At 42.9% G+C, this 62,776-nt stretch overlaps 2 protein-coding genes across 7 annotated transcripts; one reads left to right on the top strand and one right to left on the bottom strand.

Moving 5' to 3' along the window:
• Nucleotides 1-24,510: 24,510 nt before the first annotated feature.
• On the bottom strand, nucleotides 24,511-47,552 carry LUC7L3 (LUC7 like 3 pre-mRNA splicing factor). Of its 5 annotated transcripts, none has more exons than XM_016203382.2 (11): nucleotides 47,324-47,552; nucleotides 38,059-38,125; nucleotides 35,071-35,110; nucleotides 34,448-34,592; nucleotides 33,993-34,067; nucleotides 32,709-32,813; nucleotides 31,543-31,704; nucleotides 30,881-31,164; nucleotides 30,067-30,227; nucleotides 26,523-26,716; nucleotides 24,511-25,030 (listed from the first exon to the last, which is right to left on the bottom strand). In XM_016203382.2, exons 1-10 carry the CDS (start codon nucleotides 47,420-47,422, stop codon nucleotides 26,556-26,558), a joined length of 1,299 nt encoding a protein of 432 aa, XP_016058868.1. In that variant the 5' UTR covers nucleotides 47,423-47,552; the 3' UTR covers nucleotides 24,511-25,030; nucleotides 26,523-26,555. The 5 variants fall into 5 exon arrangements, 3 of the variants coding, with proteins under 3 accessions (XP_016058868.1, XP_016058867.2, XP_016058869.2); XM_016203381.2 differs by having other exon boundaries at nucleotides 24,511-26,470; nucleotides 26,576-26,716; XR_001602483.2 differs by lacking the exon at nucleotides 24,511-25,030 and adding an exon at nucleotides 27,862-28,092 and having other exon boundaries at nucleotides 26,630-26,716.
• A 4,887-nt stretch (nucleotides 47,553-52,439) lies between these two features.
• ANKRD40 (ankyrin repeat domain 40) lies at nucleotides 52,440-61,915 on the top strand. 2 transcript variants are annotated; one of them, XM_087826212.1, is made up of 5 exons: nucleotides 52,440-52,582; nucleotides 57,756-57,904; nucleotides 58,286-58,768; nucleotides 59,795-59,967; nucleotides 60,632-61,915. In XM_087826212.1, exons 1-5 carry the CDS (start codon nucleotides 52,449-52,451, stop codon nucleotides 60,776-60,778), a joined length of 1,086 nt encoding a protein of 361 aa, XP_087682338.1. In that variant the 5' UTR covers nucleotides 52,440-52,448; the 3' UTR covers nucleotides 60,779-61,915. The 2 variants fall into 2 exon arrangements, with proteins under 2 accessions (XP_087682338.1, XP_016058870.1); XM_016203384.2 differs by having other exon boundaries at nucleotides 59,795-59,976.
• Nucleotides 61,916-62,776: the final 861 nt, after the last annotated feature.

The following is a 62,776-nucleotide window of genomic DNA, read 5'->3' as shown; positions in this document are numbered from 1 at the left end:
ATGTTTTTATTGATTTTTGTTGTTTTAGAGAGAGGAAGGGGGAGGGAGTAAGAGGGAGTAACATCGATTGGCTGTCTCCTGCACGCCCCCTACTGGGGGATGGAGCCCTGAACCCAGGCATGTGCCCGGACCCCTGACCGGGAATCAAACTGCCAGCCTCTCGGTCAGGGCACCTACTTGATGTTTCTGAAAGCACCTACTAAGTGCTAAGTTCTGGATACATAGAGATAGATGCAGTCCTTGTTCACAGAGAGGACATGGTCTTGGCCAGAAAACAAGCATGCAAGAGCATGATAGAAGAGTAAACGCTGTCTTGGGGTCTTACAAGTGCTGGGAGCAGGGAGGAAGGAGAGAGGCCTAGGGTTGCTGTTGAGCAGCCATGACCTGGGTGGGTCTTAAAACCTGAGCAGGAGTCTACAAGACAGAGCAGAGAAGGCGGTTTCCTACACTTCTTGTACAGGCCTGGCCCACAGCACAGCCTACTCAGCCAAGGCCTTCCCTCCTCGGGGCCCAGGCCTCCAAAAAGGGGAGGTGAGAGGGAAGCCAGTAGGTTTAGGATACGGGGTGGGGGTGGGAGCTGTAGGTCTTGCTCCCGCATAGGGCAGCCCCAGCAAAGTCAAACCAGCAGCCCATCCTGGTCCCCCCTGCTTGGGCCCCCAGACCCGAGGCAGCCACAAGTACTCCCAAATGGATGGGAGAGGCCAACACCCTGGGAGTCTCCCTGCCCTGATCCTGTCATTTAAACATATTTAGGGAGGAAGAAGGATTTGAGAAGCAGGGATTGGGGTTCTGGGGAGAAGTTCTTAGTGAGGGTGCTCAGCCGAGTTCTCAGAAGGCCTGGGCTGCCTCAGCTAAAGGCGGTGATTAGTCAGACCCAAGCCAGGGAATTCAATAAAGCTGGCTGCTCATTACCCAGCTGGGGACCCCCTGCCCGAGCGGCTGTGGGCCTGGGTTACATTACAGGGCTGTGTGAACTCTCCCCTCCAAGTGAGACGGCACCGGGCCTTGGAATAATTATGGGGCCTCAGCAGATGGTGGAGGCGGATGGATCGGGAGGCCTTCAACTGTGGGACACGTGACCCACCCGCATCTGTGCAGAGCAGGACATGGGAGGGTCCACGCTGAGCCCCAGGGAAGGCAGCACTGAATCACGATCTAAAAGTTGTGGGGTTAGCCGTGGTGGGGCATGACCCAGCGTCTTGGGCTAGCACGGCCTCCTTTAGACTCTGGCCTGAGCCAGGGGGGCTTGCTGGTAGGGCCCAGCCTCTGGAGGCTGCAGTACAGTGTCTGATCGGACCTATGTGTTATGAAGCAAGAACAGGAGACACAACTTCTGGCTCAACACAATTCTGGACACCTTCAAGCCCTCTAATGCCTCCCTGGAAAGGTGGGCATCAAGGTGCTCGGTGGATTTCAGCCCCAGTCCTATCTTCTGCTCCTCTCTCTCTCAAACTCTGGAAGCTGCCATTTGCTCTTTCCGATCTTCCACAGCCGATCTTCCATGTCAGCCCCCAACACACTTGGGATGCTCCGCGGTGCTTGGGTTGAGCACCATGCAAGGAGTCAGGACTCCTGGGTTTCACTGTGGTCTGCCATCAACCCACTGTGCGACCACCTCTGTGTCCCTGTCAGAGGCCCCTTTCAGTTCCCTCCTCTGCGATTCCGTGTCCTGACTCCTCCTGTTTGCCTTGATGGAATCTGCTTTCCATAGCCCCCAGCAGCTCTCAGCCAAGACAAACACGGGAGAGAAGAAGCTAGAAGGCTGCAGGGATTCCAGGCTGGTGTCAGCTCCACAGCTCTGCTCCGCTGGGCAGGGAGCAAGGGCCCATTTCCATCTTCCCCAGGCCTGGGGGTTCAATAGGAATGCTACAAACAGGGGTATGGCCTCCCTCCCACTCAGGCCTCCCCATTCTAGAAGCTTCCCCTGGCTACTCACCTCTCCACACTCTCGAGCTCCTGCCCTCCCTCTGCCTTCCTGTTCTCTTCCTTGGATGAGAGAGAAATGAGAAGGTCTCAGACTCTTGGGTCTCCCTGCTTACTCGCACGCTGCTGAGCAAAGGGGCGTGTGTTCTCTAAAAACCAACGCATCCCTAATGCTCATTTTAACAACGCAAAACGTACAACGCTGAGAAACAGGCCTCTCCCTGACGGACAATTACTTCAGGTCTTCTGGCTTAAAGATGGCTTCCCCAAATCGTCAAGCTGAAGACCAAAGCATTTCACCTGGACCACCACGAACTTCTGCCTCAGTTGACTTCTCCAGTCCTATCTTCTGCTCCTCTCTCTCTCAAACTCTGGAAGCTGCCATTTGCTCTTTCCGATCTTCCACAGCCACACACACTCCTCCCCTCAGCCCTCACGGACACTGTCCTCTGCCCTGGGGACCCTCCCTTCCGCCGGCCAGTCCACCTCCTCCTGGACACCTGCCTCACAGCCCATCTCAGCAGCTGCATCTGTCCGGGGGCCTTTCTGACCTCAGAGGCTGAGGAGGGCCCACGCCACTCTCCCTGGGGGGTTCTTGGTACAGTTTTTAAAATGAAAAAGCAAAACAAAAGGCCAGAAGTGGGTTACCACCTGTGCTAAGGTTTAAACATTTAGCCCTGCCAGGACCAATCTCTGTGCCTGTGGGTGTACTGGAGGGAGAATAAAGTAAAAAATCCACATTTCAGCCTGGGCAGGCGTAGCTCAGCAGTTAAGCATCAACCTAGAACCCAGAAGATCGCTGTTTGATTCCCGGTCAGGGCACATGCCTGGGTTCAGGGCTCAATCCCCAATCGGGGGGGTGCAGGAGGCACCCGATCAGTGACTCTCTCATCATTGATGTTTCTATCTCTCTCCCTCTCCTTTCCTCTCTGAAATCAATAAAGATATAAAAAATAAATAAATAAAACAAAGTGCTTCATTAAGTCCACCAATTTAATACCTGGTGCTATTTTGACCGACAACAGAAGGAAGGGAGGCTGGTGTCAAGTGAGGCCAGAGCTTTGGTGATAAGTTCAAGTCTACAGACCCAAGTTTGGGTCAAGACTGGACCCCAGATACTGAGGTAAGTGGTGGAAAGAATGTTTAGGTGCAAAGGTGAATTACAACATACTGAACATTGAGACAATTTTAGGGGGTGCTGGGCCAGCCCCAGGGAAAGAAAGTGGTCATTCAATCATTATTCATTCAATAAAATTTATTTTATACCTGCCATGTGCCAGACATTGTACAAGGCATTGATGATACAAACCAGCTATATTCAACCAGTGTGCTATAAGAATTGTAAAATACCTGACTATTTGTCAGGGACACTGACCTCTTTTCCCTTAGACTGTCAAATAAAAACATGACAACAGCCTGCACAACACTAGTTGTCAAGTGTGAATGAATCCGAATCATACCTTTTTTTTTGTCACATCGGCAAAAAATATATATTTTGGTGTGCCACAGGATTTTGGTAATTAGTCTATGTGTGCCATGAGGTGAAAAGGTTGAAAATCGCTGAGCTATAGTGTTTGCCCTCAGGAGGTATACAGTCTAGGTGTAGAGAAAGGTGTAGAACAGCTCATTGTATATACACAAGGATCCAGCTAAAGCTGGGGCACGCTGGGAAGAAATCCAGGAGGCCAGGGTATAGGAGGAGGGAAGAGTGAGTCAAGCGGAGGAAAGAGGGTCTAGCTGAGGTGAGGAGAGTCTTAGCCAGGGCAATGGCAAGGCTGATGTGCCTGCAGCCCTGAAAGAGAGAAAAGCAGCCGGTGGCCGAGGCCGCTAAGGTAGGCAGGCGCTAGGCCCTGCTGCTCATGGACTGTGGTGAGTTTTCACTTAACGTTAAGGCTGGACTTTGCCACTGAAGTTCTGAAAGGTGGCAAGTATCAGACACAGAAAAAGGTGACAGGTAGGAAGGCAGGCAGCCCACATCGAGGCCACTGAGCCCTGGGGTGGAGCGCTCTCAGGTAGGCCTGGGTTCCTATCACACATGAGGGTGGGAGGCAGGCCCCGGGCGGGGGGCTGAGGCTGGGCAGGGCAGCGGAGGACCGAGGACATGCAGACCATGCCTGTGTCCTGGAAGTGAGTGCGGCTGGCAGAGCAATGGCTGGAAGCTGTGACACGCAGGCCAGTGTCTGCCCTCTGCTTTCTTTTTTTTTAAAAATATATCTTTATTGATTTCAGAGAGAGGAAAGGAGAGGGAGAGAGAGAGATAGAAACATCAATGATGAGAGAGTCATTGATCGAGCCCGCAACCCGGGCATGTGCCCTGACCGGGACTAGAACCCTGATCGCCTGGATCCCAGGTCGACGCTCAACCGCTAAGCCACGCCCGGCAGGGCTGCCCTCTGCTTTCTTTCAGTTAATGAAAAAGGAAAATTTTCCAGGTAGGGCAGCACTGGCTGAGGAGAATGAAAACTGACTCTTGGGCCCTGGCCAGTTGCTCAGTGGTTAGAGCGTCGGCCTGCGGACTGAAGGGTCCTGGGTTCAGTCCCAGCCATGGACACGTACTTGGGTTGCAGGCTCGATCCTTGGCCCCATCAGGGTACGTGTGGGAAGCAACCAATCGATGTGTCTCTCACATCCATGTTTCTCTCTCTCCCTCCCTTCCACTCTCTCTGAAAGCAATGGGGAAAATATCCTCGTGTGAGGACTGAAAAAAAAACTGACTGTTGTGTTTCATCACAACTTCCTCCAATCAGCTGAGGCTGAGAAAGGACCTTGGGTTTTGAGTGACTCAGGGGCCAGACCCTTGCCAGACCTCAGTGAAGGCTTTCCTGCCCAGTGAACAATGGGACTTGTCAACTCCGTACAAACCTGTGGACTCATTCTACCTAATCCAGAAGGCCAGAGGTCGGTGCTTAATTAGCACAACCACCATGACCTACCCCTTTGAGTTCCTCCTAAACTACTCAGTTAATTGCTCCCCTGTAGTGTGCGTTCTTTGTCGTTTTACTCTTGAACAGAAACTGATGGTCAAGATGGTCTCAAAGCAAAGACACCCAGCAGGGCTTTGGTGGCCAGAGCAGGTGAGAACTGAACCCAACAGCTGGAAGTCTTGCTCTACCCCATAGGGCAAAGGGCTGGTGGTGTCTGACAAGCCTTTAGGGGGCAGGTGCTGAAGGAGGGTCTGAGCTGAACTGAACCCACCTTTAATTTATGATTCTTGAAGAAGAAAACTTCTCTATGGCAGGGGTTCTCAAATGTTTTGATGGCAACCCATAGTAAGAAATACATTTTCCAGCCCCAGTTGGCTTGGCTCAGTGGTTAGAGCGTCAGCCCATGGACTGAAGGGTCCCAGGTTCGATTCCAGCCAAGGGCATGTACCTGAGTTGCAGGCTTGATCCCAGGCCCTGGTCAGGCCCATGTGTCTCTCTCACTCGATGTTTCTCTCTCTCTCTCTGTAAAGCAATGGAAAAAATATCCTTGAGTGAGGATAAAAAAAAAAAAAGGAAATATATTTCTCACTGTGATTCAGTACACATATTCATATGCAAAACTGAAACAACGTTTTACAAAATAAATCTCAGTCTCAGCAGCAGGGCAGTGGGAGCAGGAGGTGCCTAGTCAAGGGAGTCAGCCCCTCCATAGGTTCAGGTTTCAACCCATAGGCAGCGACCTCGAATCTGCCAACCTGCTCAGTGTGGCCTCAGGTATGCAAGGGTCAGGGGGAGGCAAAGACCACACCACTGAGGTTAGAGGGCATTACAGTGTTGGGGCGAGGGTTCAGTGCCTAATCCCCTTCCCCTGGGATAGTGCAACTTGCATTGATCTCAGTGTCCCAGCCCCTCCCCCACTACAGAGACTTCTAGGAAGACAGACCCTGATTGAGGTGGGAGCTCAGGGCGGGCATCTCAGGGCAGGCTTTACCTTGCACCTTCCTCTCCAGGGCCCAGGCCATGGGGTCAAGCTGGCTGACGGGCCCAACACCCAGCCGCAGGTGGAGAAGTTGGACCAGGGAGAGAGGATGGTCAGGCCCCCAGCAGCTCACCCATCACTGGGACAGTGGCTCCAGGTCTGGCTGCCTGGAGAAGAGAGGAAAAAGAAAAAGGGCCTGACTGCTTTCAAGGAGGAGAGGAAGGGCAGAGAGCGCATGTGTCAAGGAAAGGAACCCCGTCCACGAGTAAACTATGGGCGAATGAACGTTCTCGTCACCCACCCAATAAGATGAGCCGCCCTTCCTTTCTGGCCCCATTCTCTCCATCTTCCATCCTGTTGCAACTGAGGAGGCGTCCCTCTGATTTATGGTCAATGCTGCCACCGGCGTGTGGGATCCCTAAGCTTCTCTCCCCTTCCTCCTTCTTAGGGACTTGATCCCATCAGTTATGCCTCCTCTCTCCTCAACACTCGCCTGCTCCTCTCAACTGGATCATTTCCATTAGTGCTCAGACACACTCAAGTCTCTCCCATCCTCAACGAGGAACGAAATCATTCTCTTGGTTTCGCTGCCCACCTCTGTTGACACCCATGCCCCTCTCCCCACCTTCAATCTGCGCTCTCTGTCCATTTTCTCACCTCCCAAGTTCAACCCACATATCACTTTTCTGCAGGCTCTGATCCAGCTTCCCACGCCTCACTGTGCTAACAAACCTGCTGCAAAGGCCACCAGCGGCTGGCATGGCCCTAAAGGACACATCCAGTCCTGGTTTTCTCGATCTCTCTGCAGCATGTGACGTGTTGACCGCTGCTCTCACGAAATGCGCCTTTCCTGGCTCTCACCCACCCCCCTGGTAGCTCCTCCCCCTCTCCTTTCCCCAGACGTTGTCCACAGGGGTGTGTCAGGGCCTCATCTGTGACCCACGCTGCCCCTCCCCCTCACAGCCGGGGCCTTTCATTGCCCGCTGCACATTAGAATCAGCTGGGGAGCTTTTAAAACGTACCAGCACCTGGGCGCTCCCCTAATTAAATCAGAGTCACCAGAGTGGGGCCAGATGTGGTCCCTTTAAAAGCTCCCAAGTGATTCAGAAGGTGCAGCCAGGGTTTCAGTCCGCTGCCCTAGGTGACCTCCTTCCCAGCCTTATACGCACCGGCAGCTTTCAGGGTCGCATCTAGACTCCGAGACATCCAGAAACAGCTTTGCTTCCCGAAGGCACCTAGCCAGATGTCACCTCCTACCGGAAGCTGATCTCAGCTTTCGTAGGAGCCATTTCAGAATTTAACAAGTTTATTCTAATGGTTCTTCCTTTTACCTATGTATGATCTGCCTCTGCATTTCCATAATGGACTAATTAAGGAAGACCTTTTCTTTCTGGCCTAGGGAAGAACTTCATAGCATTTCCAGAGACATCAGTGAGGGGGGAAAAAATCTAGAATGCTAAAATGCCTATGACCAAGTTACAATGCTTTGGTTTAGTTCTCTGCTTTGTTCTGTTTAAAAAATAAAAAAAAAAAGGGTGGTGGAGTCCCTGCTTCCTGATTCCCTGACCTGGGAAACTGTCCTGCTCGTCCTGCTGGTCGCATTTATCACACTGGAGTCTAATAGTCTCCCCAACCAGACTTTAAGGCCTTTGAAGGCAGGAGCCTTGTCTTCATCACCACTGTCTCTCCCATGCCTAGCATGGTGCTTGGCAGAGAGTCAAGTTTTGTTGAATGAGTGAAGGAATGTAATTTTATAGGTGTAGCTCCCAGAATAAGCCACCACGCTGGTTGGTTCTCCTGAATGGATTCAGAGAGGGGACAGGAGCTCTCAGCCTCAAGCTGTGAGCGGAAGGCAGACCTACACTGTCTGCAGAGAGTACGTGCTCCTGCTCTGGGCATGAACTTAAAGGAGGGTCTTGTAGAGAATCCCGAGCCTGATGCACGTGAGAATCACCTGGAGGGCCTGGGAAACGTGTCCTCACCCCACCCCACTGAGACAGGGAACTTGTCTTTTTTTTCTTTTTTTTAATATATCTTTATTGATTTCAGAGAGAAGAAAGGAGAGGGAGAGAGACAGAAACATCAATGATGAGAGAGTCATCGATCAAGCCCACAACCGGGCATGTGCCCTGACCGGGAATCGAACCCTGATCGCCTGGATCCCAGGTGGACGCTCAACCGCTGAGCCACGCCCGGCCGGGCGGGAACTTGTCTTTTCACACACTCCCACTGGTTACAGACAGAACTGGGGAACACTCCCCAGTGTCCAACACTCCCCAAGGGCAAAGTTTCCATCACTCAAATATTTGGGAAATAAAACGAGGAAAAATTTTTTTGAATTGAGGTGAAATTCACATAACAGAGGCTGTCTTGTGAGCAACGGGAGCCATTCAAGGGGGACAAAGGAGACAATTGACCTGTGTCCTTGGGAGTTGAAGGGCTGCTGAACTTACCAGCTGGGACCCGCCCTCCTTCCAGGCTTCCGGGCTTAGTCTCCTCTCCAACTGGCCTTCTATTATTCAGGTGGCAAGCCCCTCACCGTTCTGCTGGTGGCTTCTGCTCCCCTTTGCTCTGTCACTCTCCACTCGTGGCCTCCGGGTCCCTGTTGGCTCTGTGCCTCCATGCAGCAGCTGCAGTCCCTCATCACTAGTTCAAGTCCCCACCCCACACTGGTTTTGTCATCACAGTCCCCTCTGTCTTGTTGGACTCCAACAGGGGGCTTGGAGCCACAGTGAAGCCCCATAGAACAGAGGAGCCAGGTGTACACGCTGGGTATGAAATGGTGAAGCTGGGGCTGCTGCCGCAGGGAAGGAGAATTAACTTGGAGTTGGTGGCTCCCAGCCCAATGGGGAGACCTTTTTAGTTGCCACTGGACTGGAAAGTTGTTCTCTTCCTGCCATAAGTCAGGGCCATCCACACAGCTCCTATGACTAGAGGTGGTGCAGAGACAAAGCAGAGGAGCCCCCAGGGTGCAGGTCCCAAAAGCTAGGACTGGAGGGGGACCCCCTCAGGTTCCTTAGCTGGGCTGCTGTGGTCCTTTCCGTGGAAGGGTTTGGAGTTCAGACCCAAACTGCCCTCCTGGTTACTTGGAATTAATTGCGTAACTACTACAGTGTGCACATTTGCTTTGCTGTGTAGTGTCGTGCACAACGCTGGTCAGTCATTTTCCTAGAATCTTATATAGTCACCAAGTCCCCTGGCTAGACCCACCAGGTATCCTGACCATCCTCTGCCCTCTCTCTCTCCACCGTCCAGCCAGTCACCAACTCTCCTCGAGTCTACCGAGTAAAACACACACACAAACACATGTACACACATTAACACACGGATACATGCACACACACATGAACACAAGTGCACACATATAGACGTGTTTATATCTGTCTACACACAAACACAAATACATGTACACATATGTGCTTTAACACACATACACATGCACACACATATACACACAACAGCCTTGACTCCCGTCCCTGGCTTCTCGATTCCCACTTGTCCTCCTGGAACCTGACACCGGCCTCATTTCCCTGGAAGCTGTGCCCTTTCCTCTTCTCCCACAGTTCCGACTGCAGCTCTGGTTCCAAACGCACTGAGCTCCTGGAGAGGCCCACCAGCCGTTACCTCACCCCAACCGGCAAAATTTTGACCCTGGGGAGCCTACCAAGTCCTCTTGGCTAAGAAAAGGGATCCAGTGAACTGACTGTGGAGTCTCACCACCCTAGCCCGGGACTGCAGTGGGTGCGCCCAGCCAGGAAGGACGCCTCCTGGCAGGTTCCACGGTATTGCTCAGCCGACAGCCTCTCTGGGCGTGAGAACCACCGGCGTCCACAAAGTTTAGGCGTCTTTCGCCACCAACACCCAAGGCAGACGTGCTCACTCTCGAGGGTGCAAGAGGTTCCTCCAGTAGCTCAGATCCCTGGACCCAGGCAACTGACAGAACATTTGAAGCTGAAGAATCAGGCACAGGCGATGGATGAAGAGAGCAAGAGACAGGGGGCAAGAGGGCTGGTGACAGCGTGTGGCTGGGAAGAGCCTGGGAAGGGTCCTCATGGGCTGGCGTGCAGCTGTGGCAGGAGGAGCCCAGCCAGGCCCCACGGGACTGTCTTTCTTGGTGCACAGGACACCCAGCAACAAATGGATCTCCCAGTGGTGCGGGCACATGGTATTATCTAACCAGGGCCTCTCACAGGCCAAGGCCACTTCCCTCCATGCTGCTGTTTTTCTTTTTAATCAAAACATATAAAACAGGGTTTCTAAAACTGTGGCGTATTTTAAATGTTATATTTATTAAACTAGCACTTTGGTATCAAAACTGTTTTATATTTTTAATTTATCTTTGTTGTCGAAAGTATTACAGATGTCCCCTTTTCCCCACTGACACCCTCCACCCCCGGGCCCCTGCCCCAGGGAGAGAGAGAGGAACATCAGTGATGAGAGAGAATCATCGATCGAGCAACTGGGGATCTAATCAGAAACTTGGGCATGTGCCCTGACCTGGAGTCCAACTGTGTTCTCCGGAGTCAAACCAGCTGGGCAATATGCATATGCTCTTTAGGTTAATCCAATCAAGCACTCTAATCTAGCCGAGTGCTCCAATCCCACAAAGCGCTTCAATTTAATTGAGCACTCTAATCAAGTGCTTTAATTTAATGAAGTGCTTTAATAATCAAGCCCTTTAGTCTATCAAGCACTTTAATAATGAAGCGCTTTATTAATGAAGTGCTTCAATTGACGAAGCGCTTTAAAAATGAAGCGATTTAAAATGAAGTGCTTTAATCTAATAAAGTGCTTTAGTCCATAGGCCGGGACCTGCAGGAGAAGTTGTTTTCTCTCCAGTCCGATGTGTGACCCGAATACCAACGAACTAAAAGAACAAGTTATCTGTGCCCTTGCCTCCCTATTCCCAACACACACACACACACACAATTTAGTGGTAGGGCTCGGACAGGAAAACCACAAAATACAACATCTCAGTCTGGAGGAGAGCAGGCTCTGATCACGGCGACGGTGAGATGCTGCTGGGCGGGTGCCGGGACAGCCCCCACCGGGGGTTCCCTCCGAGGATACTGTGCCATCCAGTCCTCTGTGGCTCCTGGCTCCACTCTCCAGGGTCCTTCTTGCCATTTTGCCCCCAGGACACACTTGAAGTGAGTGCTGGGGATGTGGCCTCCTGGGTGGCTGCTCATCCTTTTCAGGTTACAGCTCCCGCTGGTAAAGTTTTGAGGCCTGGAGGTGGTTTTAAGCCCAAAAGGTGAAAGACTTTTTTTCTTCTTCTTTTTTTTAGTTCAGGCTTCTGGTTGGTTTGACAGCCCATTTCCCTCAAAACCTGAAAGGCTCCTCTTCTCTCTGCCTCCAAGTCGGTCGCAGGTGCCAGTGACCACATGCAAAACCCATTGGAGACAGTTCTCCAGACAGACTTTCCTGCCTCCTGCGCTCAGGTGGCCCTTCTCTCACTGCGACCCTGAGGCTCTCCGCCTGGGAAGGACACTCTCTTACTCTCTGACCTGGCACAAGGCCAAGGCCTTTGCTGCTCCAAGGGTTGTTAAATATGATTTCCTTCTGGTCAACTTTCCCAACCAAGGCCCCAAATTTCTGGAATCTTTCTGTTTCATTAGTTTTGCTTGCAAACCAGCCCCTTCTTGCCTGGGCTCAGCTGCCAGTAACAAGCAAGGATCACCAGGACAACCATTACAGCCTCTTCCCGAGACCGACAGGGTACGAGGACAGCTGGCCTGCTTATCTCAGGCAATCGTTCTACCAAAGGTTTCGTCATTGCCTAGCTCTGGGAGGGGGGACAGGGGCGTCTCCATCCAGACCACAGCCACGGCTTTCACACCACCTGCCCCTTGACTGCAAACCAATACTGTACATTCTAGATTTTCAGTAGGGTAGCACCCCACTCCTAGTACCAATTTCTGTCTTAGTTAAAGTAACACTGACATCTAAAAGAGATAAACTCCAAAATTTCACCTGCTAAACACACTGGAAGTTTATTTATTTTTTCTTGTATAAAAGTCAGGATGGGGGACAGGCGCAACGGATTAGGAACCTCCTCAGGGACTCAGACAGATTGAGGCTGTGCCATTTTCAATACGTGGCTTCTAAGGGAGACCTGGATATCAGAATCCAGGCGGCAGACAGAAGAGAGTAGAGCAGGGCTTGGCCTGATTTTGTAGACAAAGCTTTATGGGAACACAGTCAGACGCATCATTTACATATTGCTATGGCTGTGTTCCAGCTACACCGAGAGTGGATTAATCGCAGTGGAGATTGTATGGCTCACAAGGTCCAGTCGCTATCTGGCCCTTTACAGAAAAAGTCTGCCACAAACACCCTCCAGGCCCTGGTGACTTCCTGCTCAGCATTTACGCTTCCAACTCCTTTCCTAACCATCAGAGCCATATTTCTAACAGTGTGCCAGATCTGTTCACCATTCACTCCAGCTCCCAAACTAGAAAGCCCAGGATGGCCCACGACCTTCCCAATCCCTCAGCTCCATATCCAGTGCAAAGTGTGTTTGAATTTAGGGTCTCCCAAATCTTTCCCCAGTCTTCCCCGTACCCTGCCCAGCCTCCTAACCCCTGAAACTTGCATACCACTGAGTCAGCCTCTTCACAATCTAATTGGCCTAAATCACTTCCCTCTATGAACTTCATGCTGTCTCCCAAGGACACAGACATCTCCTGAGTTCACCCACCTGCAATGGCAGAACCCAGATGGGAACTCTGGTTTAGGAGCCTTCAAAGACCATTGTTCCACTCCCCCATTCTTCACAGGATCAAAGCACCAGGAAGCACAAAGAGAATTCTTGGCATAGCAGAGCTCGCAAACCTGTATAAAAGAAGCCCCTTTCCACACCCTCAGAGAAGAATTTTGCTGTGGGCTGAGCAGTGTTCCTCTGTCCCCCGCCTCCCCTTTTCTCCCTACGTTTGGCATGGCCCACTCTCCAGCTTCATTAGGTCTCAGCTCCAACAGTTCATCAGCAAGGCCTTCCCTGACCTCTCCATCTAAGACAGTCTTTCCTGCTGCCTGTTTCTAGCACTTTCCAGACTTCCGAGAGCCCTTCATAGCACTTTGCTTATTGGGTGTTATTGTCTTTAAAATGTGAGCTCCGAAAGGTCAAGGGCTCTGTCACTTTACCTGCTGCTGTGTCCCCAGGGTCTGGAGCAGGGCCTGCACATCACAGTTGCTCAATACATGCCTGTTGGCTGGAACAGAACGGGGACTGAGGAAGCGATACTGGAAGAAGGCAGGTCCCGGAGCCAGAGGGAGGGGTGGGGTTCAGAGCTCAGCCAAAGGGTCTTGGTCAAGTGCACAAGGGCCCAGCCCTTCACCCTCCCCGCCTCCTCAGCATGTGCCACCCACGACCCTACTGCCCTGTCCCCTGGACTCTGGGCTCAGCCCTGTGACTCACGTTGGCCAGTAGGATGCTAGCAGATGAGACACAGCAGAGGGCTGTGCATTCCGCCGGCTCCTGCCCCCTGCTTCACTATGAGAACAAGCCCGGGCAAGCCCGCTGGGTAAGGGGAGACCCGTGGGGATGTGGGGAGAACATTCTGGGCTGAGGGAGCAGACAGTGCAAAGGCCCAAAGTCAGGAGCCTCAGAGAGAGCAAAGGGCCAGCGTGACTAAAGCCCAGTGAGGGAGGGGACAGTCGCAGGGAAGTGAAGGGGTGGGGCTATGGAGGGCTCTGTAGAGCATTGTAAGACTCCAGCTTTTCCTCTTAGGGAAATGAGCAGCACAGGTGGGCATGATCTGACTCGGGTATTAAAAGGATCACTTTAGTGCTGGTGAACAGCTAGCCGGGTGGGGCAGAAGCAGGGAGGCTGGGGGCCAGGGCATGTTGCAATAATGAGACCAGGGTGGCCACCAGCCCACCAGCCTTGAGGCCCCCAGGTGACTCCCTTCCAGCTGCACTGGTCCTTTTTTTCAATCCTCAAACACATTCAATTCTTTCCTGCCTCAGGCCCTTGGCACTTGCTGTTGCCTCTTTCCTCTTGCTTGTTGTCTGGCAAAATCCTTGTCATCAGGATGACCACTTAAAAGCTTCATAGAGACTTCCCTGGGACCCTCAGCCCCCTTACCCCTACAGATGGTCTTCTCTGTTACCCTCTCTCTTACTACCTTTCCGTTCCCTTTCCACTGCTTATTGTAACAACGTACCCAACCCTGTGTTTATTGTCTCATGTTTAATGTCTGTCTCCACTGAATTACCAGAGAGCAGGGCCCCTTTCCAGCCAAGCCCCGAAGACAAGCACCAGGACAGGATTCAAGTCCCCGTTCATTTAGACCCTTGTGAACTTGGGAAAGCTGCTCAACTATCCAGCGTCAGCATTCTCCTTGGAAAAGTGGTGGTAACTTCAAGGGCAAGATCGGCATACTGTGTAATAAAAGTTAGCTATTACACCAGCCATGGAAAGAAGACTGGTGTGTGAATGATCTAGAAGTACTTAGTCTGTTTACATGACATCGCTGAATTTGGCAGGCTTGCCGAGTGGCATAAGCAAGCAGCTCTCCAGGTATGAAATCACCTAGATGAGGCAGGTTTGAAACTGCCTCTTGGTAATTGCACGCTCAGGAAAATAAGAGATGTATGGCTTTGTTGGTTTTGGTTGCTTAGCATCCAAACATCCATGGGAGGGGCTGAATGCCTAGATGGCCTGAGGCAATGTCCCCTCCGGAAGGAAGTCGGAAGTCCAACCCGGGGCCAGACTCCCTCTCCCAGAGCCCTGCAGAGAGCTCAGGCACCTAGGACTTTGACACTTATGGAGGGTGACAGAGAAGCTGGGACCAGTGAGTTGTCACTCCTCTGGTGTGAGTGTGGGAGGGCGCAGCAGGTGACACCAAGGGGCAGCTATGGCCCTGATGTCAGCAAGCCCATCCTCACTCACTAGTCCCTGCCTGTGGTCCTGCCTCCCAGCCTTCAGGGCTCTGGCCTAGTTGATGAGCCTGGTTCTCTAGCTGACCCTCTGGTTCTGTGGGCCACCCATTCTTCTTCCAGAAAATGCCCTCGGGCTGTAGTTAACTAGAGCTGTTTTCTGTTGTTTGCAACCAGGAACTCTGACTCATCTACCCTCCCAAACCAACCCCTAGAAAGCCTCTGAGGACACCCGTGGCCCCACCCTACATGTTACCAGGAGCACATAACTTCCCTGGAGTGCTGCAGGCTGTGAGTCAGCCTGGACTCAGAGTACCCAGAGAACAGGGGAGAAGGTGTGGCAGGCAGCTATTTGGAAAATCACGGGGCTTCCTTCCTAGAACGTCATGCCCCTCTGCCCCAACCCAGATGGCATCAAGGACGTTCCCAGGAACAAGCAGGGCTGTTCCAGAAGAGACGGAGAGAAGCAAAAGGAGCTGGGTCCAGGATACTGAGCTCGAAGTTGAGGTCAAAGCACAGGAGAGCACTCCCTTCCCACCGCCCATCCCATTCTCTGGGCTGCGGAGGGGACACCACGGAGCTCAGGGAGAAGGGCCTGCCTCCTGTGCCAGGGCGTGTAGGTGCTGCCCTCTCAGATACAGCCTCCGTGCGTCTGTTTGTAAAGCAGGCTGGCGGCTCCTCTGGGCAGAGGGGGCCTGAGCCAGCCCCGCCCGTTTCCCATAGAAATGTCTGAGCGCGCGTTCTGGGGCAGAGGGGGCTGAGAGCAGCAGGGAAAAGAAAGGGAGGCAGGATGGCCGTGGGCCCTCTTCGTGAGAGCTGGCAGGTGTGGGCACCAGCGGGGTGGACGCCGGCACGGGCAGTGGGGCCAGAGCCCATCTTCACAGATGCCAGCAGGAAACGTGAGGCTGACCAAGGTCAGCAGCCCTCTCCCTCCTGACAGCACTAGCTGGAACCCCAGGGAGAAAGGGAGGCAAAGCAGAACGCCTGAGGAAACCTTGAGTTCTCTAAGAAAGTGTTCCCACACCGCACAACAGGGAAAACTGGGATGGAAATTAAAGTTATGGAAACTGTCCACACACCTGACTTTGGGGCTTGTGAAGTGTGTACCTGCTACGAAGGTATCCCACCCCAAGGAGCCCGCCACCATCACTGCCCAAGAGAACAAAGGGTAGGTGGATGTTCCTAGGCCTGGCGAGCTCTCGGAGAGTTGTGGAGTGAGCCACCAGCAGTCTTGGAAGCCGTGGTAAAGCCTTGCTTAGTTAGGCACTTCCTGCGTGCCAGGCACCATGCTAAACACTATTAGTGTGTTTCTGAACTAAGTGGAATATTATTTCCATGGTGCTGATGAGGAAACTGAGGCACGGAGGTATTGAAGGGGAAGGCCAGGATGCACTGGGCTGATTTCCCACGGGATGGCTCAAATGGCGGTGACCTCAAAGATAGGCTCCTTGGGTAGGCTGGAATTCTGTTCTGGGGCTTTAAGCCCCGAAGGTGGTGTTGGGAGGGATGGGAGGTTTGGGAAGGAGATTACTTCAAGTGCAAGTTCTTAAAGGGGACTCAGGCAGGAGCAGGGCGGCCCCTGGTGGACGCGAGGAGAATGGCAGCTCGGGGGCTCTGCCCAGCGCCCCGCAGGGCCGAGTAAGCAAAGGGCAGGCAAAGCTCAGGGGCTGTGCTGAGGGGCCAGGTGTGGCGCGGGGTCTGCACGCAGGAGCTCCGCCCCATGACTGCAGTGGCTGCTCCAAGGGGTCCAATCTGGGAAGGAGGACAGTCAGGAGAGAGAGAAGGAAATGGGCCTTCACTGAGCACTGACCCTATGCTTAGGAGAGATACAGAAAACAATGCTATACACCTTAAAAATGGGCAGATACACAGGCACATGCAAACAGAAAGGCAACCAAGGACGTGACTTGAAGATCAAAGTTAATTTTTTTTTTTAAGTTAAAATTCAACTCAGAATTATATGGGACAGAGCAGATCTCTAATCTCTTAATCACATCTCTCTGCCCAAACTGAGCTACACCGGCCATGGCTGTCTTGAAATTTTTAGTAATTTTATCCTTAAGTTTTGTGAGTCAAGTCATGTGTGTAGTCCCACTCTCAGCCCATTGTCCCCTCCCCACTCCATGACTACTGTAGCTTCCACCAGAATCCCTCATTCCACTGTCACCTTCCGTCCTTGGTAGGGACTCAAGCAGAAGAGTGGGGAGTTGAGTAAAGGCAGGGCACAATTTGAGACAGCCGGGCATGGAAGGGGTGGGAGTCTCTCCACCTCCCATCCAGATACTGGCACATTCAGGTTGGGAGGCTGCAATTCCTTGGGGTGGGGGGAGTTGCCCATCTGCCTGGGTTTAGGAGGGTGGCTTGCAGAAAGCCATTTTCCCTTTTTACTTTTGTGCTGGGCTCCACTAATTATGTAGCTGACCATGGTCACATCCAGGCCCTGCCATTTACTAATGGAGCAAACTTGAGCAAGTTACTTTACTTTTCAGCCTCAGATTTGTCTGAAAATTGGAATGTGTACATTCGATATGTTGTCTTTTTTAAGACAGTGGGGTTTTTGTTTGTGAAACAAAAACACAAACCAGAAAGAAAAAAAAATTCAAAATACAAGTCTGATTATGGCAGCCCCCTTGCTGTAAACTGCCTAATGGCTTGGGGTTCTTCTAGAATAAACACAAAAACCTTTCATCCAGACCAGGACTGTCCAATAAAAATACATAATTAAAACTCTTCTAGTAGCCACATTAAGAACAGCCTTAGCTGGTTTGGCTTGGTGGTTACAGCGTCAGCCCAGGACTGAAGGGTCCCAGGTTCAGTCCCAGCCAAGGGCACATACCTTGGGTTATGGGCTTGATCCCCGGCCCCGGTCAGGGCATGTGGGAAGCAACCAATTGATGTGTCTCTCTCTCTCTCTGAAAAGCAATGAAAAAAAAACATCCCTGGGTGAAGAGAAAAAAAATAAATACAGGTGAAGTTAACTTTAATCTATTTACTCAACCATATTGAAATCGTATTTCACACCTAGAACATATCTCGTATGATTGGTGGCTACCGATGCGACAGCTCAGGTGAGCCCTTTCATAATCCAGCTGCTGCCTGTGTCCTCGCACTCCCTACAGCAGTGTTACATTGCCTTTCGTCAGAAGTGCCACTTGTCCCTCCCCACAAGGGACCCAGTGCAGTTCTGGGTCCTGGAAAGCTCTTCTTGTTCTCTTCCTTCTGGATCTAAAGCTGACTCGTCCTTCGGATGTCAGCCCAAATGCCCAGCCTTCAGGTTCCCTTCTACACTCCCCTCCCTGCTTTCATATTGTGTACCTTGCCTTCACCACACCCACAGCTGTCCACTTCACATGTACGTGGGGCCACCCGATGAGTGCCTCTCTCCTGGTCTCCAGGACAGAGACCAGTGTGGGCTCTTGTTCTAGTCATTTCCTGGGGTTAGCACGTTGCCTGGCGCAGAGTAAGCTTTCAACCTACTGTGGGATGGAGACTGTAAGTACTCTGTAGGGTTCATGCCTTTCCCTGCCTTCTGGGAGCCTCTCCTTCTAAAGGGACTCTTCTGTGTAACTCTGCTAGAGAACTGGAGACACAAGGCATTCGATGCCAAAAATACTGAAGTAGAAATTTAAGCACACACCATAAATATTTCTTCCCCAGACTACGCACCACTTAAAAATACTGTCTCAGCTCCTTTTCATGATTTGGGCTGATTAAGGAAAATTACTCTTCAAGTTTGCAAGTAATTACTGCCCTTCTGGTGACTTTTGTCCCTTGAGGAGACGCTGAGAGGAGGAAGTGATCACTGTCCCTGTTTAACTGGCAGATCTGTCAGGGAGCCAAATGCTAATGTGCTGCCATTTCCCAACACCTTCCCGGTCTAACGCTTTTTCAGAAGAGAAAGCAGCTCAAACCCACAGTTGCCAACGGATACAGGTGATACCAAACCTGATGACACCTGTCTAGGTGAGGACTCAAGCCCCTGGGCCATGTTGCAAAGCCAGACAGCATCTGGCTTCCTCCTTCAGTCAATATTGCTCCTTCTCGGGACAGTAAGTTTGAAGACTCCCGGGCGGGTGTGGTAGGATCCAGAGCCTCAGGGCTACACATTTCCTTGATCCTTTCCAAAAACCCAGCCAAGTGCAAACAACTCCCAGGTGTTGAGCAAGGGTGATGCACTTAAACATCCATCGCATATTTTAAATCCTAGCCTGGCTCCAAACGGCCAGCTTTGCTTGTGGTGGGTTTAATGGGGCGGACACCCGAGCCTGCCCAGCACTCCAAGAAAAGCCTCAAATAATGAAGACACTTGCCGATACAGACTCCTTGTCTACTTATTCATTCTTGGGATTTTCTGTGCTGTAAAATTGATAATGTTGAAAGGCTTTAAAATGGGTGGCTTCTTTTACAAATGAATGTAGGTGACCTAGAGCTGGCGCTTAAAGTCAGAATTCAGAGACCCAAAGAAAATGACTTCATTGTGAAGTTGAACTGAACAGACAAGAGCTGAGTTATTAAAATCTAAGTTTCTGTGAACTGGAGACTAGCCCAGCACATGAAATAGGTCACCCCTCATCTCCAAATTCCCAATAGCTCAGCTCTGATTAAGGTTAGGGACGGGACACACAAGCATTACATGAGCACTTCTCTCACCCAATTGTCCAAAGAGCAGAAGTTTGAAATACTGTGGGTGCAGAAGCGTGTACCATTTCACTCATGGAATGTAATGAGTGAATCTGAGACCTGGATCTGCAATTTTCTCAGTATCCATGGACCATTTTGTCATTTCACGTTTTTAAATTGTCACCCTGGTGACATTGATTCGGGAAATCCAAAGGCAAGCTTTCCACTCTGCCTCCGGCTCAGGCAAGGACACAGTAGGAGCACCTCTGCACTGAATGTAAACTCACTGAAGTCACATTTTAAAGACAGCATGCCCGACACAAGCCATGCCACAGTGCTGTGTTCCTGAGGGCTGTGATGGGGGGACGAAGGGGTCAATTCCCAAGTGCCACCTCCATAAGGCATTTTCAATTGTTTTGAAATAGTGGACAATTTGCCCGGCCAGGCGTGGCTCAGCGGTTGAACGTCGACCTAGGATCCAGGCGATCAGGGTTCGATTCCGGATCAGGGCACATGCCTGGGTTGCGGGCTCGATCAATGACTCTCATCATTGATGTTTCTCTCTCTCTCTCTCCCTCTCCTTTCCTCTCTCTGAAATCAACAAAGATATTAAAAAATACATAAATAAAGGAAAAGCTTTTTGCTTTCAACATTAAAAAAAAAAAAAAAATAGTGGACAATTTAGTTAGGCAGGGGCTCAGGGTTGGTAATGTTAGCCTAAAACCATTTGTGGAAATGAAATTTTAGGTTGTATTTTTTAGTGAACATGGCAGAGTAAATCTGAAAAAATTACTGTTGGGAGGAAAGCTCATACTATTCTAATAGCAGAACTTTCACAGGTTTTGCCTAGTGGTTAATTATAGTAAGATCAAGAAGGGCAGCAATTTAATCATCAAAAGGATCAGAAAATTCTATACTCATTCCAAGCTGTTAAACACAGCTGCTCCAAAAACATTAAAAAACTCATTTTCCGATAAACATGAATAGTCTTAAGGCTACAGATTAATAAAAATTTGAAGAGCTTTAAGAGTAATTATTATAGTTTTCACTTCATCCAGACTGTGAAAACTAATTTAAGGTGCAATTTCACTGAAAGTTGGCCATTTTAAGATTTTTAAGGCATTGAAATGAATCAAGTACCAGAATGTCATCTTTCATAACATATTTAGGTTAAAATATAGAATGATCTAGAATTCTTGGGTCTTTCACACTGCTAACTTACAATGGGGTGACTGATAACTCCTAACGCTGCGCCTTACACCCCTCAGAGCTGAAACCCTTCAGGGAGGAGCACCTGGCTGTAGCAGCAGTCCAGGGATGTTTGAATAAACTGATGGCTACGTCCTGAGCTCACACTAGGGGCCTCCCGTCTAACCTGGGGAGTATGTTTGAGGATGAGGGCCACTGTCAACTGATAAACATTTAATACTTCATGGTGCCCACTAGGAGCAGAACAAGGTAAAAAGCAGCAGGTCCTCTGAGGTAACAATCTAAATCGAACACAGGGAGGACCAGGCTATGGGCCAGGAGTCCAGCTCTTCGCAGCCTAGCAGTTTCCCTTCCTGGAAGGGCATGTATGTGAGAAAAGCTTCCCGAAAGCTGCTTAAACAGCAGAACAAAAGCATCAGCTCCCTGGCTGACACCCAAATGAAACTACGTCAAGACAAAACACACAGTTAAAACCTGTTTCTAGCTCTAAAAAAAACTAGAATTAAGATCCTATATTTGGCACTCAAGAAACAGTACCTTTTAAATTGGCCACACACTGGAGGGTTCATTTCATGAAATACATTATTGTTTATACATCTGTTTTATTAGGCACTACCTACACCAAAATCTGTCCCTTTTTCAACTTGAAATTTTATTAATATCATACAAACAAAAGCACATAAAAACGTACAGTTAAAAGAAGAAATCGCCCAGCCAACGCTGTGTATTGAACAGCCTGGTTTTGACCTTCACAGAAATAGAACCAGAGTGGACGTGTTCTTCTGTTACTTGCTTTTCTGACCAGAGATTCATCCATGTTCACACCTGTAGCTGTAGTTCAGTTTGATTTTTGTGGAATATATCACAATATTTATCCAGTGGATTACTGATGGGCATTTGGGGTCTTTCCAGTTTTGTTGGTGTATTTTCCTTTTCTTCCTACTACAAATGACACTGTTATGACATTTCTAAGTCCATCTCCTGGCACATGTGTACAGTTTCTCTAAGGTATGAATCTAGGGGGTGGAAGAGCCGCAAGAGAAGTTATGGCACAGCCAGTCAGTCAACCTGTTTTCCATTGTTCCTAAACATTCTTAAATCTGTTGACAACTGACCTACTTGGGATGGCTGAGGGGAAGAAAAAGATCGACTATGAAACTCTCAAACTGCATTTTTAAAATAGGAATTAAAAACCTCATATAACAATGAAAAACACTTCTACTTCTCAGCATTGGTTTACTTGAAATGTACTGTGATGTCTCCCATGTTGCAAATGTTTCTAAATATACGAGTGAAACAGCAAGATTCAGAACATGTGGTATACTATCATATATTTTAAAAATCTACACATGTATGTTTACATTCTCCAAAGCCCACCTCCCCACAAAACACCACTTGGAAGAATAATTGTTAACAGTCATAGCTCCTGGAGAGGAAGAACAGAGGGACAGGGAAAGGAAGACATGGATCACTAAACACTTCCACTGATGTACTGTTTTTTTAGAATTTTTTTAAATTTTATTTTTCTACTGTTGTTTTTTTGAACCATCCATGTACAAGCATTATAAGTGTAATACAAATTTTTTTAAAAAAGTCACCTGGGGTTCTTTCATAAACTAAAAACCAGTCCGAACTCAAACTTGAAAACCTGAATGAAGTCCCATTCCACAGAAAATGTACACAATAAACTCAAGTGTATTTTCCGTTTCATGCACTTTAGAAAAAAAATGTTTAAGAACATTCACACAGCTCATCTACAATGCATTTTTAAAAGCACAGAATGGACGCAAGCCTGATAAACTTCTAGCCTAGATTGTTCAGTTTTAACATCTCTAGAAACTTAATCAGAAGGTGGCTGAACTCAATGCATATATGGTCGTGTTCTCAGACCTTGGATAGAGGGTCAGTTATCCTCTGTGACACTAATTATATTGAAGAAAGCGAACAGATCACCTGCAGATGAGTAATGCTGTGAGGACATAAATATCTAAGCTGGGTGATATGACTCAAAGCGGCAAGAAATGTGTTTGGATTCAAACTGAAAAATCAATGGATTGTGATTTTTTTTTTTAAAAAAGTTAACAAAAGGGGTAGGATAGAATGTAGAAGGGTCTCTATATTGCAGTGGGGAGGATGCCAGAGGAGAAGACTCAATTCCTGGGGCCCCTTGAGAGGCACAATAAAAAGTAAATCATCAGACCAGTACTATAGGCCAATTAAAAGTTCACCCCATTATTTTAATCAATGAACTATTGTTTAAATCTTTATCTTTTAGAGATACATGCTGAAGTATTTACAGATTAAATGGTAGGTCTGACACTCCAGTATAATAGAGGGTAGGTGATTCAAACAAACAAAATAAGACTGGCCATTCAGTTATACTAGTGATGAGTTTTAATAGAGGTTAATGATACTGGTTCTACTATGTGTATGTCTTTTAAATTTTCTAAAGAAAATGAACTGACTGCTTTGATTCCAGTTTTATCAAGTACTCTTCTGATTAATAAAAACTGGCTCCCCCCTTCAAGGCTTTTCAAAAAGGAAATACACATTAACCAATTAACAACTTTTAGGTCTGCAAGGCAGAAATGTGTATTTCTTATACAGAATCTCTTTATATTGGATTCTTGTGAATTTGGCTACTAAGAAACATTTCCTCTCAAGACTGGTAAATTTTGGGTGTTGGGAGTGTCCCAACCTTCTAGATCTCCACAACTAAGACCAGACATTAATCATGGACACTTTAAGGGGCCAGGCCTTCCCCTCAAATCCCACATAACTCTGACATCGATCTAAGTGTTTGCAGAGATGACAATTTTTCATGAACTCGTTTCCTGTACATCATTAAAATGTTAGCTGTTAATTCCAGATGAGGCAGAACAGAATAAACCTGGTGTTTTAATACCTTAATAATTTACTACCTTTAATACTTTAGTAAATTCTTTCTCCCTACAACCACAATTGTGTCAAACTATACAAAGCAGTGCTTGGGAGGTGGCTGACTTTGTGTTAGGTTGTTTTTCCATCTCATATTAATCCTCCCGTGAATCATCCCTGACAAGTTCAGAGACAACCCATTTGCTGCATCTTCGGGATCAACTAGGTAGGCCAGGAGCGCACTGTCCTCAAAGCATTCTCTCACAGAGCCTCTGAACTGGCAGCTTCGTTATTTTCCAAAGCCTGGTGGAGAGCATGTTAGTAAATTCTGTAACAGTTCATTATGCCTACCGAATGAATACAGTGGCATCGTAGCGAGGCACTGGACCATGAGGCAGAGACCTACTAGACTGATGTGCTAGCTCGCCAACACAGAGCCAGATGACCTTGGGTAAGTCATGTAACCCACTTACTCAATTTCTTTACCTATAAACTGACGGCAATATTTGAAAATTATAAATCACAAAATATTACTATGATATATGTAGCTGGAGATACTTTTATACAGTTCTTGACAAAGAGGACTATCAAAAGAAACTAGCCACCAAATTTGCCGTATGTGACAAAGGGAGGGAAATCATCTGCTTAACTAGTTTGTTTGTTTTTTAATCCTTGTTATATGTATTACACACCCCATAGAAATAAATACATTTGTATTCTGACAAGATCAGATTAAAAGAAATCTTGATACAGAATTTAAAACAAAGACTAAAAATGAGTTAAAAGTTTTTGAATGCTCTTCTACATCATTATATCACAGCTAGAGGATGCCTGTGTTCATCAGAAGGATATTCTGAATTTACTACTACTAAAGATATCTTTCAGGGATGTAAAAATATATTCTAGTTCACTGTACATCTTTGCTATTTATAAGCAAAATTCAAATTTATTCATAACTACCCCAAATTGAAGCACCATTATTAAAAACATTTAAACTGGAAATTCTATAAAAATTAGTCTTAAACAGAACCACCAGATAAAACTGTACCACCAACACCTCTAGTAACAGTGTACCTCATATTTAAAACAAGGGACTAGTTCAGAGTCAACACCTTTATTAGAAAAAGATTAATACTAAAACTTCCCAATGACAGAGACAATCAAATCTGTAACAGAAAGTCAGAGATACTTTATTTTCACTTCTAAATCCAAAGGCTAGGTTAGGTATAGCAGAGTTGTAAAAATGGAATCCCACTGTCTTAGTCACACGAACACTAACGTTTAATCCCGTTTTCGAAGTCCGAGAGTGAAAACTTGCAATTAAACACTGAGCAAGCCACATGTTTAGGTAATATTTCTTAAAAAGTCTTAAAGAAAAAAATATGATACATGACCTAAGTTTTCAGTGGCATATATATGATATTAACACATGTTCTGAAATCTGGTAGGTCACATCAGTCCTGAATTAATTTTTAATTAAAAAAAAACAAACAAACAAACAACTAACTGAGCTTTATACTTTTTCTATGCCACTATAGTTTTCTTTCACCTCATTTTAATGTCGGTCTTCACTTTACGCCGTTTTCAGTTTTCTTCCAAAAATCTTCGAACAGTAGTCCTATAATGCAAAATTTGGGGAAAAATGATAATTAGACAACATGTAAAAGGCAAACTTTTATGACTAAGTGTTGGCCCAGTCACTAACTGCTAATAACATATGTATACGAATGTTCTTGTATTCTTTTTGATTATCAAAGCATCAGTGTGGTCTTAAAGCCATGTGCCTGTGTATGCTTGCCTATGTGGGAATGGCGCACACAGGCATTACATTATATTGCTGTCCTAGAAAAGGAATGCCACAGACAAATCAACTAATTGGTACTTCCTTTCATTAGGAATATTCTATCCCATGCCACTAGCCCAAAGAATGAACAGTTTATAGGTTTTAAGAACTCTTATAAAACCTGACTGTTAATAGTTCTTTAAAAACCCAAATTCATTCTATATGTTTCATCAGTTCTTTGCACTTCAGACTGAAAATGTCTATCCTTACTACTCACTGCTGCTTTAAATGTATCAGCCAGTGATTATACCTACAGACCTATGGCTGACTACGAAAGTCTCCTACACAGTAGGAAATATTAAACACATACCTCTTAAAGACTTGAGAATTGCATTGAATGTAACAAGGCGAATAATATGAAGTGTTTATTGTATTTAAAATTCTTTAAAGATATCTAATTCTGGGCACCACTGCATCCCTACATACAGTTGAAAAAAAATTCCATTCTGTTAACATTTGATTTATAAGTTTTCACGCAATACACAAAAACCCCTGTGCTTCTTGTAAAGAACAAAAAGATACACAACAGTTAAGCGTAAAGATCACAGGCAATAGCATTCAAACATGGATGTGGGTAGAGAAAGGAGTACCTGGCATGAGTACCTGCTTAGTTTGACTGAATCCTTGATTTTTAATTTGGCTTTTCATGGGCCGCTCACAACACCAACGCTGTGTGAGGTATGGTAGTCAGCTGCAATAATTCATAAACCCTACACTTCCATCAATCCAATGCTACTGGCTCTCGAGTTACAGAACAAACTGCATTAGAATGCAAGGCAATAAAGCAAAAAACTAGACACATCCTTGACAAAGAAATAACTAGCAGTTTAATTAAAACAAAGAGTCCAACATGTGCCTCAGAAATATTTAAGTTTTTAAAGCAATGTCTCTGCCAATGTACCAACACAAGATGGACTTAATACCAAAAAGAAAAAAAAAAACAGTTCAACCTTTTTATTAAAAAAAAAAAAAAAGAAATGACAGCAAAATCCCTAAAAAAAGGATAATTAACTTTTCAATGGCGACTATATTACAAATGTGGGCAATAATTTCCAAAGAGGCACACTAATGGGGGCACGAGTCTGCTACAAAATAGCTGAGACAAAACAATGTACCTCAAAATGTTTTGCAGGACTACACTGTCTTTTCCTTCAGAAGATGTATGTCTTCTTACTCGGCTTAGATCCATCTTCATCTGTGCATACTTACGCTGCACTGTCAAACAGTAACAAAAAGCCCTAATCAAAGTGAGAAACAATACACTTACCTCTGTCTGATCTGAGGTCTTATCAGATCAGTTTTAATTGGACTGAGTGTCACCTTCAGATTTAATGTCTTCACTGGTCCCATTGACCTCGTTCTTAGTATCACTTTCCTTTGAGTCAGTGTTTGTGTCTTCACTCTGTTTTTCTCGACTACTGGACTTCACACTACTTTTTTTATCATCAGATCCCCTCTTTTCTGCCATAAAAGAAGACATTGATTGTGGATTTTAAAGTAAAATACGATACATACATGATACTTTGAAAAATGAAACAATCAAGAGATAAAAAGACAATCACTTCCCACAGACTGCAAGTACACAGTTTGGTCAATCTATCAAAGAGATAAAATCTGTAATTTATGGAGGTGCAGGGAATCATAAAAAAGCAAAGGGTAAAACAGTGGGCAAAATCTCAAACTAGTGAGAAGCTGAAGTACAGGCAACTCCAAATTACTGCAGAATCTAAAGTTTAAGTAAGTTTTATTTGGGGTAAAAAACATCAAAAAGCAATGGGAAAGATATGAAAGACAGTACACAGACGCTATGTTCACATGAAGTAAATTTATTAAGTTAAAAAGGTAAAAATAGTAACTGCAAAAGGTGAAAAAAAGTTGAATATTTAATAGGCATGTTTCTCCAACTATCTAGTATCTTTTTATATATTTGAATGCCCAAGAGGGACAAGCCCAATGAAAGGAAGTGGACCTTAAATCCCAATCCAAGTACTGAACTTTTATGCTTTGCTAAGGTAATATATAGACCAACTCAGAGTTGTTTTTCCAAAAGGAGAAATTAAAGTCCAACTCAGCTGCAAATAAAGAACGAAAAAGTGCATCTCGATGTTTTTCTTCTTCTGTTTTCTTTGGAATGGCGAAGCCTCACACTAGAGGGAAAAGTGGTACACAGAGCAAGTATATTCTAGCCTTTTCAGTTCCAAGTATTACCTAACAAAAGACTTCTACAGAAAACGTTAAAGCAAGCTACAAACTTTCTGGAAAAGTTACTTTTTCTCCTTACAACCAAGTTAAGAATAGCTGGTCTAGCAGACTAGTTCATAAGACAGATGTTTCAAGAGAAGCACAACCCTCTATAGAACCTGGACAAAGGTATTAAGACGCAACATTGACAACTGGGAGAGGAATGGTAATGAAAACAAAATATGGTATGAGGGGCACTCATTCAAAGAATGTAAGAATTGAAGATCTTTATGTGAAGGAGCATATTCAGTCCATAACACTTGCAAAATGCACAAAGCAATGTCCAAGTAGCTGACTGCAGGACTTGCTTCATATCTGTCTGTCCACTTATGAGAACTGTGCCAGTACAGTGTGCTCTAACTGACCTTGTGGGAAAGTCCTCCCTTTGTGCCTTATGGGCTTCTCCGGTGCACAGGTAGCTTCAATGAAGAAGAGTCGTCTTGTTGCCCCGTAGAGGACTAGTAGTCAGTCCAATAATCTTATCTTCTGCCCTATGTAAATATGGTAGATCTTAATAGTCCTAAGGACATCCACAAAGTGTGGTGGATTTTAGGGCTATGGATTAAAAAAGGAAACTCTCTTGACAAAGAGAGCACCTTAAGTTGGTTGGTGGTTAAAAAAAAAAAAAAAAAAGTTTGTGTAAGAAACCCCTTTTCATTTGTGGAGTTAGATAAAGTGCTTCCATAACAGCACGTGGAGTAGTGAACTCCCTCTTACTCATTTGCATTATCAAATGTTTGCTACTGCTCATATCTGGCCTCAAAGTTCAGGCTTTCAGTCATTTATATACCTGGGAGTGCCTAAGTGGCTACATGGCACTTTCAAAAGCCAGTAAATCCTATCACTTCTAAAAGAGACCCCAAAGTTTAAGATAAATCTATCACAGCAAACCCAACTTTTCAAGATGGACCTGATGCAGAGTTTTCTCTGAACCAAGTCTCAGTATCTCACCAGGAAAATCCCTGTCTGTCCATATTCTAAACACAATGCATCTTATTTTTACTTAAAAGTTTATTATATTCCATAATGCCATTTCTACAATTAGGATTATAGCTAAGCAATTCAGGACATCTCTTTTGCTCTATCCAGAAATTACACAAACACATCTATTTTAATCAGGCCACTGGCATTTACTGCTCAACTTTGATCCCAGATAGCTATGAAAGCTAACTTTTGTCCCTGAGAACCAATCCAACTACTTTAAGTAGCATGAACGATGATATACCAAAGAGCATTAGTTCTCAAAGATAAGTGATTAATTTGATCTCTGACATCACTAGTTACCTCTTAAGAGTTGATCCCTCACCCTAAAAATACATTATACAGAAAATCTTATAAAAATGTTGGATGAACTTTCTTGAAACTAATGGAAAATCAGTTAATCCTTTGTAGCCTTCTGAATCACAGAAGTAATTTCCGAACTTAAATGGCAAACACTAAAGCTTGTGGAAGTTTAAAAAATTGCCCCTGTTCCCTACTTTTTAACATTTGCTCCATGTTGCAGAAAAAGCCAATACGTATAAATATATTTTAAAAGAAAGTGCACTTATTTAAGGAAAAATAAAAGCAAAAGACAAAAAAGTTTGTTTGTGCTGCTAGTTCTCTAACTCAATCTAGAAAAACTTGAGTATGCCTCCACCCCCCCCAAAAAAAACCAGCAAAGGAGAGTTCCATAAAAGAAAATAATAAACAAGTATCACATGAAAGTCCAGTACAATAAACTCAAACAGCAGCACACATATTATGTTGGCGATCAAACATGGACACAGATAGGCAGAACAGGATGGAACAAGTAGAGCCAAGAAAATTAGAAATAGGCCCTTTCTGTCATCCCTAAAATTCATGCAAAGCAGAACAGTTAATATAAAATAAAAAGTGTTCAAAGAATCTGAAGAAAATGCAGAAAGAAGAGCCTGATGATTAAAAGAATTATCTTTCAATAAAGGCTAAGTTAAAGGATGAGGACATCCTTGTGAAAACATGCCGAAGACAAAATGAAGACAGTTCATTAATAGTGCACAGTAAACCAAATACTAAGATGCCACAGAGAACCAAAGGAAAAAGTAGAGGGGAAACAGCATATTTCAATAGAAAACATGGTTAAGACACGTGTAAGATATTCAACTTCTGTGAACTTAGAAGTTAATTATTAAGTTAAATGAATGTTACATATGAGGACATATATGAGGACAATGTACATTTATTCTGCAAGACATATTATGGAACACTACAGCAAATTTTTTTTAAATGCTGCCAATAACAAAGTTAATATATTCTATAGCCCCCAAAACCTGAAAAGTAATGCAATACTTGGAAGAATCCAGATGATAAAACTTCAGGTTATCAATTGAATAATGTGGTTTTAATGTGTTCTTAGAAAACACCAGGTCAACAGTCATTCTCACACATCAGAGCAGGAGAGGGGAAACTAATGCCCATCTTCTGCTGAATGGTGTTACCACTAAGTGAAAAGGAGTACAGCTTGAAATGGACCTCTGTCTATGTCCAAAGAAGACTGAGGAGGCAAGAGTGAAAATCTCTTAATGAATCAAATTCTCACATAAACTAACCTTTCTCCTTGGATTTTCTATCTTGTTCTCTGTCCCGACTTTTGCTCCTGTGCTTATACGACTTTCGATCCCGGCTTTTTGATCTTCTTCGATCCCGACTACGAGATCTATGCTTTCTTTCTGATCTATCATGGCTTCTGCTTCTTCTGCGATCTCTACTTCTTAATAATTTAAAATACAAGAAAAGCAATTTTAGCTGATATTTACAGTAAGAAAAAACCTTGGAGAATTATATACCGTTAAATAACAAAATTAAACTAAACTTATCCTTAAAAGGCAAATGAATATAGTCTACTACTAAAACCCATTTACACTAGAAATCTTAAGAACTGAAAATCTAACTTCAATTTTTCAAAGTGCTAAGACAGTTATCATTATGCTCTTTATGACCCCTCTTCAATCACAACTCTAATTAAAACAGTAAAACTAATTTCATATTTGTGTTTTTAAAGAATTACATGATGTTTTAGTTCTTAATTATGCTTGATGTTGTTCAAAGCAAAAGTAGGTAATCTTACCTAAAAAAACTTATGACTTAAGTGTCTTCATAGGACCAATGAGAAGAGAAGCAATTCAAAGAACACCCAGTAAACTCATTTCCTAGTAAGATTGCATCAAACCTCCCCAGACTGATGGGAATTAGCAAAGAATTTGCCTTGAAGATGGACTAGTTCACTGATTCAACATTCATAATCCATCCTAGTGCTTAATGATACTTAAGACCATCCCATGTACCAAGGAATAACACTAGTAATTACTACTGTTTACTGCACACTCACTGTGTACCAGGCATGATCTCACGCGCTCTACAAACCTGCTTCGCCTTCTTTCTCTACTTCTCGATCTCTTGTGGTCCCGAGACCTGCTGCATCTTCGGTCAGAAGTTCTGCTTGAGTGCCGACTCCGTGAGCGACTTCTCTTTCTTCTCTCCCTGTCGCGGGCCCTTTCTTTTTCTCTTTCTTCCTCTTCTCTTCGTCTTTTCCTTTCTCTTTCTTCCCTTTCTCTCTCCCGCTCTTTTTCTCTTTCTTCTCGTTCTTGCTTCTCCTTTTTTAAACGCTCATCACGATCAGGTTCTTCAGTTCTTTTCCTTAATTTTTCCTAAGGAGGTAAATTTTTATAGAGCTAAGACTTTAAAAGGCATTGTCAAACAATGGTTCTCTAATGTGAAGCATTTGTAGACCAACTTAGGAAATAGTATGCCCTAAAATAGAAATTCCAACACCATGGATGTACACAAGATATCATTACTTGACTAATTCCTCAGAAAAATTCTTTTCCCCAAATTCCTAGCACAGAAGAGTGAAGCAAATAAGGTACTTTGCTAATCTAACTGACTTAGCAAAATTTTATAGGGATTATCACTGCTTCAAATAACACACATCAGAAAATATCAACAACGTTTATATCTACGTAATCAATTTTTAGCCATAATATAGTATTAGCTATAGCTAAAATACATGTTTAAAAGAAACTTACTTTTAATTCTTCTACAGTAGTTTTAATTTTGGCATAGCCCATGTGCTGTTTTCCCATTAAATGGTCATCTACCCGGGACTGGGCATCTCCTACTATCAAAAAAGCTCCACACACTTCACAAACTTCCATTTGTTTTTCTTGGGCAGCAAAACTTTCAATTGTCTAAAATGATAAATCAGTTATAAGAATGTCTGAGAAAGAAAAAACAAACAAATCCAAAAAGAGTACTTAACATCTAGAATAGATTTTTAATTTCGTGAATTGCTATTTTCCATTTCCCCCCAGGCATAATCTCGAGCAGTTAATTGGTCAACTTTTACAAAGGGGATGGATGACAACAGTATCAACTCTTTATCTCATCCAGGAAGTGCTAAATCCTCATGCTCAACTGTAACCGTTGAATTATCTGCACTGCCTTGAGAAAGTTGAACTATATTTCAGAAAGCAACCTATTTTAGTCTAAGTTCATTTCTTGCTTAGGTTCAACAGGCTAAAGGTGTCACCTCCATATTAAAAATGCTTTTCAAAATCATTAAGGAACTAACTGAGTATAACCTAAGCATAACCTAGTCAATAGTTGGGAACCAATGACCAATTATATTCTACCATCAATATCCATAACATATATTCTCTAGAAGTTTTTTAAAAGTTGAAGCTATTTTAGGTGTACACCAACATTGAAGATTAATATGTACTAACTTATTTTAACAATAAAATAAAATAAAAATAGTTCCAGTTTGTCCACATCTTCACTAACACTCGGTATGGTCAGTCTTTTTAATTTTAGCTATTCTTATAGATGTACAACAACAGGCCCAAAATTACTCATGATGATATAAGGCACCAGTTGGCAAGCCAGCAGCTAGAGGTCTGTTTTTGTAAAACAAGTTTTACTGGATACAAAGCCACAACAATTTGTTTATGTACTGTCTAAAGCTGCTTTCATAATATAAAGGCAGAGCTATGTAGTGTGGCTTGCCAATCTAAAATACTTATATGTAGCCCTTTGTTTTAAAAGTTTGCTGACTCTTGATTCAGGACCTTAGAAAATTGTTTACAAAAAAAGGAAAAAAAAGAAAATTGTTTATAGAAGTTCTCAAATAGAAACAGGTCCTAGTAATTCATAGCAAACAGCCTGGGTAAATCAAAATGAGGTTGCTACTCACCGATGTTGTAGACCTAAGCAATTCTCTCTCTTCTTTTAACTGTTCAACTAATTTCATCATTCCCTGGGCTTCTTCTACTTTTCCTTCAGATCCCAATTCTTCAATCTAGGGGGGATTTAAAAGAACAACAAAAAGCATTCAAACTCCTTTCTAACCAAACTATCCAAATATTTTTCTTCCCCCCCCCCATGCTTCATTAGCATGTTTGTTTGGGTCTTTTTGTTTGGTTTTGTTCACTGAAGCCTGTGTTTAATTTACCCTTTTGATTTTTTATAGCATTAAGGAAGTGTACTCGACATGCAACAAACTGCTTATTCTAAGGTGCACAATGCAGTTTTGACACCATGAAACTTCATCTAGGGTGGCGAACCTTTTTTCTGCCAAGGGCCATTTGAATACTGATAACATCATTTGAGGGCCATACAAAATTATCAACTTAAAAATTAGCTATGAAAAAAGCTCCTAGATTTATTGAATTTCGAGTCCCGCCTGTGGTTGCCTTGGCAAGACCAAATGGTTTCGTAGGCTGTATACAGCCCACGGGACAGACCTTCCCCAGCGTTATTATTCTAGATAATGAAAACATCCATCACCCCAAAAAGTTCCCTCATGTTTCTGTAATACCTCCTCTCCAAGCAACCACTGACTTGCTTTCTTTCACTATAAATTATTTTGCATTTTCTAGAACTTTATATAAGTGGAACTATGCACTCTTGGGGGCAAGCGGCGGCCTGGTTTCTTTCACTCAGCCTAATTATCTTAAAATTCATCATACTGTTCCATGCAGTTAATTCCTTTGTATTACTGAGTAGTATTCCATTGCATGGATACATCAATTTGTCTATCCATTCACCTGTTGAGTTGTTTTTTTAAGGGTTTTTGCCTATTATGAATAAAGTTGCTATATATACATTGGCATACAACTCTTTGTGTAAACATGTTTTCATTTCTCTTGGGTAAATATCTAGGAGTGAAACAGCTCATGGTATAGCTTTTAACTTTTTAAGAAACAGATAAATTCTTCTGCAAAGTGGTTGCACCATTTATATTCCACCAGCAGTGTGTGATAGTTCCAGTCTGCCCACATCTTTACTAATACTTGGTATAGTCAGTCTTTTTAATTTTAGCTGTTCTGATAGGTGTACAAGTATCTCGTTGTGGTTTTAATTTAATTTCCCTAAGGACATTGAGCACCTTTACGTATATTTATTTGCCATCCTGATATCTTCTTTGGTTAGGTGTTTATTCCAAGTATTTTCTGACACTAATGCATACAGTTCTTACCTGTTGCAGGAGTACATCAATTTTATCTGTTAGAACCTGAATTTTTTCTTCATTTTTGCCTGTTGGGCCAGCTGCCTATTGAAGACAATAAAATATATTACCAAACAGTAAAAACCAAAGATAAATATTCAAACTCTCATATACCATATATATTTGTATTTAATAAAATGTCGAATCACAAGAATAGTAACTGAGCTATCTTCAATTTCTGTTAGCCAATCAATTTGTTAGTCAATTACATATTGTCAGTTACTGATAATTATGAGAAAAATCTTATGATTAGCAAAATCGGCACTACATTTACTAATAAAGACTGAAAAAAACGCCTTTAAAGTTTTATGTCATTCTAAAAGAACACAAAGTAATGAATGAACTTGAACACAAGTTTCAATACTAGAAAGGTCTCCAGAGAACAAGGACACTTTACAAAGACTGTAAATTAATTTCATACTCACCCCAGAGGACTGCTGGTTTTGAGATAATGCCAAACGAGCATGGCCTCGTCTAATTCTACGTTCTACCTCTGCAAGTAAGCTCTGTAAGTATCGCAGAAAATCTCTCTCATAGCCCACTTTCATGAAACGAGAACTCTTTTCATACCTGATAAAAATGAAAATAAACAAGCATTAAATTTTTTCTAAATCTTTATTCATTACAACTCACATATTCTATCTTAACTAGTCTCACAGACAGTTGCATTTAGGCTAAAGGGTAAACTAGATATTTAACAAGTGAATTTCTAGCTGTCCCTCCTCCTGGTAAAGGGAAGGTAGTATTTAGCATTATGTTTGGTTAAAAGCATAAATTTTACAATCAGGCAAACCTAGGTGCTTCAACACCAGCTCTACTACATTGGATCTGTGAACCTGGACAAGTCTCATTTATAAAACTGGGGCTGTCAAAAAGCAACTGTGATGTATCATTATTGAAGCTATACCACCCCCAGCTAATGAATATGATGGACCTCTATCAGGCATTCATTTTACATCAATTCCAATTATTTCTTCAATCCTTGTCCCCATTAAACCACATAATAACTAGGAGAAAAGGGGAGTGAGGGGGAAAAAAAGTAACTTACTGTTTTCGTAGATTTTCATCATGAATTTTTTCACAAGGACCTGAAGGGGAAAAAATGAGAAATATGAACATACATAAAGTAATGGTGACTTTAACAACTTTTTCTCTTGCCAAAACAAAAGTTCTTTCTTCAAAAAAAGGAAAAAAGATTCATTTTATCATTTGAGTAGTCTGTAGATACCTAAATTGAGCTTAATGAATCATGAAGCAACATGCCCAAATAAACACATGAAATTTGTTTTCCTTAGTCTTCGAGATCAGTATTAATGGAGAGCAACTGTATGTTAAGAGGGAGTGGGAAGAAAGAGAAAATTGTTCTTTGATGCTGCCCAAGGAAAAAAACTCTAATGAGGGCAGACCACTGGTCAGAAACACCACTGACATCTTATTAAATTTGAATATCTGCACATGTGGTCAAACCATGTAAGACTAGCACTTTAGTCTCATCCCTTTCCATCTCTAAAAGGCTACTAATTTTAACCCTTTTAGTTGTTTCTTCTGGATATTTATAAATTCTCCATATTTATAACTTCTATACTTATTTTATGTTGGGCATCAAAATTTTAGGTTAAATATTCAGTGTTATATTTTGACTATGCAAGTACTATTAACTGCTGAGCCAAACAAAAGGTGCATTATGATGACACTTTGAATACACTTCATCCCTGGATTTTTTCATTTTAGTTTTCTATTTACTTCCAAATTCTTCTCACAAACACTTTAACTCTAGAAACTATCTCAATATTAACTTTCCTCAAGATTCAAAACACATCAGAAAATCAGCTTCATTTTCTTCCATGAGCTTTCTGATCTCTTCAATCTAGGCTGCTTATTTTCTAAGCTCACTAATAGTTGTCATCCTGAGAAATTCCTTTTCTGGTCTGTATTGGATGCAGTTTACTGGATCTCTTGTTTTTCTCCTTCTTGGTTTATGCCCATGTGTCGGTGGAGTTTCCAGAGAAAAGGTTCATGTGAGATAAATTTGCTGAGACCTTGCATGTCTGAAAAAAATTTCTTTTACCCTCATACTTTCATGTTTGGCTATAAAGCCAACCTAGGTAAAAATACTTTTCAGTCAGAATCCTCAGGGTGTTTCTCCAATGTCTTCAAGCTTCCAGTGTTGTCACTGACAAATCTGAGGCCATTCTCATTCACAATTCTGTGTGCCCGACCCCCACCCTTGGGGTTCTGAAATTTCACAATGGTGTGTCTTGGTATGGATCTTTTTCACTCACTGTGCTGAGTACTTGAAGACCACATTCAATCTAGAGACTAACATCCTTCAGTACTGCAAAAACTTTAAATTTTTTCCTTTCTGTTTTCTCTATCTAGACTTTTATTCAGCTATTAAGAGAGCTGGGCTGATATTTTAATCTTTTCTGTCCAATTACCCAATATTCCAGCAAATTTCCTTGATTTTATTCTCAAACTTTTCCACTGATTTCATTCCAGATTTCTCCAGTTCTAATTTCAAGAGCTCTTTTTGGTTTATCAAAAGTTCCATTTTTATATAGCACCCTATTCTTTCTGATATCTTCTCTTATTTCTGATACTAAATTTAGTTAAAACTTTAAAATTTTTTTCTTCTGCTTTCCCCATTATCTCTAACTCCACTCAATTCTTTTTTATTGTTGGTTTTCGTTAATCTCTTGTGTTGAAAGTTTTCTTCAAATGTCTGACTGGTGTCCTTGGCTGGCAAAACACTTCCAAAATCTAACTGGAAGTTGGTATGCACAGGCAGGGTTTGTCAACTAATAGGAGCTTTACCCATTGAAAAATCAGGCAGCAAGACTTTCTTTTAGGAGACTCCCCAAGGGTCAGTACCTGTAGATCACTTCTCTGGAACTGTTCACTTTCTCTAAAGAATCCTCTTCTCTTCTGCCTGGGGAAAAACATCTGGCTGTATTCTTCTAGGAACAGGGCAGAGGAGGGAATGGGAAAACCCCACTATTAAGAATATAGACTCATTTAATCTCTTACAGTCTCATTTTTATTCTTTACTGCCCTGTGCTATGTCTGGAATCCCAATATCTAGACTCATTCACCCTTAATGTGCTCCTAATGCTCAAGGGCAAGCATTACGCTTAGTGAATTAACTTCTCTTTTATGGTTCTAAAATAATACTAGTTATGTACCATCCTTGGAAGAATAGTCACTCAATTATTTTTTTACATTTTGTGGTTCAGCTGAACTAGTCTCTTTCACCTGATTTCTCTAGGAAGTAACCCTCTAGTCTCCTGGGGTACAGGGTGAGAGAGGCATAATCACCATATGCACAGGTTTTAAGAGTCAGACCACCTAGACTAGTGGTTCTCAACAGAGAGGAATCATGCCCCCAAGGGACACTTGGCAGTGCCTGGGGACAGTTCTGGTTATCACAATTGGGGGCTGTGCTACTGGCATCTAGAGGATAGGTGGCCAGGGATGCTGCTAAACATTCTACAAAACATAGAACACACCCCGAAAACAAGAAAATTACCCAGTTCAAAATGTCAAATGTCAAGATTGAGAAACCCATAACTAGACTAATCTGTCACTTTTGGTCTCATTACTCAACTCTGCTTTCTATGGTACCTGGTACCTCCAAATCCTGAGCCTGTCCAGGGCTTTGCTGATCACTTGCTTCTGTTTAATAGCCCATTCTGCAGGCTAAATTTCAGGTTTCTCTGCTCTGTTGAGTTTGTTGCTACTCTTCCATCCACTTGTCATCTTCCAAAAATTTGTTGACACCTCTAATGTTATCTCCTCTTCCATTTACACCTTTTTTGTTTTTAAATTTCCATTTCAGTGGAGGGGATTAGGGAGGGAATGTAAATAGACATGTATTGTATAATTAACTAAACTGACATTTATTAATACATTCAAAAATCTAAGCCAGGAAAAAATTTACTTTATCAACAAGCCTTTAAGAGAAAACTTTTCAGAATGATAAAGTACCAGTTTTTAAAGTCATAAATTTGAATAAGAATTACATAGAAAATTCACTTACCAAGATCTGAACGAGTGTTTGTGAACAATTCCGCAGGACAAAAACCACAGAGATAATATTTACAAACCTAGTGAAGAAAAACAAAAGTGCTTAACTTTTTTACGTTGTTGTTTTAAAACTATATTGGAAAAAGTGCCAAATAACTCTTTTCTCATTTCTGGATTTTCATTTTTCAACCAAGTAAGTGTAAGAACTATTTTGTTTGTTAGACCATATCAGTTAGGTGAACGAGTGACTTCTGGACTCCTGCATCTCAGTAAGAAATGTGTAAAACTGACAAAGAGTTACCAGCTTTTAAAATCACTAACCACCCCCTCAATAGCAACAAAAAAATATGGGAAGATATCCAGAAAAAAAGGAATATTTATTTTTTTATAAAAACAAACACCAAAACAACCTACACTGTTCTTATTGTTCTAACATTGTTAAAGACCAGAACCAATTTACGGATTAGGATTTGGGAAGCATTGGCTAAATTATAAATAACACTCATTTAAAGCAATCTGGTTCAGTATTTTCACTTAAGAGATACTGTAACCTGCCCCAATATGTATCAGTATTTCCATATATACCAGCACTTTACTGAGTGACTCTTGATGGGCTCCTATGGTATGGGGAATTAACATGAAACTGACTTTTAATTCTCTCCCTCTGGTACTTCTATAATTCCTTCAGCTATATTCTAAGATTATCCTATATTTAATTCTATAACACTGCAAATCAAAACCTGGTAAGCAAAATTCCAAAGTACCTTCCTTCCTTCATATAATACTTCACTGTTATTGGATGAACTATCAATGTACAACTACGACACGTGAAAGAAAATGTTAAATTTAAGATAGAATGAGAGTTATTTCTAGATGCTTAGAAATAGATGTTAAATATGACATAGATTGATTTCTGCCTCACAGATCAAATTGTTTACACTTATTTGAAGCAATATGGTTCCATAAGCTTTGTCCAGAAAAACTAAGGTCATAAAGAACAATTAGCCTTGGCTAGGTAGCTCAGCTGGTTAGAATGTCGTCTGATACACCAAGGTTGAAGATTTGATCCCCAGTCAGGACACATACAAGAAACCAACCAATGAATGCATAAATAAGTGGAACGATAAATCGGTGTTCTCTCTCCACCACCCCTTTCCCTCCTCCCTTCCTCTCTCTAAAATCAATAAATATTTTTTTAATTTTAAAAAACAATTAAAGATTAAAAAAATCATGTCTAAGTATCGAAAGATTTCATTTTATAGCAATATTATATTACATATAGCCTTAAGACATAATATCTTTGTACCATTTTCTTTAGACATTCTTCTAATACTGGATTTTTAAGATTACTCTTTGAAACTTAAACACCATTCTTACGAACTATTAAAGAGGCTCTAGCCCTGGCCGGGTGGTTCAGTTGGCTAAAGCGTCATCTGGTGCACAAAAGGTTGTGGGTTCAATTCCCAGTCAGGGAGCACGTGGGAGGCAACCAATCGATGCTCCTCTCTCACACTGATGTTTCTCTCCCTTCCTCTCTAAAATCAATGGAAGAATATCTTCGGGTGAGGATATGCTCAAATGGTTAATGGTTTTTCAGATTATTTCCAAACCTCCAATGCTCATATAATATGCTATATACTTTTCTAATTACTAAAAATTATTTGTTGCCCAGCCGGTGTTGCTCAGTCGTTGAGCATGGATCTGCGAACCAGGTCAGGATTTGATTCCTGGTCAGGGAGCATGCCCTGATTGCAGGCTGGATCCTCAGTAGGGGGCATGTAGGAGGCAAATCAATGACTCTCATCATTGATGCTTCTCTCTCCCTTCCTCTCTCTGAAATCAATAAAAATTTTTTAAAAGTGATTTGTTAAACTTTGCACCCACACTTTATATCTGGTGTAGAGAGAACAGAGGCAAAGAATATGCCACATATCTTTCAGACTATTAACCTGGTTCCACGGGCCCAAAAATTATTTAACAAATTTCCCACAACTAAAAGTTATATGTAATAGTTTAGTGATAGTTACCAGCAGTACTTACTGTTATTTATAGCTACAAATTGTGTGGTCATATAATAATTTAAAAACTAAATTTAGTGTGAAACTCTCATAGGTATGAGACTTCACCATCGCTGTGCATTTTACTTTGACGTACACATTTTTTTAATTTCTACTTCCCATATTTACGAAGTATATTTTGAGATTTGGGAGTGGATTCTATCTAAAGACTGATTTTGCTGTTTTCAAAAGACTTCTATTGTCATTATACAAAATCAATCAATAGAAGACTACTGTTCTTTCTTACATTTAAACTGGGCCAATCTCTATGATCCTCAAAAAACCTCTATGATCCTTCCTATACTTACATTTTAATATTTAAATTCAAGGAGGTATAGGAAGACAAAAGTTAGTAAGATATTCTTAGTGTACTGATTGGAAATGGTATAATTTGATAATCAAAACTGGTAGTGCCTTAAAGTAAATGCTAAAATACAGGACTGTTTTGTTAAGGTGTCAGTCTATACCTACTTGAATTTAAACATTAAAACAAAAGGAATAAATATCTCTATGGTTCCTCCCAACTCTAAAATACAACCAAATACAAGTATTTCTAAGAAGGAATCACATAGGTTTTTTTTTTTGGTACTGAAATAGCAATAAAATACTTATGGAATCTTAGTTTTAATAAATAACATTTATCACAAAATCAAACTGACCCAGACTGGGATTTGGGCTTTACCACGTATCGTGTGATTTAGCTTTTCTGTAAAACTGATCATTACTACTAAAACTAATGATTAAATACCTCTGATTTTCCAGAGCTATTTAAAGTTTTATTGTGAAACCTAAGCCTTATTTACATAAGGCTTTCCAAAAAAATAGTAGATTCTATGTACTAAGTCAGTTTTTCAGAAAAATACATGAAGACTTTTTTTTAAAATCCTCACCTGAGGAATAGGTTTTCATTGATTTTTAAAGAGGGGAAGGGGAGGAGAGGGAGAAACATTGATCAGTTGCCTCCTGCATGAGCCCTGACCTGGGAATAAAATCTGCAACCTAGGTATGTGCCCTGATTGGAAATGGAACCTGCAGCCTTCTGGTGTACAGGACAATGCTCCAACTATCTGAGCCACTGGCCAGGGCCATGAACAAGCACTCTTAAATCTATTAAGTACTGCATGGCATTTAATTTAAAATTAAAAGAATTAGGTATAATCTACATACCCACCAGGAAACAAATAGTTAAATAAATTAAGGTAAACTTATATACCAATCAAAAGATCCCACAGTATAAATGAAATTTGTTAAATATATTAATATATCTATGACAACTTTCACTTACAGATATGTCTGTAAATTATTAGAAAAGATTGGAAAACATACCAATTTTTAACTTTTTTGGGGATTTGGCTAAGGGGAAAGGGAGGCATGGAGAGACTTTCACGATTTACTTCTATATTAAACTTTAATCTTTCATAGCAAGCATGCATGTTTACTTTCGAAAAAATTTTAATGGTTCTAAACTCAGAAGGAAAACAAAATAGTAAAATAAATTCCAACTATATTAATGGAATCAATTTGTAATGAGAATGTTATTTAATATAAAGAAGACTGACACATTTTTGGGGTTTAAGTATAAATATTTAACTGGGAAAATGCTAAGATTTACACCTTAGGGAGTGCCCTTCTAGCTGCTAGATGTTATGCTGTCCAATTCATAGATTTATGAATCCCTTAATAAAGCTAATTAGATCTTCAAATTTTAAAAAAAGACTAACACCTTAACAAAAACAGTCCCGTATTTTAGCATTTACTTCAAGGCACTATCAGATTTGATTATCAATTTAGACCATTCCCAATCACAAAAGTACGCTAAGAATATCTTACTGACTTTTGTCTTCCTATGTCTACTTGAATCCAACAGTAAGCAATATATGTCTTATGTCTCCCTTGAGCTAACCAAATATTTTCAATGCTGTCTGCATTATTTTGTTAAACTGCTTTCCCCAAACCAGTTGAATGCCTGGCTGTTTCTCACCCCAATGGTTAGGTCAGCTGTGTAATATTTACAAATAGTAAAGCCTTCATATCATTAAATCATGTATGAATGTCTTTACAAACACCTACAAATATAGGTCCCTAGCTAAAATCCTGTAGATAACCTTAAAGAACTTCTTTTAGTATTCTACATTACTAATAACCTTGATAAGTAATTGGTTCCACCAGATACCAAAGTCCATTTTATAAACAGTCATAATAAAGATAACTTACTCAATTTCTGTTTTTGATAATCTACTCCCATTTTAAATTTATCATGTTGGCAACAATCAACCTAGTATTTTGATGACAGGGACTTAATTGTCATATACATTTTTTTATTTGAAATCCAGGATACCTGAAAATTTTACTGATGGGGGGAAAAAAAGAATACCTGTCACTCCATAATCTGTAGTCACTTCCACTATTAATAGTTTAACTCAGCGATTTTCAACCTTTGTGCCTCAAGAATTCCAAAACAATAGCTGTCTGGTGTGAAAGATCAACAATTGTATCTATTTTTTGTCAGATCAGCAAAAAAATATTTTTTGGTGTGCCACAGAATTTTAGTAATTACTTTGTGTGTGTCCTGAGAGAAAAAAGGTTGAAAATTGCTGGCTTAACTGGCTACAATTGGCTACAAACAAATGTTTCTTTTTAGCTAAGAGCTGAATTCATTGTGTGTATTTTTTTAAAAAGATAAAATAGAAAAGGGAAAAATTTTAATACGTAACAAAAATATTCAGTCCCTAATAACATAGTTTCAGGCTTCAACTATATCGTGATCACTCTTTCTACTGTCATTTATTTCCACGCCTTTTATCACATATATACCTTTGTAGTCATGGGTCAGTCTTTTTATTGCCTACACAAACTTTTGGTAAAATTTTAATCAATTTTCCATAGCAGCTAGATAGTAAAAATCTCTCTCCTGCTTAGAAGCCTTCAATTGTTTCCAAATGTAATTTAGTCCAAACTTTTAATAAGACTTAAAAAACCATTCAAAACCATGTTCCTGCCTATCTAGCCACATGCCCCCTCCCTCAAGGAAAACAAACAAAGACCCCAGCTAAAACACCATTTAGGATTCCTCAAAACTTTGATTTTCTTCAGCCCCTAGTAACCTCTCTTCTCTCCCACTCTCTCAGTCTAATTCCTACTAATCCTTTAGGTCCCAGTATTTAAGGGTCACTTTAATAGGCCTTTCCCAAATACCCCAGTCTGAGTTAGGTGCACCTCTCATGTGTACTCTTCCCCACTGTGGCACTTATCACACTGTTTTACGAAATCGCATTTACTCCTTAGTATCTGCCATCAGACTGGTGGTTCTCTCATGCCAAGTGCTGTATCTATACTATGCTATACTGCTATAGCCTAAGAGCAATACATTTTTGTTGAATAAAGGAATACAGGAATTTCCCCCCACTCACAAGTAACAAATGATGAGAAAATTAAACATATTGCATAAAATAAGGAAGCACTACATTACTAACTTAAGCTATTTTCTCCCCTTATGAAGAAATCAAGTCCAATGATACAGTACACACACACTTTCCCTAAAGCAATCAATCAAATACCTTAATATTTTCAGTGAGTAAGAGTATTGTGATGGTCCTTTTTTATTTAAGTGTTTGTATTTTAGAAATACAGAGATATCTTAAAGGCTGACGTGATAGAATTCTCCAAAATAATGGAAGTGGCAGAGAATATAGAAGAAATAATATTGGCCTTGTGTTAATGTCATATTGGGTATGAGTACATGGGAAGTTCATACTATTCACCCTACTTCTTGTATATGTTGTGGGGAGAAAAGCAAACAGCAGTTAAGTACACATATTAACACACAGACTCCTGGCAATTCTGAGAAGCCCAACACTTACCATGTATAGACTAAGGCTGAAAAGCCTGCATTTCCAACAGAACATCATTTTGGTGACTCTGAATTAAAATTATCTAGTAAAATACTTAAAAAGTTCACAAATAAAAATGTGGACAGAAGCCTTAACTGGTTTTTTCTTTTCTAAATAACTTCCAGTGTCAATGACAATATCTGCTAACATTCTGAAGATTTGAGAGAAAAGAACATTTAGTTCAATTCCCCTTTTAAATCATTAACCCTCCACTGAACAGAGGGCATACGTGAATTTGATAAATGATAAAAGAAATCTCATTTTAGGTATTATCAGAATCAGAGTTAAGCCAACAATTACATAATTTCACGTTTGGGTTGAGAGCTACAATGTAAAAATCTCAATTTGAACTACAAAATTCCTATTATCTATTTTGATAATAACAAGGCCTCTAATGCCTTGTCTGGTAAACACTGAAAGCTTCTCATGTTGACACTAACTGAAATATGCTCTCATTAGGCAGTTAAAATCATATGCTTTCCTCATTACTGTGGTTGGTTAGGATTAACAAAGCAGAGCACACAAACTGCTTAATGCAAAATACTAATAATCTCAAGGAATAAATTAATAACAAAGGAGGCAAGATGTGCCAATGAATCCTTGGAACAGTATTAAAGCTGAAAACTACTTTCAGATCCAGAGCAATCTGCAAAGGAGTTGGAAAGGCCCGTTAAGTACTAACCCCAGTAAGGCACTTTCCGAGATTCAACTTTGATAGTGGTAATATATACATCACATTACAAATAAATGAAAGGTCGATAATTTGTGTCACAGATGCATCCTTCACTTAAAAATGAGCTTTCCCAAGTGCTACCCACAATTAAGAACCCAAGACCAACAGGTGAGTCAGGAAGCAGTAGAATGCCTAAGAGGCCATTATATGCAGATTTCTGGGGCCTTCCGGGAGACTCAGAATTAGAATGGGGGCAGGGGTGAGATGCAGAAAACCACATTTAAAACAAATTCTACAGGTCCAATATGGATATCTAGGAACTACATTTAACACTAAGGTAAAGCCCTAACCAGGTAGCTCAGCTGGTTAGAGCATCACCCTGAAACGCCCAAGTTTTGGGTTCGATCCCCAGTCAAGGCACATACAAGCAGCAACCAATGAATGCCTATATAAACAGAACAAAATGATGCCTGTCTCTCCCCTCCCTTCCTCTCTCTAAAATCAATACATTTTTAAAAAAATGTTAAAAAACCCACTAAGGTAAAGCTTCCATTTCAATAAACAAAAGAAACCCCACCCAGCTGAAATTGCTTTTCCCAACTAGTGCAAGTCCTGCAAAGGAAAATTTTCAATTACAACAGGAATGCAAAAGTATTTTGAAATATCAGGTTACAGTGATGGTGAAACACTGACAGTATATGTAGGGGTTGTCCATTACTCCAAGATTTTAGCACTAACAGCCAAGGCGTAAAATAGGCAAATGACCCGGAAGTGATGTCACAAACTTCCCCAGCTTTATTATACCCTACGGTAATTCCAACTTATTTAGAAGAGGCCACGTGCTTTGTTCCTGGTCAATGCCAAACTTTCCCCTGCAGTCCTGAATCTGAAATACTAGTAACTGACTCTTTCAAATCCCTGAATCTGGAATGAAGTGCAACCTGTCATTAAAGGCATAAAATATTTTGGTGACAAGCACCAAAAGTTTAAATCAGTGAGAAGCACTAAAATTGAAAGGAAAGCAGATTTATTACAGCTGAGATGACATAAAACCTTAAATTGCCATTCTGAGAGCCTCATTGCTAATGCTATAAAACCAGTAACATATAATGCAATGTGGCAATAAATACCACCACCGAAACAAAGTTTCTCCGCAACACTGTTCAAAACACTAAGAGGTAGAGGCATAGGCTGCTCCAGTCCATAAGGAGGCAATCAAAAGCAATTTTCTCTTTGATTCAAAATTGATAAATGTCCTATTTGCACATCAACTAACTCATAATGTTCTTTTTTGGGCAAAGCTTAGATGGAAAGAATACTGAGTTAAGTGGTAAAAGAAAAAGTTACTTCACTGTGACAAATAAATGCCTACATAAAAAGAGGGTCAAGACAAACAACAAAAGTACTGTCTCCCATTTAGACAAGTAGGGGGAAACCCCAGAAATATAAAAAACCTACAAACTTTTAAATAGCTTCACTTCCCTTGAGGCCAATGCCAAATATGCGAATCTGACCCCACACAATGAATTCTACCATAACACTTCATACTACTTCGGAATCAGGTAACATCCCAATGCTTTAAACTAACACTTATTTCTTGAGGTATCTGAAAGGACTCAGGTAGCACTAACTTGTTTTCATGCATTGCAAAAGAGATTTTACTCTGACCAAAGTCTGTGTTTAAAGAGTAAGCAACTAACTTTACAAAAAGTATATTTAACTATTCCTTCATATTTTGATTAGTAACTGCCTTTAAATTATCATGTTGTTTGATTGAAACTGCAAGCCAAGTAAAATCAAAAGCCCCCATCTACTCTTCAGGTAAGACCTAAAACAAACGTATGTTCCACGTTCAAAACACCTGAAATACACATCATGGTATTTTCAGAGAACCAATTGCATAGAATTGTGGAAAGTGAACAGGATCACAAAGATTTGGTTTCGCCACTTAACTTGCCAACAGATCTTGGGCGAGCCTCTCAAGCCTCATCTGTGAAACTGGGGTTATAATATTTACCCGTACACATAGGGTTAAGAGCATCAAATGAGTTTAATGTTTAAGAAAAAGCCTTGACAACCAAGGGCTTAAGTGAACGTACCGCTATCAAACAGTATTTGTAAATCATGACGGGTAAACCCTACCAAGTTACGACCTCTTTTCAAGATTCATTTCCCCATATAAGCGTCCATTCAGAAACTGGACCATTACTGAAATAATACGTTGTCACGACTTTTACCGCTAATCCTGGCCAGAAACTTCGGTCTAAATACGATGCTCAACCCAAATAACGGGAAAATTTGTCCTTTCCTCTATTTCATTATGAGGTGAAAACTCTGGAGCCTCTGTCTGATATAATTAAATAACTCCTTCCTTTCCAGCGTTTCCCTGCTTCAGGTTCTTTTCACTTCTGCCAATGGCCCTCTACGCTTCCTCGATACTAAAACAAAAACAAATCATCCCCTATCCCAGGATCCGGGCGGACTCCTCCCTCCCGGGCCACGCTCTCGGGTCCCTGCGGCCACCGGGTCAAACACTGGACAGCGTCGCGGTCCCGGCCCCCGCCCCGAATCATACCGCGGAACCGGCGGGCCCAAGCCCGCGCCGCTCCCCTCCCCCCGACGGCGCCCGGGCACAGGCCCAAGGCCCGCGGGACTTACGCTCTCGTGGTCCCACCGCACGTTGCTGCGCTTCTCATCCGGGGCGAGGTTTCGGTCCCGGCCCATTAACTCATCCAACAACTGCGCGGCCGAAATCATGGTGCTTCCCTCGGGCGGCTGCTCCCGCCAGCCCTAGCACCCGCTGAAGAAAACGCTGGCGACACCGTCGCCAACCTCTCCGGCCGGCTCACAGGCCGAAAAAGCCTCCTCCAAAAAGGAGCCGATAAGACAAAATGGCCGCCGCGCGGGCGCTTTCCCAGCGTGCCGTGCGCGCGCGTGCGCCCACGGGGACACGCCCAAGTCTGGGAGGCGAGGTCCGGCCCTCTTCCGCCGGCCCGGGGGCGGGGCCTGCCGAGGCCCGGCCGCGACTCCGCCCCTGCCCGGCGGCACCGCCCCATTCCCTCCTTGCGGAATCGGAGGCTGAGCCTCGCGCTAACTCAGCCCACCCACTTCCACGAACGCTGCTCTTCCCGAGCTCTTCCACCGTGAGAAACAGGAGCCTGCTTCTTGAAGCTTCCACACCGCTCCTAAGTGGGGGAAAGAGCAGTGTATCCCTTTGTCCCTCGCGGCGCTGTCGGTGCCATTTTCCAGGGGCGGAAACTCCTTGTTCAGACTCCATTTTTCCAGTCGCCGCGCTCGCGCCCCTTCCTCCGACCTGGCTTGGTCCTCCCACCCCAGTAACCCCTGATTCACTGGGTGGGAAATCAAGGCAGAGATAAGGCGGTTTCTACAACGTTATACAGAGGCTGGTGATTCGGTCCTGCACGAGATAGCGCCCAGTCTGGAATTTTTTAAAAAATTGTTGATTCCTGTATTCAAAAATTACCCGAGTACTTGCTATGTGCCAGGTAAGCTCTTGAAGCCAAGCTCTGAACCTTTCAGACACAGCCCTCTCTCCCACAGACCCTGAGGATTGGTGAGGGAGACGGTGACTAAAGACTACTGCGAGCCCGTGTGGCTCAGTGGGGGGCGGCCTCCTGGAGGTCATGGTCCGATTCTGCTCAGGGTACACGCTGGGCTGCGGGCTCGATCCCAGGCCAGGCGGGCAGGGGGCAGCTAACTGATGCTTCTCTCTCATCATGGACGTTTCTATCTCTCCCTCTCCGAAATCAATAAAAACATTTTAAAAAGAGAGATAATATCAACTATGTCAATATAAGTGGTGGTAAAGTAAGTGTACAGGTGCTAAAGTCAGACCTGGGTTAATAATCCCAGGTCTGCCATTCTGTCTTCCTTCCCCTATCTGCAAAATGGAGATTCTGATAATAATAGTCCCCTACACACACGAAGTTATTGTGAATGTTAAGTGAATTGATACAATGTAAGGCGTGAAAAACAGGCCCAACACGTTTTGAGTCCATTTAATCACTAACTATTATGATCAGGGAAAAACAAGGGTTCTGTCAAAGAGTAAATGAGAAGTCTCTCTGTGGAAATGACTTAAGATCTAAAAGATGGTAAGGTTCCAGCCAGACAAAGTGATTAGAAAAGAATTCAAGCCCTCATCCCCAGTACTTCAAAATGTGACTGTATTTAGAGATAGCATCTTTAGAAAGATGGCTAAGTTAAAAATGAAGTGTTGGCCCGCCAGGCGTGGCTCAGCAGTTGAGCGTTGACCTAGGATCCAGGAGATCACGGTTCGATTCCCGGTCAAGGCACATGCCCGGGATGCGGGCTCACAGCCGATCAATACGACTCTCTCATCATTAATGTTTCAACTCTCTCTCTCCCTCTCCCTTCCTCTCTCAAACCAATAAAGACATATTAAAAAAAAGACCACATGAGGATGCAAGAAGGCTACTACATATGTGCAAGCCAAGGAGAGAGTCCTGAGGAGAAACCAAACCTGTTGACACTGATACTGGACTTTGAGCCTACAGCACTATGTGAGGGTTCCTTTAGCCCAGATACATTTTGTATTCATCCTTGTATTTCCAGATTCCCAAACAGTATATAACATTTAGGAGGGAGCTCTGGTTCACTTCTAACCCCACTGATAGTCTGGCTGCCATCCCCACCACTCCATTGCAACTTCCCTTTCCAAGGTCACCAGCAATCTCCTTGTGGATAAATCCATTCTATACTCTTTAGTCCTTTCTTTCTTGCCTTTTCTGCAGCATTTGACCCTGTGGATCACTCTCTTTTCTCCAAACCCTCCCATTCTTTTGCTTTTCCTCCTACTATTCCAGCTGCTCCTCTTGGGTCTCATTTGAGAATTTCTATTCTTCTGTCGATTATTAAAATGTTGGCTATTCTTTAGGGTTTTATCTTTAGTTGTCTTCTCTCAGCACTCAATACAGTGTCTTGGGACCATCTCTTCCTTTCCCATAATTTCAGCTAGTACCTTTTGCTGATGACAACCAAATCCAAATCACTAGCCCAGAACACCGTCCTAAATGCCACACCCATATACACAACTATTTACTGGGCATTGCCACTTAAGTGAAAATCAGAAAAGAAAGCACAGGCTCTAGAGTCTAACTGCTTGAATTCAAAGCCTTGCTCCCTTACTAAGCTGCATGGCTTTGGGCAAGTTACTTACCATTCTGTGCCTCAGATAATAATAGTAACAATAATGATAATTATAGGGTTGTTGTGGGCACTAAGTGAGATAATTCATAGATAACTCACATATAGCACTTAGCATAGTGCCGAGCAATAGTAGTAATAAAATGTCTTCAGAAAGTTCAACAAATTCGAAAGTGAATTCACCATGGTACCCGAGACCTTCTCTTCATTCTTTGTCCCAAATCTCAGTAACTGGCAGCACTATCTACCTAGCCAGAAACCTGGGTGCTATCCTGTTTCCTGACCACCACGGCCCTCCCATTCTATCAGGGGCTCTTGACTTAACCTTGTTGGGCCATACCTATGATCCATTAAGTGTTTTCTATGTCCAGGCTTTACACATATTCTTTCATTCAATCCATAGAACAGTCCTACAAAATAGGTGCTATTATTATCAGCTTTATTTTGCAGATACAAAATTTGAAGCACAGGAAGATTAAGTAACCAATCCAAGATTATATGAGAGGCAAAACTGGGATACAAATGGAGGCAATCTGGTTTCAATCCCCATGCTCACAACCACTATGCCATATGCTATACTGTTTCTATTGTAATATTTATCACATTCTGTTGTTTCCCGCCTCTCCCCTGCTAGACTGTGTTCTTTGAAGTCAGCAACTCTTATTTGTTTGCAACAGCATCTAAGTGACTAGAACAGTGCAAAAGGTGCCTGCTTAATACATCCAGTGAGTTGGTTAATTCCCTAAAGATAAAAAGTATAAATAAATGGAAGCAATTGATATCTATTGGCTTGCATTCAGTTACGGCCAGGATTAGAGATTTTGTTTGTGGAGAAAATTTTTGCTTTTGTTTTTGTTTTTATATGTGAGGATAACAAGCAAAAGACTGGAGTTAGAGGTAAGTAAAGGATGAGTTTAAGGAGATATTAATATTCACTGATTCAACAGCTATTAAAGGACACATGCTATAATCCTTTTAAGAAAGGGAAATTTGACAAATAAATTCTTATAACAAGAACTCACAGTCTTTCCAGTGCAGTCACTACCAAATTTTTAAAACTGCTTTTTTTAAGAAAAGAGGCTATTACCTACCGCCACGTCACTCAACAGTGTGAAAGGACCCAGTTTCAGTGTCAAGCAAGGCAGGCAGTTGAGATGAAGCATCAAGCTGGATCTGAGAAAATTTAAATTGGACAAATAAAAATGTAAGCTTGGAGTTCCTATTTGCCCTGGGGGTCAATTTAAGTGTGCAGTTTATATTCAGCACCACCTGGTGTATACTGTGTACTGTGTGGATTATTCCGTCATAATAAACAAACAGCCACGTTGGTTTTCTTAAACAGTAGCAAGAAAAATGCTTGCTGTGCAGGCCCTGGGCAGCCCCAAGAGAGGGAAATGAAAGCTCCATGCCTAAATGTGTCCCTTCCTATTTCATCTCCTCTCTTTGTTCAGGCTTTCCTCCTTTTCACTGCAGGGTTATTTCCTTAATCCTCCTGACCCCATCTGCAAGTTTCCATCCTGTGCCATATTGGAAAATCTCTCAGGGGCACCTGAGCTCAGCAAAACAATATTTCCTCTTCACCCACTGGGTAATAAAGCAGTGCCAACCAGGCTCTGAGGCTCATTAGCTAGACCAGGCAAAAAGTCAGGCAAAAGGCTGTTTAAATCCACACCATAGCTCTCCCTGGAGCTCCTAGCATCAGGACCAGGAGAGCTCCAAATAGCCTCTTCGGTGTTCTTTTCTTTCTTTTTACCTTACATGGCCTTCATGAGGAGTAATTAATTATGGCTTATAAGCAGTAGTTAATTACAGTTTATAGACTCTAGGCACAATATAAATATTTTCCCTGAAAGCCAAGTTAGAAGAAATTCCTGTTAGAAGAAATGCGACGTAAAACTACTGCAATTGAAATAAGTATTCGAACTAAATGGTCCCAAGCCCTGTCAGAAGAAGAAAGAACACTGTAATCTATCTCTGCAATAATGGGCATATAATAATAGGATCGTTTTCAGCCCATTTCCCCACCCCGCTGGGTAAGGGTTGGCTCACATAAGGAAAAAGCCAAACGAACTGGAGGGGAAAAACCCCGCCAATTACTGGTGTTGCCTGGTAAACAGCCTGCGCCAGAGGATAAGGCTTTTCTGGCTCTCAAGTACGCTTTTTTTTCTTTCCATGCGTCTGTCCTCCTGCCTTGAAGCCGTGGGTTGGGGAGGTCTAAAAATAGTCCATGAATCACGGCAGATACTGTTGTGCAGCAGTTACATAAACAGCGGGCCCGGGCGCCCGCACCCGGGTAGGAACGGAAAATATCTGGGTCAGGGTTGTCACTCTGAATAGGGTCCCCCGGAGCCCGCCTGCGGGAGGCGCGGCCGGGGAGGAGGCCTGGGCCTGCGGGCCGGGAGCAGCAGGGGAGCGGCGGGCGGGCGGCCGGCGCGGGAGAGCGGAAACCCCGGGCCGGGCGCGGGCGGCGGCGCGAGCAGGGCGGGCGGGCCCCGCGCTCTCTCCCATGGCCGGGAGCGGGCCGCGGCGGCGGCGGCGCTGACAGGCCCGGGGCGGGGCCGGGCGGGGCGGCCGGGGGCCGCGGGCCGAGGGGAAGATGAGCGCTCTCCTAGAGCAGAAGGAGCAGCAGGAGAGGCTGCGGGAGGCCGCGGCCTTGGGGGACATTCGGGAGGTGCAGAAACTGGTGGAGAGCGGGGTGGATGTGAACTCCCAAAATGAGGTCAACGGCTGGTAAGTGGGGAGCGGGGGAAGACCAGGGTCAGAGCTGCGGGCCCGGGCGTGGGGCGGTCGCCGGTGACCTCAGCGACGCCAGCTAAAGCGTGGCCTGGCGCTCCGGGCCTCGGAGGTCGTGCGCTCTGGAGGCCAGCCCCGGCTCCCCTGCCCGCCCGGTGCAGGCCGGAGCGCGGCCTGCCTAAATCCTGGCCCACGTGGTCTTCCCCCGGCGGCGCCCGCCCGACCCCCGGCGCCCCCGCGCTCTCTGCATCCCCCGGCCGACTTGGCCTAAACAGTGCTGGCAGTGGTTCTCACACTAATTTGGAGTTCACCCCAGTGCAAGCGTTGAATTATTTTGCCATGGGTGTTTCTGCAGAACACATCTGTAGAGCAAAAAGCATAAGCAGCTGAGCAAATAGGAGTCTTACGAACTAACACGATTTCTGAGCCCCCTCCCCCCAAAAATCACTTGCATCACTGTTCTGCTTCTCTGTTGTCTCTGCAGTCGTCATTGCTGCTGCCTACAGCTGCCTGTTGAAGGAAGACTCGTTTATAGTGTTTTGCTTTGTTTTCCTGTTACAGTTTCAAATAGAGAATTTAATCCAAGGCTTTAGGTACCTGCCTGCAATTGAGTCCTTCCCAGTTAAATAAGGAGTCATTTGAAGATGGGCTGGTGGTTAAATGTTTAGTGTTAAGTTACTGAATGTGGTATTATTCTGCCCTCTTCACATTTAAATTTAATGTTTTTATTTGATCCTGCCTATTTTACTAGCTTAAAGTGAGTTTGCAAATGTTTAATTTTTTTAAGTGGAATCATACATTTGTAACTGAAAAGGACATTGGAGATGGGTTCAACCCAAGAGTAACTTGCCCTAGGTCACACAAGTATTAATGTGATAGCCAGGATCAGAACCACGGCTTCCTGACTTCTCACAAATCTGTCTTCCTCCTTACTCTAAAGGAAAAAGCCTGAGTAGCTGTTGAGAAAGCCAGGAAAGAGTAGATAGTACTGTTTTGTTTAAAAGTGTTTGCAAACAAGCTTGCTGTTCTGTGTGTACCTTTTCTGAGCATTGCTGGGTGGTTCACAAGCTGTGAATCACTGTTCTGGCACCTGGAGGCAGTGTTGTATGGATGAATGAGCCTGGTCTTTCCTGCAGGTTCTTCATTTCTGCCTAGCTATTCGAACTTACTGGAGTCACTTCATTTTCCAAAGTGTGAGCATTTAATGAGATGAAGCATAATATAAATAGCTAACATTTACTGAGTTTGCTCAGTAGCACACACAAGGTTCTAAGTGCTTTACATGTATTATGCCATTCACAGCGACCCAGGGATAAAGCTTTTTTTATTCTCTCCGTTTTATAGATGAGGAAACTGAGGCCTAGAAAGATTAAGTAATTTCCCCGAGGTCATAGAATTTACAGTAACTAGTGGAGCTGGGAAACGAACCCAGCATCAGACTCTAGACCCCACTTTCCTAACTATAATGCCTGCCACATAATAGGTACTGTTAAAAAAAGAACTACAGGCCCAAGATCCCAAGGACTTTATTGCAGTTTCAGCCCCTCCCAGAAATGTGACCTTAAACCAGATTAGGAATTTCCTGATCAACACTAGTGAGGGTATCTACCAAGTAAGACTCCTGCTGCCCCCAAAGAAAAGTGCACTTGCCTGAAAAAAATGATCCTTTCTTGTCTTATGGTAATAACTTTCTTGTCCCTCTTAGTTTCTGCCTATAAAAACCCTTCATTTTGCCCTGGCCAGTTGGTTTAGTGGTTAGAGCATCAGCCTACAGACTGAAGGGTCTCGGGTTTGATTCCTGGTCAAGGGCACATACCTCGGTTGCAGGTTCAATTCCCAGGCCCCGTGCGGGAGGCAACCAGTCAATGTGTCTCTTTCATCTTGATATTTCTTTCTCCCTCCCATTCTCTCTAAAAATCAATGGAAAAAATATCCTCAAATGAGGATAAAAAACAAACAAACAAAAACCCTTTCATTTTGTACAACTTCTTGAAGCTCCCTTCTGTTTGCTAAGTGGGATGCTGCCCGATTCATGACTTATTTAATAAACCAATTAGATCTTCAAATTTACTTAGCGGAATTTTGTTTTTTAACAGTGCTCAGTTAATGTCAGTTGAATCAGAAGTTACCTGAAGAGGCTTCTCATAGATTTATTGGGACAGATGTCTAATTGGCACCTCAAATTTGTGACAAAGGTTGAATTCTGTTGTTCTCCTAGCTGCCCCAAGCCTGCTCCTTGGCGTCTTCCTCATCTCAGCATCTGAGGTGCTCAGGCCAGAACTCTCAGTGCCATCCTTGCTTCTGGTCTTTCCCTCATACCCCACATCCAGTCAATGGGCTAATTCAGTCAGATCCACCTTCAGCTACAGTCAGAATCTGACCACTTCTCACTGGCTCTACCACTACCTCTGGTACAGAGCCGCCATCATTCTGTCACCTGGATAATTGCAGTAGCCTCCTAACTAGTCTCCTTGCTTCTCCCCTTATCCTGATCCTCCCTGACCCTCCTTACCTCTGTGCCTCCTCTTTGGATTTTCCCCCTTGCTTTCCTCATTCTGCTCCTCTGGCCTCCTTGCTTTTCCTGAAACATCAGGCACAGCTCTGATTCAAGGCCTTTGTGTTTTCTTTTCCTTCCATCTAAAATACTTTTGCTCCCTTACCTCCTTCAGATCTTAGCTTAGATGTCACCTTGGTGAGCTTTTCCTTGGCCCTCAATTTAAAATTGCACCATGACCTTCCCCTCCCTCTTTCCTTTCCTTGTTTTATTGTCCCTATAACACTTAATAACAATACTTCATAACAACCGAGGATATTTTCAGCTTATTTATTTGCTGACTGCCTCAGTTTCTTCATCTGTAAAATGGAGGGAACGTTGATAATAGTAATAGTACTTAACTTATGCATTGTTTAGAGGATTAAATAAGTTACTATATGTATTGCTTTTAGACCAAAGTCCAGCATGTAAAGCATTATATCTGTGTTTATTGTATAAGCAGTGTGCTGGATAATGGGATATAAAGATTACCCTCAAAAAACTTACTCTCTAGCAGAGAAAATCAGAATGGTTACTGCTTTTAGTTCTTAGTTGCTCAGTAACCACAGTTTCAGCACTGATGAATGATGCCCAGGGCCTCTGGTCTGAAATACTTCTCAGCACTAATAGGATATTCTGACTGCAAATTTAAAGCTTAGAGAGCTGTAGTTCAAAGATAGAACTCCCACATCAACTGTAATTTAAGTGTCACGCATACCCCTTGGCTTTAAGGAACAAGTATAATGGCTCAGGAAGAATCTGAAAATATTGCCTGGTTGCAGTGGCTCTTGAGTTATGACTGCCCAGAACCGCACAGGTCTGGACTGTAAATGATGATCACTCAGGGCGCAGGGCTGTGGGGTGTGAGATGTGTTGACTTAACGCAACTTTACATGGTGATATTTTAGTTAGTTGGTTTGTCCCAGAGTATCTCAGATCCACTGGCAGTAAATTACCTCCTTCACTGTCGAGCTTGTCATGAATAAGTTTATCATGATTTACTGCCGGCAAGTGAGTACTTATTTCCAAAAGGGAGCATATTTCTCTCATCATGCTCCATTCATTTTTGAGTGCCCACTTATTATAATTATTTACTTTCCAAGCCTATGCTACAGACATCCACACACGAACAGTACACTGTTGGCTGCAGTTTGTCCAGAATCAAGGATGCATTGGCTCCTTCTACTCCTTGCAACATCTACCTTGTTCTTGATTCACTCATTCAGCAAATATTAATTATGCACTTGTATGTCCAAGCAGATACCTCTTTATCTTCACAGAGCTTATGTTGTAGAAGTCTAGATCAGGACTCTGCCCTTACTTTTCCCAAATTGGCAGTCATTTCATCATTGAGTGCACCTTAAAGGTGATTGAGTAGTCTAATTCTAACGAATAACATTATAGAATGTCACTCTTACACATCAGTGGAGTTGTTTCCAGCCAGTCAGACCAACCTAGTTTTCTGTAAGTCATAAATGTCAGGGCACCCAGGGTAAAATCAGCGTTTTCCTGGAACCAAATTAACTATCTAGATACTATATTTCCCCTGTGAGTGACCTCTCACTGTTGAACATAGTTTCTATTCTTTACCGTATCTGTATTTGGCTATAAGCTCTAAGGATATTTATCCCAGTTCAGTTAGAGAGTTGGCGAATGAGAACATTTCAAAAGAGCGTGGGAAAAAGTCTTTTCCTTCCATATTATTATTCAGCTTTGACAACTGGAGATGCATTTTGTAGCTCTGAATCCTTTCGTTTCTGTTAAGATGGAGTTTTTGCTGGCATGCTAATTATATTTCTATACAGAGTTAAACTAATAGCCTTTCATTGTGTAAATAGCCCGTGTGTACAATATTAAATAAATAATTAGTTTTACTTAAATGAGTCCAGTACGGTGGAAGAGTTCTTGAAATTTTGGTGGTTGATGTACATTTTTTAAATGCCTTAGGAATTAAAGTCTGTCTAGTGCCGTACATTTCAGCAGATGAGGGTATGTTTGTAGTCTTCTGGAGAGCACAAGAGAAGCCAAGTATTTTAAAAATAGAAAATTGGAAACCCTTTTTCTGTGAGTGTGAAGGAAAGAAAAAGAGGAAAAGGGAGCAAGCAACTGAGATTCAGACAGGAATTTTTTCTGTATTAATAGTAATAATTTTAGTGGCAGAACAAGCTTATAGATAACAGATGGGTATTTGCCTGATAATATTTAATCTTCAAGTGATATTTGATGCATATGAATCAAGTTTCCATAGCTCCTAAAAAAGGAATGTGGCAATATAAAAATATATTTTAAAGAGATTGGGACAATCTAATGAGCAATGCTAGTAGACTTAACACTCAGCAATACCATTAGAGTTATCCAGCCAGCCAGCCTGTCAGCCTTCTGGAAGCCATTGAAATTAAAGCTCCTGGGACAAATTTGTTTCTTCCAAGGGCTAGAAATGAAATTTAAAAATAAGTTTTAAGCATACTAAATATTTTGATCATTTGCTTTCTGTAAAGAAAAGTTGAGCTTACCAGCCTGGTTTCCTGGGTCTAGCTGAATTCTTGCATATATTTATTTATCAATGTGTAGAATTTGAAATCCCAAATTACCTCTCCTCTTTTTAAATCACCTTTTCCTCCCTTTTCTTTGGGACAGGACCTGTTTACACTGGGCATGTAAACGCAATCATGGTCAGGTAGTCTCTTACTTGTTAAAATCAGGAGCTGACAAAGAGATTCTTACCACAAAAGGAGAAATGCCAGTCCAATTAACATCAAGGAGAGAAATCAGAAAGATAATGGGAGGTGAGTCTGTGTTTGGGGGCAGCTTTTGATTTTATCAAACTGATTTAAGACTTGTGGTATTATTGGCTGCATTCTTGATGCCATTCAAACAACCAGTCTGTTTCTAAAAGCAAAACTGTATCACTGTGCCAAGAGAGTAATTCTGTGTTGTTTCTGGAAAGGTAGGCATTATACGATTTTGTTTTTTTAATCTGTAAAATTTAAGACAATAAAAATGGTAATCATAAACCTAGTGAAATATTCTTTTCCTTCTGACTTAAAGAGGCACTAAACACTGACCAAAGTATTTGTCATATACCAAAGGACACTAGTTTTCACTGGACACTTTTCTTGGTAATTTTTGAAGGACTATGTAAAGGTCTGTGTTTTCTTCTTTTTAAGTGGAAGATGACGATGATGGTGACAACTTCCCCCAGATGAAGAAGGAGTCAGAACTGCCCTTTGTTCCCAACTATTTGGCCAACCCAGCCTTCCCTTTCATCTACACCCCTGTGGCAGAGGATTCGGCCCAGCTGCAGAATGGGGGCACCTCCACACCTCCTGCATCACCCCCTGGAGATGGCTCTCCTCCATCTCTCCCTGCTGGGGAACCTCCCCTGCTAGGGGCCTGTCCACGGGACCACGCCTCTTTGGCATTGGTTCAGAATGGGGATGTGTCTGCCCCCTCTGCTATCCTCAGAACACCAGAAAGCACAAAACCAGGTCCTGTTTGTCAGCCACCAGTGAGTCAGAATCGATCACTGTTTTCTTCTGTCCCGTCCAAGCCACCAGTGTCTCTGGAGCCTCAAAATGGGACATATGCAGGACCAGCGCCAGCATTCCAGCCATTTTTCTTCACTGGAGCGTTTCCATTTAATATGCAAGGTAACTCCTTGTTAGCAACTGCCTCTGCAAATGGGCAGACAGTATCCAGAGGTCTAGTCCTTTACTTACTGGGTTTTTTGGGGTGAGATTTATTTGAGTATAATTACAGATTTACAGGAAAGCTGTAAGACTAGTATAAGGAACTCTGTTTAGTCAGATTCACAAATTGTTTACCTTTTGCCCTTTTACCCTGAACTGTTTAGGTGTGTATTTCCTAAGAACAAGGATCGTCTCTTACATAATTATACACAGTACAATTATCAAATTTAGGAAATGTAACCTTGATATACTATTTTCTAACCCATAGTCCGTATTTAAATTTTGTCAGGGATCTCAACAATGTCCTTTTTAACTATCTTCACTCCCTCCGCCCCTGCTCCCTGCCCAGGATCACCCATAACATTGTTATCATGTTGGTTTAGTCTCCTTTAATCTGGAACATGTCCTCAGCCTTTCTCTATCACTTTGGACCTCAGTATTTTTATATGTATTTTTAAAAATTTATTATTGATTTTAGAGCGAGAGGAAGAGAGAGGGATAGAGAGATAGAAACTTCGATGAGAGAGAGACATCGATCTACTGCCTCCTGCACGCCCCCACTGGGGATCGAGCCCACAACCTGGGCACATGCCCTGACTGGGAATCAAAATGGTAACCTCCTGGTGCATTGCGTGACGCTCAACCAACTGAGCCTCATTGGCCATCCTTAAGCCTTTACCTCCTTAGTTCCAGCAGCAGAAATAAATTATCCTCTATACTGTTTTGATGGTTGTCCCCTCCCAACCTACTTCTACCCCCCCTTTTTACTTTTGAAGCACACATAGTCTTAGATGTAGAGAAGACAATACAGGAAACTGCTAGCAGAGCCAGAATTGGGCTTGAGAAAATCTTGCTGATGGTGCCTAGTTTTTCTCATTGGGTGGTACAGACATGAGTAAGTACAACCATCTTCTGGAAAAGATCTTAAATTACATAGGCTGATTATTCCAGAACCATTCATTAACATTTCTCTCTCCTTTTTTCTAGAACTAGTACTCAAGGTGAGGATTCAAAACCCATCTCTTCGAGAAAATGATTTCATTGAAATTGAACTGGACCGACAGGAGCTCACCTATCAAGAATTGCTCAGAGTGAGTTGCTGTGAGCTGGGTGTTAATCCTGATCAAGTGGAGAAGATCAGAAAGTTACCCAATACTCTGGTAAGAAAGGTAAGGAAAGGTCAGTCTGTTAAGCATGATTGGTTGGTTGCTTTTTACATTTGGAAAATACTCAGTTTTCTCCTTGGTTATATGAGTCATAGTTGAAGAAATGAAAAGATAATAGAAAAGGAGAGAAGGGTGGTTTTCCAAATATAACCATTGAGCTTTCTTTCCCACTATTGCCTCTACTGAGACATTGGCCTTTTTGAAAGTTGTAGGATACCAGAGAGAATTTTCTGAATTACCATTCACATGTATCTGTTTTCAGTTGTTTCTCTCTCTATAAGGATTACCTTAGTGCACTATCAGAATGAGGTTAAATTACAGGGCAAACCCATATGATACATGTGTGGTCCTCTCAACATCTCTGGGTTTTTTGAACATCAGGTTTCTGGCTTCTCGGAGCACCTGAGTAAGACTGATTCCTGCATTGCCTCTCCCTTCAAGGTTGCTCATCATCAGCTGCTGTTAAGGGCTTCCACCATCCCAGCCCAGCTCATGCCCCTGGGGACTTTCCTGTACTGTCACTGACCACCTGCCACAGGGATTTTTTTGCTTTTAGGCTTTAAAATGAGCCAAGATACTGATATCAACTCAACACAGTATACCAAACATATAGAGACAAGTGACTCCTCTTAATCTGATTAACCTATTTCTGTTTTAGGACAAAGATGTTGCTCGACTCCAAGATTTCCAAGAGCTGGAACTGGTTCTAATGATAAGTGAAAATAATTTTCTGTTCAGAAATGCTGCATCCACACTGACTGAAAGGCCTTGCTACAACAGGAGAGCTTCAAAACTGACTTACTAATGCAGCAGGGACTTTTATCACTGCATATTGTGACAGTGTGCGTCACCTCTGGGCCAAGGACAAGCCATTGATCTAAATGCCTTGGATGCCTGGAGGGCCCCTGGGGCCACTGAGTAGTGTACACTAACATTGTTCTGCCAAGGTAGGAAGTCCCTGACCCCCAAGCAGTGGTGCCACTCTTCCAACCCTCTTGGTGCACAATAAACCTATCGCTCAAAGCTGTGAACAGCAGAGAAGTGGTCTGGAGAGGCAGAAGCCGACGGTTCTATATCCAGTGTGTTTTACGTGCAGCATGTGAGAGAGTTGTCTAAGCAGAAGCTGAGAGAGCGGAGCCTATTTCTAGCCATTCCTGTTGACAGTGCACCTGAAGGGCCAGGATGCACTTTTCTTGGTGTTGCATGCTCACAACTCTCCTGAAATGTGAACTGACTCGAGAGGAAAACTGGGGAAAGCACAGGTACTGGACAGATGGGTTTTAGTGTGACTTGTAGCTGTGAGGTTTCATATAACATATTTATAAATGTTACTCAGGTTAAAAGTATTTAAGAATAATTGTACATATGCTGTTAACCAAAAGAGCTTCCCCTCCCCCACTTTTTCCTTTGTAAACACCCATGAGGCTTCTCTGTCTCTAGTCAGCCATTGCCTAGGCTCTAGACAGTCATCGCCGCATTAACTCCCCTTTGTGGTCACTAGAGGGCTCTCTGATGCCTTCCAAAAGAGCAACCACTTTTTTTTTTTAACTGAAGTGATTCCTGCCATCTCCCTGCTTAATTGCACCATATGAGAAGAGCACAAACATTGCCTGTCCGTGTTCTCCACTTTCATTTTCCACTAGAAATGAAAAGCAGTTTTTGAGACTGAATCTGTTGCTGTTTTAAAAGTTATTGTGGGAAACTGAGCTACAGGAGTTAGCATATTTATTTTTGTATCAAAGATAAAGATTATTTTGAAATTATTAGGATTTTTACACAACTCTGAAATCTGTTGCTTTTGTAAACAAATTGTTTGATCTTAGGGGTCCCCCATGACCCACAGCAATCCACTACCCCCAACAAAGTCAATTGTGAATCTACCAGGCTTTGTTCTGGAAAAAACAAACACACACCTGATTAAACTCTTGAACATGGCATAAGAGTTTTTTAAAAGAATGCATTCAAGGATTCTTTTCCTTTCCTTCAGTGTCATTAATGTGAAAAGAAAGCCACTGTCTTGTTGAAGCAAACAGCTTCACTTTAGAAACAAGAACGAGCACATAGGAGAGCAGGGGTTTGAAGCCAGCTGTTACAGAGCAGCCCTGCTGTCCTAAGAAGCTTTTTCCCCATAGTGCCTATAGTTTCCAAAGAAACTTAACTTCCTAACTGTTAATTTTATTGGAACACAACAGAGAGAATGTGCAGGAGATGTCAGTGGGAGAGAATGTGGTGCTGTGATAGCCTCCTGCTGCTGCCCAAATGCTGAGCTGAGGTGGAGGTGTTTTCAAGGCCGGCTTCATGGAGTCACTCTGTCCAGTGACTTAACTGTATTCCATCATTTACTGATGGCGACTTACCCTTGTACAGTGTTTGCATGGCAGAGTAAAGGTTACTTATTACTCCTATTCTCTGAAGTACTTAAAAGAAGAAACCTCCCATTTGTTTCAACCAATCAGAGGCTAGTTTATTTAGACATACTAACCTTTCCTTTAAAAAAAGTTTAATGATAAAATTAAGATTAGTTCTATCCTGGAGGAAATAAATTCAGTATTAATTCAGTCTAAATCACTGGAGTGAAAACTCTTCTGGCCATCCAGATCAATTAGAGATTCAGAAGCAGTGGAGGCCCCAGGCTGGGAGGTGACCCATAGAGGAGTAGCTCCAGGGCATTTCCAGAGCTTAGGAAACAGAGGGAGCCAGGGGCTTGGCGTCTCAGGTGAGAAATGGACCCTACTCTGGTCTCTCTTCTGTATAAAGTCCTCTGTGTGTGGTCCAGTGACTCCTATGTATGGCTGTAGGATAA

Source organism: Miniopterus natalensis, chromosome 17 (assembly GCF_054644295.1).
Source record: "Miniopterus natalensis isolate mMinNat1 chromosome 17, mMinNat1.hap1, whole genome shotgun sequence".
Lineage (NCBI taxonomy): Eukaryota > Metazoa > Chordata > Mammalia > Chiroptera > Miniopteridae > Miniopterus > Miniopterus natalensis.
Note: the sequence above shows the minus strand (reverse complement) of the source record. Positions and strands in the feature narration are given on the sequence as shown.

Excerpts from the sequence above, each read along its gene's own strand:
- LUC7L3 (XM_016203381.2), bottom strand. The coding sequence starts at position 47,422 with ATGATTTCGGCCGCGCAGTTGTTGGATGAGTTAATGGGCCGGGACCGA. Across the intron at positions 31,705-32,708 it reads TGCTTAGGTCTACAACATCG|ACAATTGAAAGTTTTGCTGC; the intron begins GTGAGTAGCAAC and ends TTATCATTTTAG. Across the intron at positions 30,228-30,880 it reads AGAGAAAGAAGGCGAAGCAG|AAGTAGAGATCGCAGAAGAA; the intron begins GTTTGTAGAGCG and ends TAAATTATTAAG.
- ANKRD40 (XM_016203384.2), top strand. The coding sequence starts at position 52,449 with ATGAGCGCTCTCCTAGAGCAGAAGGAGCAGCAGGAGAGGCTGCGGGAG. Across the intron at positions 58,769-59,794 it reads GTTTCCATTTAATATGCAAG|AACTAGTACTCAAGGTGAGG; the intron begins GTAACTCCTTGT and ends CCTTTTTTCTAG. Across the intron at positions 59,977-60,631 it reads CCAATACTCTGGTAAGAAAG|GACAAAGATGTTGCTCGACT; the intron begins GTAAGGAAAGGT and ends TTTCTGTTTTAG.